At 35.7% G+C, this 72,089-nt stretch overlaps 1 protein-coding gene across 5 annotated transcripts; it reads right to left on the bottom strand.

Moving 5' to 3' along the window:
* Window positions 1-17,927: 17,927 nt before the first annotated feature.
* CHIC1 (cysteine rich hydrophobic domain 1) lies at window positions 17,928-61,132 on the bottom strand. Of its 5 annotated transcripts, XM_070461957.1 has the most exons (8): window positions 60,681-61,132; window positions 48,140-48,194; window positions 42,332-42,487; window positions 37,996-38,028; window positions 25,797-25,853; window positions 25,496-25,555; window positions 25,338-25,386; window positions 17,928-24,188 (listed from the first exon to the last, which is right to left on the bottom strand). In XM_070461957.1, the coding sequence occupies exons 1-7, from the start codon at window positions 60,974-60,976 to the stop codon at window positions 25,360-25,362; spliced, it is 684 nt and encodes a 227-aa protein (XP_070318058.1). In that variant the 5' UTR covers window positions 60,977-61,132; the 3' UTR covers window positions 17,928-24,188; window positions 25,338-25,359. The 5 variants fall into 5 exon arrangements, with proteins under 5 accessions (XP_070318058.1, XP_070318057.1, XP_070318059.1 ...); XM_070461956.1 differs by lacking the exon at window positions 25,338-25,386; XM_070461958.1 differs by lacking the exons at window positions 25,338-25,386; window positions 25,496-25,555.
* Window positions 61,133-72,089: the final 10,957 nt, after the last annotated feature.

Genomic DNA, 72,089 nt, shown 5'->3' with positions numbered 1-72,089 from the left:
TAGAATACAGTAGTTTTCAAATGAATAATTTTAACAAACAAAAGTTTCACATAAAGAACTTGGAAAGATGTATACGGTGGTCTTACAATGTATACAATAATATTGGGATAAGATTTTAGAACTGGAAAAAACATTATGAAAACTTGAAGTCTCTCTGTGTCTCTTTTTGGGGCATGCTGTATGGCTTGTGGAATCTTAGTTCTCCTACCATGGATCACACCTGTGCCCCCTGCAGTGGAAGCATGGAGGCCTAACCACTGGACCACCAGGGAAACCCCAAAATCTCTTATTTGACAGTAGAAAAACTGAAGCCCAGGTTGCCTTTCTCACAGTTAGTAAATAGAAAAGGCAGGACTAGAATCCTGGCCTTAAAAAATATACTTGGACCCGTGTTCTCTCTATCATACTGTACAGTCACCCACAAACTATGTAAGAATGTCTAACATTTATTAATTAAGTTTTTGCTTTATGTCAGACTATGGGCTAAGCACTTACATATATTGTCTCACTGAATTCTTACAAGAATACTGATAATCTGGTACTATTAATATGGTAATATTAATGAGGAAACAGGTTTTGAGAGGTAAAATGAATTAAACTCTAGATTAAAGAGCTACTAAGTAACTGGAAATGTAAACTACTATGTCACTATGACATAGGGGACTGGAATGCAAAAGTAGAAAGTCAAGAGATACCTGGAGTAACAGGCAAGTTTGGCCTTGGAGTACAAAATGAAGCAGGACAAAGGCTGACAGAGTTTTGCCAAGAGAACATACTGGTCATAGCAAATACCCTCTTCCAACAACACAAGAGATGCTCATGAACATCATCAGATGGTCAATACTGAAATCGGATTGATTATATTCTTTGTAGCCAAAGGTGTAGAACTTCCATACATTCAGCAAAAACAAGACTGGGACTGACTGTGGCTCAGTTCATGAACTCCTTACTGCAAAATTCAGACTTAAATGGAAGAAAGTAGGGAAAACCACTAGACCATTCAGGTATGACCTAAATCAAATCCCTTATGATTATCCACTGAAAGTGACAAATAGATTCAAGGGATTAGATCTGATAGAGTTCCATAAAAACTATGGACAGAGAGAGGCAGTCCTAAGATGGCGGAGGAATAAGATGGGGAAATCACTTTCTCCCTCACAAATTCATCGAAAAATCATTTGAACGCTGAGCAAATACTACAAAACAACTTCTGAATGCTGGTAGAGGACACCAGGTTCCCAGAAAGGCAGCCTTTGAAAGCAGGTAGGACAAAATATAAAAGATTAAAAGACAAAAGAGTGAGGGATGGAGACTTGTCCCAGGGAGGGAGTCATAAAAGGAGAAGTTTCCAAACACTAGGAAACCCTCTCACTGGCGGGTCTGTGGGGGGTTTTGGAATCTCAGAGGGCGACATAACTGGGAGGAAAAAGTAAATAAATAAAATCCACAGATTTTGTGCCTAACTGCAACTCCCAGTGAAGAAGTAGCCCAGACACTCACGTCCACCACCAGCAAGCAGGGGCTGAACAGGGAGGCGCGGGCTATATTGCTTAGGGTAAGGACTGGGCCTGAAAGCCCTGAGGGCAATCTGAGGGAGCTAACCTGAGATAGCAACTCAAACCGTGGGATAGCCAGAGAGAGAGAGAGAGAGAGAAAAGAGGAGAGAGAGAGAGAACTTTCCCACAAAAAGCTCTAACCTAAGGCACTGCCAGGCCCGCTCACAGAACAAAGGACTGAGCAAATACCAGAGGAGAGCTAGACAGCAGCGGACAGGCCCATCCCCCGCCAAAGGCAAGGAGGCAGGCGGGTGACAGCCAGAGCCAAAAGGCAAGGGGCAAACTCGGCCCCAAAGACGGCATCCTCTACCAAACTGCAAGTAGGCCTCCAGTAGCTAACCAAGACTTCCTGGGATTCTGGACTGTTAACATCTGCCGGGAGGGTTGCAGCCAGAGATCAGCTCTCCAGAAGACAACACATGGCACACCTGAGATGGTGCCTCCGCTGCACACCCAGGACACCAAGCAGCTGGGACAGGGGAGGTGATAAGACGCACCACCCCACCAGGGGGGTGTGCACTCACCAAGCACCTGGTCTCCTGAGCTGCTCAGACCTGTGAAGGGCACAAAACGCAGGTCCAACAGAGTCTTTGCCTTTGCGGAGTACCCGAGAACCTGAACCTGATCAGCTTAGACCTGGGAAGTGCACGAAACCCAGGGCCCGCCTTAGACAGTTCCCCTGCAGAGCAACCTGGAGCCTGAGCAGTATAGACAGGGAAAGCACACACACCCATGAGCAGGGGCAAACCCAGTGTGGCCCAGACACAGTGAACACTCCCCACACACGCCAGTGATATTTGTTTGCAGTGTTCCTCCCTCCCCGCAGCACAATTGAACAAGTGAGCCTAAATAAATGACCATCTTCACTCCCTTGTGTGAGGGCAGAAGTTGGATACTGAAGAGACTTGCAAACAGAGGAAACCAAAGTAAACAAAGAAGAGGGAACTGCTTTGGAACTGATAGGTGCAACAGATTAAAACCCTGTACTTAGCATTGGCTACATTGGAAGGGACCTATAGACTTTGAGAAGAAGTATAAGCTGGAACAAGGAACTATCTGAAACTGAACTGACCCCACACTGCCCTCAACAGCTCCAGAGAAATTCCTAGATATATTTTACTATTATTTTTTAATTAAAATTTAAAAAATATTTAAGTCCTTTATTACTCCTTTAATTTTCATTTTTTAAAACTACTATTACCTTGCAAAAAAAGGCCCTATTTTTAAAGCAAATTTCATGTTTTTTAAAATAACTTTTGTGATTTTGTTTTGTTAATATTGTATATTTGAAAGTCTAAACTCTGCTCTAGATTTTTAATCTTTGCTTTTTGGTATTTGTAAACAATGCTGTATCTTTAAGAAACCAATCTTCAGTACCCATTTTTACTTAGGAGTGTGATTACTGGCTTGATTGCTCTCCCCCTTTTTGACTTTCCTTTTCTTCCCCAGGTCACTTCTAACTCCTCCCTCCCCCTTCTCTTCTCTATTTAACTCTGTGAATCTCTTTGGGTGTTCCGGGCTGTGGAGAACACTTAGGGAACTGATCTCAGGCTAGATTGGTCTCTCTCCTTTTGGGTCCCCCTCCTCTCCTCCTGGTAACCTCTATCTCCTTCTTCCCTCTTCTCTTTTCTATGGAACTCCGTGAAGCTCTCTGAGTGTTCCAGACCGTGGAGAGCAAATAGGGAATTGATTGCTGGCTAGATTGCTCTCTCTCCTTTTGATTCCCTCTCTTCTCCTCCTGGTCACCTCTCTATCCCTCCTCCCTCTTCTATTCTCCATGTAACTCTGTGTACCTCTCTGGGTGTCCCCCACTGTGGAGAAACTTTTTGTCATCAACCTAGATGTTTTATCACTGTGTTGTATGGATAGAGAAGTCTTGAGGCTACTGTAAGAATAATACTGAAAGCCAGAGGCAGGAGGCTTAAATCCAAAACTTGAGAACACCAGAGAACTCCTGACTCCAGGGAACATTAATCAACAGGAGCTCATCCAAAAGCCTCCATACCTACACTGAAACAAAGCTTCACCCAAGAGCCAACAAGTTTCAGAGCAAGATATACCAAGTTAATTCTCCAACAACACAGGAACATAACAATGAGCACAAAAATACAGGTGGCCAAAAGTCACACCAAACCCAGACACCTCAAAACTCACTACTGGACACTTCATTGCACTCCAGAGAGAAGAGATCCAGCTCCACCCCCCAGAACATGGACGCAAGCTTCCCTAACCAGGAATCCTTGACAAGCCACTCATCCAATCCCACCCACAGGGAGGAACCTCCTCCACAATATAGAGGAACCACAAACTTCCAGCATACAGAAAGGCCACCCCAAATGCAGTAACCTAAACAAGATGAAAAGGCAGATAATTATTCAGCAGGTAAAGAAACATGATAAAAGCTCACCAAACTGTACAAAAGAGGAATAGATATGGAGTCTACATGAAAAAAAATTCAGAATAATGATAGTAAAGATGATCCAAAATCTTGAAAACAAAATGGAGTTACAGATAGTCTGGAGACAAGGATTGAGAAGATACAAGAAAAGTTTAACAAGGACCTAGAAGAAATAAAAAAGAGTCAATTAATAATGAATAATGCAATAACTGAGATCAAAAGCACTCTGGAGGGAACCAACAGTAGAATAACTGAGGCAGAAGATAGGAAAAGTGAGGTGGAAGAAGATAGAATGGTGGAAATAAATGAAGCAGAGAGGAAAAAAAAATGATTAAAAGAAAGGAGGACAACCTCAGGGACCTCTGGGACAATGTTAAACGCCCCAACATTCAAATCATAGGAGTCCCAGAAGAAGAAGAGAAAAAGAAAGACCATAAGAAAATACTTAAGGAGATAATAGTTGAAAACTTCCCAAAAATGGGGGAGGAAATAGCCACCCAAGTCCAAGAAACCCAGAGAGTCCCAAACAGGATAAACCCAAGGCAAAATACGCCAAGACACATATTAATCAAATTAACAAAGATCAAACACAAAGAACAAATGTTAAAAGCATCAAGGGAAAAACAACAAATAACTCACAAGGGGATCCCCATAAGGATAACAGCTGATCTTTCAATAGAAACTCTTCAAGCAAGAAGGGAATGGCATGATATCTTTAAAGCGATGAAAGAGAAAAACCTACAGCGCAGACTACTGTACCCAGCAAGGATCTCATTCAAATATGAAGGAGAAATCAAAAGCTTTACAGACAAGCAAAAGCTGAGAGAATTCAGCACCACCAGACCAGCTCTTCAACAAATGCTAAACGATCCTCTCTAGACAGGAAACAGAAAAGGTTTATAAACTCAAACCCAAAACAGCAAAGTAAATGGCAATGGGACCATACTTATCAATAATGATCTTAAATGTAAATGGGTTGAATGCCCCAACCAAAAGACAAAGACTGGCTGAATGGATAAAAACACAAGACCCCTATATATGCTGTCTACAAAAGACCCACCTCAAAACTAGGGACACATTCAGACTGAAAGTGAAATGCTGGAAAAAGCTATATCACACAAAGAAAGAAAGAAAAGAAAGAAAGTAAAGTCAGTCAGTTGTGTCTGACTCTTTGCGACCCCATGGAGTGTAGCCCACCAGGTTCCTCCATTCATTGAATCTTCTAGGCAAGAGTACTGAAGTGGGTTGTCATTTCCTTCTCCAGGGGATTTTCCTGGCCCAGGGGTCGAACCCAGGTCTCCTGCATTGCGGGCAGATGCTTTACCGTCTGAGCCACCAGGGAATCCCATATATCATGCAAATGGAGACCAAAAGAAAGCAGTAGTAGCAATACTCATATCAGAAAAAATAGACTTTGAAATAAAGGCTGTGAAAAGAGACAAAGAAGGAAACTACATAATGATCAAAGGATCAATCCAAGAAGAAGATATAACAATTATAAATATATATGCATGCAACATAGGAGAACAGCAATATGTAAGGCAAATGCTAACAAGTGAGAAAGGGGAAATTAACAGTAACACAATAATAGTGGTAGACTTTAATACCTCACTCACACCTATGTCCGACTCTTTGCGACCCCATGAATCTCAGCACGCCAGGCCTCCCTGTCCATCACTAACTCCTGGAATTTACTCAAACTCATGTCCATTGAGTCGGTGATGCCATCCAGCCATCTCAACCTCTGTCGTCCCTTTCTCCTCCTGCCCCCAATCCCTCCAAGCATCAGGCTCTTTTCCAATGAGTCAACTCTTCGTATGAGGTGGCCAAAGTATTGGAGTTTCAGCTTCAGCATCACTCCTTCCAATGAACACCCAGGACTGATCTCCTTTAAGATGGACTGGTTGGATCTCCTTGCAGTCCAAGGGACTCTCAAGAGTCTTCTCCAACACCACAGCTCAAAAGCATCAAATTTTCGGTGCTCAGCTTTCTTCACAGTCCAACTCTCACATCCATACATGACCACAGGAAAAACCATAGCCTTGACCAGACGGACCTTTGTTGTCAAAGTAATGTCTCTGTTTTTTAATATGCTATCTAGGATGGTCATAACTTTCCTTCCAAGGAGTAAGCATCTTTTAATTTCATGGCTGCAGTCACCATCTGCAGTGATTTTGGAGCCCCCAAAAATAAGTCTGACACTGTTTCCACTGTCTCCCCATTTATTTCCCATGAGGTGATGGGGCCAGATGCCATGATCTTAGTTTTCTGAATGTTGAGCTTTAAGCCAACTTTTTCACTCTCCCCTTTCACTTTCATCAAGAGGCTTTTTAGTTCCTCTTCACTTTCTGCCATAGGGTGGTGTCATCTAAGGTTATTGGTATTTCTCCCGGCAATCTTAATTCCAGCTTGTGCTTCTTCCAGCCCAGTACATCTCATGATGTACTCTGTATATAAGTTAAAGACGCAGGGGGACAATATACAGCCTTGACATACTCCTTTTCCTATTTGGAAGCAGTCTGTTGTTCCATGTCCAGTTCTAACTGTTGCTTCCTGACCTGCATACAGGTTTCTCAAGAGGCAGGTCAGGTGGTCTGGTATTCCCATCTCCTTCAGAATTTTCCACAGTTTATTGTGATCCACACAGTCGAAGGCTTTGGCATAGTCAATAAAGCAGAAATAGATGTTTTTCTGGAACTCTCTTGCTTTTTTGATGATCCAGCAGATATGGCAATTTGATCTCTGGTTCCTCTGCCTTTTCTAAAACCAGCTTGACCATCTGGAATTTCACGGTTCACGTATTGCTGAAGCCTGGCTTGGAGAATTTTGAGCATTACTTTACTAGCGTGTGAGATGAGTGCAATTGTGTGGTAGTGTGAGCCTTATTTGGCATTGCCTTTCTTTGGGATTGGAATGAAAACTGACCTTTTCCAGTCCTGTGGCCACTGCTGAGTTTTCCAAATTTGCTGACATATTGAGTGAAGCACTTTTACAGCATCATCCTTCAGGACTTGAAATAGCTCAGCTGGAATTCCATTACCTCTTGTAGCTTTGTTTGTAGTGATGCTTTCTAAGGCCACTTGACTTCACATTCCAGGATGTCTGGCTCTAGATGAGTGATCACACCATTGTGATTATCTGGGTCATGAAGATCTTTTTTGTACAGTTCTTCTGTGTATTCTTGCCTAGTAGTATTCATTTCCTCTTCCAGGGGAATATTCCCAACCCAGGGATTGAACTCGCATCTCCTGTGAACTTTGCATTGCAGGCAGAAGATTCTTTACCATTTCAGCCATCCAGGAAGCCCATGAACTACATATAAGTGCTATAAAGAAAATTTAGAGAAGAGCTAACACCTATCCTACTCAAACTCTTCCAGAAAATTGCAGAGGAAGGCAAACTCCCAAACTCATTCTATGAGGCCACCATCACCCTAATACCAAAACCAGACAAAGCTGCCACACAAAAAAGAAAACTTCAGTCTGATATCACTGATGAACATAGATGCAAAAATCCTCAACAAAATTCTAGCAAACAGAATCCAACAACATATTAAAAAGATCATACATCATGACCAAGTTGGCTTTATCCTAGGGATGCAAGGATTCTTCAATATTCACAAATCAATCAATGTGATACACCATATTAATAAATTGAAAGATTAAAAACCACATGATTATCTCAATAGATGCAAAGAAAGCCTTTGACAAAATTCAACATCCATTTATGATAAAAACTCTCCAGAAATAAGGCATATAAGGAACATAATTCAACATAATAAAAACCATATACGATAAACTCACAGCATACATTATCCTCAATGGTGAAAAACTGAAAGCATTTCCTCTAAAATCAGGAACAAGACAAGGGTGCCCACTCTCACCACTACTATTCAACATAGTTTTGGAAGTCCTAGCCACAGCAGTCAGAGAAGAAAAAGAAATAAAAGGAATCCAGTTTGGAAAAGAAGAAGTAAAACTCTCACTGTTTGCAGATGACATGATTCTCTACATAGAAAGTCCTAAAGACATTACCAGAAAATTATTAGAGCTAATCAATGGATATACTAAAGTTGCAGGATATAAAATTAATACACAGAAATCCCTTGCATTCTGATATGCTAACAATGAGAAAACAGACAGAAAATTAAGGAAATAATCCCATTCACCATTGCAATGGAAAGAATAAAATACTTAGAAATTTACCTAAAGAAAAAAAGTCCTTTACATAGGAAACTATAAAACACTGGTGAAAGAAATCAAAGAGGACCCAAATAGATGGAGAAATATACCATCGTGGATTGGAAGAATCAATATAGTGAAAAATGAGTATACTACCCAAAGCAATCTATAGATTCAATGTAATCCCTATCAAGCCACCAATGTTATTTTTCATAGAACTAGAACAAACAATTTCACAATTTGTATGGAAACACTAGAAACCTCGAATAGTCAAGATAAACTTGAGAAGGAAGAATGGAATTGGAGGAATCAGGTTGCCTGAGTTCAGACTATACTACAAAGCTACAGTCATCAAGACAGTATGGTAGTGGCACAAAGTCAGAAATATAGATCAATGGAACAAAATATAAAGCTCAGAGATAAATCCACACACCTATGGACACCTTATCTTTCACAAAGGAGGCAAAAATATACAGTGGATAGAAGACAATCTCTTTAACAAGTGGTTCTGGGAAAACTGGTCAACCACCTGTAAAAGAATGAAACTAGAACACTTTCTAATACCATACACAAAAATAAACTCAAAATGGATTCAGTTCAGTTCAGTTCAGTCACTCAGTCATATCCGACTCTTTGTGACTCCATGTACTGCAGCACACCAGCCCTCCCTGTCCATCACCAACTACTGGAGTTTACTCAAACTCATGTCCATTGAGTCCATGATGTCATCCAACAATCTCATCCTCTGTCATCCCCTTCTCCTCCCGCATTCAATCTTTCCAAGCATCAGGGTTTTTTCAAATGAGTCAGGTCTTCACATCAGGTGGCCAAAGTATTGGTGTTTCAGCTTTAACATCAGTCCTTCCAATGAACACTCAGGACTGACCTCCTTTACGATGGACTAGTTCAGTTCAAGGGACTCTCAAGAGTCTTCTCCAACACCACAGTTCAAAAGCATCAATTCTTCAGTGCTCAGCTTTCTTTATAGTCCAACTCTCACATCCATACATGACTACTGGAAAAGCCATAGCCTTGACTAGATGGACCTTTGTTGGTAAAGTGATGTCTCTGCTTTTTAATATGCTGTCCAGGTTGCTCATAACTTTCCCTCCAAGGAGTAGGCGTCTTATAATTTCATGGCTGCAATCACCATCTGCAGTGATTTTGGAGCCCCAAAAAATAACATCAGCCAGTGTTTCCACTATTTCCCCATCTATTTGTCATGAAGTGATGGGACCAGATGCCATCATCTTAGTTTTCTGAATGTTGAGCTTTAAGCCAACTTTTTCACTCTCCTCTTTCACTTTCATCAAGAGGTTCTTTAGTTCTTCTTCACTTTCTGCTATAAGGGTGGTGTCTTCTGCCTTTCTGAGGTCACTGATATTTTTCCTGGCAATCTTGATTCCAGCTTGTGATTCATCCAGCCCAGCGTTTCTCATGATGTACTCTGCATAGAAGTTAAATCAGCAGGGTGACAGTATACAGCCTTGACATACTCCTTTTCCTATGTGGAACCAGTCTGTTGTTCCATGTCCAGTTCTAACTGTTGATTCCTGACATGCATACAGATTTCTCAAGAGGCAGGTCAGGTGGTCTGGTATTCCCATTTCTTTCAGAGCTTTCCACAGTTCATTGTGATCCTCACAGTCAAAGGCTTTGGCATAGTCAATAAAGAAGAAATAGATGTTTTTCTGGAGCTCTCTTGCTTTTTCAGTGATCCAGAGGATGTTGGCAGTTTGATCTCTGGTTCCTCTGCCTTTTCTAAAACCAGCTTGAACATCTGGATGTCCACGGTTCATGTATTGTTGAACCTGGCTTCTAAAATTTTGAGCATTACTTTACTAGCATGTGAGATGAGTGCAGTTGTGCAGTAGTTTGAGCATTTTTTTTGGTATTGCCTTTCTTTGGGATTGGAATGAAAAGTGACCTTTTCCAGTCCTGTGGCCACTGCTGAGTTTTCCAGATATGCTGGCATATTGAGTGTAGCACTTTCACAACACCATCTTTTAGGATTTGAAATAGCTCAACTGGAATTCCATCACCTCCACTAGCTTTGTTTGTAGTCATGCTTCCTAAGGCCCGTTTGACTTCCCATTCTAGGATGTCTGGCTCTAGGTGAGTGATCACACTATTGTGATTATCTGGGCAGTGAAGATATTTTTTTGTACAGTTCTTTGGTCTATTCTTGCCTTCTCTTAATATCTTCTGCTTCTGTTAGGTCCAAACCATTTCTGTCCTTTATTGTGTCCATCTTTGTATGAAATATTCCCTCGGTATCTCTAATTTTCTTGAAGAAATCTCTAGTCTTTCTCATTCTATTGGATTAATGATCTAAATATAAGTCCAGAAAGTATAAAACTCTTAGAGGAACACATAGACAGAACACTGTCTGACATAAATCACAGTAAGATCCTCTATTATCCACCTGCCAGAGTAATGGAAATAAAAACTAAAATAAACAAATGGGGCCTAATTAAACTTAAAAGCTTTTGTACAATGAAGGAAAGTATAAGCAAGTTGAAAAGGCAGCCTTCAGAACGGGAGAAAACAATAGGAAATGAAACATCTGACAAAGAATTAATCTCTAAAAGATATAAGTAGCTCATGTAGCTCAATACCAGGAAAAAGAAAGACCCAAGCAAAAAGTCAGAAAAGAACTAAACAAACATTTCTCCAAAGAAGACATACAGATGGCTAACAAACATATGGAAAGATGCTCAGATGGAAACCAAAACAATGAGATACCTTCTTATGCTGGTCAGAATGGATGCCGTCAAAAAGTCTACAAAGAATAAATGATGGAGAGCGTCTGGAGAAAAGGGAACCCTCTTACACTGTTGGTGGGAATGCAAACTAGTGCAGCCACTATGGAGAAGAGAGATAAGATTCCTAAAAAACTGGAAATAGAATTGCCATATGACCCAGGAATCCCACTGCTGGTATACACACCAAGGAAAGCAGAATTGAAAGAGACATATGTACTCCAATGTTCACTGCAGCACTGTTTACAATAGCTACAACATAGAAGCAACCTAGATGTCCATCAGATGGATAAGGAAGTAGTGGTAAATATACACAAGGGAATATTACTCAACTATTTAAAAAAGAACGTATTTGAGACAATTCTAATGAGGTGGATGAAACTGGAGCCTTGTATACAGAGTGAAGTAAGCCAGAAAGAGAAACACCAATATAGTATATTAATGCATATATATATGGAATTTGAAAGATGGTAACAACCACCTTATATGCAAGACAGCAAAAGAGACACAATGTAAAGAACAGACTTTTGGTCTATTTGGGAGACGGCGAGGGTGGGACCAAGTGAGAGATAGCATTGAAAGATGTATATTACCATATGTAAATAGATGACCAGTGCAAGTTTGATGCATAAAGCAGGGCACTCAAAGCTGGTGCTCTGGGACAACCCAGAGGGATGGGTGGGGAGGGAGGTGGGAGGGGGGTTCAGGATGGTGGGACACTTGTACACCCACGTCTGATTCATGTCGATGTATGGCAAAAACCACCACAACATTGTAATTAGCCTCCAATTAAAATAAATAAATTAATTAAAATAAAAGAGCTATAAAAACTTCAACTCTGAGTTTCCAGTTCAAGATAGTGGAGTAGAAGGACTTGTGCTAATCTCCTCATGAGAACACCAAAATCTCAACTAACTGTTGAATAGCTGTTGAAAGGTGGATGCTGGAAACCACCAAAAAAAAAAAAAGCTACTCCAAGTCCATTACAAAAAAGAAACTCTAATGGGATGGTAGGAGGGGGCACAGACATGATAAAATTAAAATTCGTTGCCAGGTGGGTGATCCACAGTCTGGAGAACAATAATACCAAGTAAGTTTTCCCACTGTTGTGAAGGTTCTGAACCCCCTTGTCAGGCTTCCCAGCCTGGGAATCCAACAAAGGGACTGGGGATCCTCAGGAAATCTTACCTTGAAGACCAGACTTCCACACGACTGGGGAAAGCAAGAGACTCCTCTACTGGAGGGCACATACAAAACATTGTTCACACCAGGACCCAGGGGAAAGGAGCAATGACCCCACAGGAGATTGAGTTAGACCTACCTGTGAGTGTTGGAGGGTCTCCTACAAAGGTGTGGGTTGGCAGGTTTGATAGAGAAATCAAAAGCTTTCCAGGAAAGCAAAAGTTAAGAAAATTTAGCATAACCAAACCAGCTTTACAAAAAATACTAAAGAAACTTCTCTAGGCAGGAAACACAAGAGAAGGAAAGACCCACACAAAATAAATCCAGAACAACTAAGAAAATGGTAATAGGATCACACATATCGATAATTACCTTAACTGCAAACAAATAGATCAAACACACCAACCAAAAGAAATAGACTGGCTGGACAGATGAGAACATGTGCATATATGCACGTCCACTTACCATGTCACTCTATTTAACCCCCTAAATTGTATGTAATTATTTTATATTGTTAGGTTAATCATGTTTCCATTACAGTTTGCAATTGCAATTATCTTTTATTTTTTGTCTGGCTATTGACTGAAATCTGATAAACATCTTTTACTGTTGTGATTATGTAACTATCATTCGCATACCAATGTAACATGATTGGTCAACAGAAAATAATAGAATTTTGTTTTCCAATTTCTCCATCTCTTTTGGTTGCTGTTGTTCTTTCTCAAGCCTTTATCAAACACAGTAGAAAAGTTTTTTTTTTTTTTGTGTATATATATATATATATATATATATATAATGCATAATATATATTTTAATAAATTTATGAATTTTTGCCTAGCTAAAAAATTCATGACATTTTGATTCCACTTATTTGACTTAGTATGAATAGAATGCTAGATTTCTAATCCGTATTCACTGGAAACTTTGATATAGTTTCATGTATTTTGGCATCTAGTATTACTGCTCAAAGTCTAGAAAATTTATTATCTTAGTGATTTAAAAAAATTTGAATGAGGCTTGAAACTTCTAATCCAATTCTGAGAATATAAAGAAATGCTATGTTGTAAAAAGAAAACCCCAAAATTAACAAGTGATACAGAATTATTAAGTACAAATTTGTTCAAACTGCACAAAATTTTGCTAGTGTCCATTATTTATTTTCATACCTTATTCAAGACTCCACATTGTATTTAATTGCATTGAGCAGCTTCAGCTACATGCAACAAATTCTGGTAAATTTTAAAATTTTTATTCTATTACAAATATCTTCCAATTTTCTTTGTCTTCTTAGATACACTCATCATTTAAAAGTGGACATTTAATTTCCAATTATGGAATTTTGTTTAAAGTATCTTTAATATTAATTTCTCATTTGGATACTAATTTCTCATTTAAATGATTTCTTCTTCACAATCACCCTCCTTTTTTTTTTCTTCCAGTCTAACTTTATTTAGGCTTTTGATGGCTAAATTAAAGAATCTCTCTTGGTAAATGGTACATTGCACTTGAAAACGTGTGGGTTATTTTCAAATATCTTTTGATATTGATTTCTAACATAATTCCACAGTGATAAAGAGAACAGACTGTATGATTTCAATATCTTTAGACCATTAAATTTTTGCCTCTTGTTTTATGTCTTTAAATATGTTCCAGTGTCTCCTAGTTTATAGTCTATAGGAACTAGAATAGAATTTGTATCCTACCGTTGTGTGAAAATTGTATAAATCTTAATTATGCTGAATTGGTTCACAGTGCTTTTTAGGTCTACTATATCCTTCTACTTCTCTGTATATTCATTCTATTAATTTTTGAGAGTTTGTTATTGAAACTCCAACTAAAAATCTGAATTTACTTTAAAAATAATTGCAATATAGAGTGGAACTATATTTAACTGTATGTATTTTCCAAGTCTCCTGTAAATGTTATCATACTTACATAATTAAAAAAAAAGACTTCAACCGTTTCACTCTATAATCCATTCATAAAAATATATCCAAAGGATCAGATTCAGGTTAAGATTTATGTATAAAGATACTCATGAAGTCATTATTTATAATACATGAACCACTGAAAACAGACTAAATACCAAACAAAGTGAAATTAATAAATTATGGCATATTCAGACATTGTTCTGATATTAGTTTCAAAGAGCATATATTGATATGGGAAAATATTAAGGTGTAAAAGCAGCATACTTTGAAAAGTTTTAATTATATACACATATACATAAAAATGTAGTATATAGTAAAATTGTGGGAGATTTTAATTTTCTTCTTTATACTTCTATTTCATATATTTTCTAGTAGATGCAAGTATTTTTATAATAAAGAAAAACTAACCTTAATGGCCATATTTTCCATCCATCACACCCTAATACAGATCCTTATTTAAGCATAAACTGATTTAGTTCTGGTTGCATTATCTGAACATATTGAATCTAACTTACTCTTGAAATGTTTTTCTGAATTTTTTAAAAAAATTAATATAATTTTGGTTCAACATAGTAAAAATGAACAAAAAAATCAGTAGTCCTATCTAAACAAAACACAGGACAGGTTTTATAGATTCTTACCTAGAGTTCTTAACACGGTGGTATCACCTTAGGCAATGTTACTCTCGAGGATAACAAGGAAGGTGCTGCTTTGGGTGCATGACAAAACTTTGTTGAAAGTTATGAAGTAAAGATCAGTTCTAAAATAACGTGTTGGTCCTCCCTGCTTGTGGCTGTGTTTCACTAGATGAGGTCTTTGATGCTATTGTTTGGAAGCTTGGTCAGTTTTATTAACACCATCACTTCGTCATCATAAACAATTTGCCTCAAAGGCAAAATAATCTTAAATACACCTATGTCACAAAATCATCTCATGGACACTCAGAATGTCAGATTTAAATGAGGCTGTAACAATCATCTAGTTTATGGAATCAAGCGTCCATTATTACTAGGTAACATCAATGAATGCAGTAGGGGTCAACTAAAAAAATGCACAACCTAACAGTTGAGAATTGTTTTATTTGGTGGACAAAATTGAGGCCTTAACCCCAGAAGACAGCCTCTCAGGTAGCTCTGAGGGACTGTTCTGAAAGGGAGCAGGAGTTTTGCAATAAAAACCAGGTAGCTGGAACTTTAAATTTAAAAAAAAAAATCAGGTTAATTAAAGAAAACCAGACATCTAAAGTTAATGAATTAGGTGCTTTTGTGCGTATGGGCACATCAAAATCACTCTTTTGATATGCACCTTAACTCGTAGCGCCAGTATCCTGCTTTTCTCCATTGTTAATCACCTCAGGATGCACAGTTGGGGGTGGCTGCAGTGGCTGCTGGCTTGCAGGCTGCAACATCCTCCTTTGTTTACTGATATGGCAGGTGACATTTTTCATCCACATAGGTCATTAGTAAGAAAACACTTCCCTTCCACAAACAAGGCACTCTCTCCATACCTCCAACCAAATGAATATTGAATAATACAAGCAGCTACCATGGTCTGAATCTTTTCCTCAATTTTGAAAGAGATATGGGTTCAAGAAATATATTGCTTCCTTTTCAACTACATCGTAAGACAAACAAAATAATCTGAGTTTCAGAGAGACAAGAAAGAATAGTATTACACTGGAAAAACAGAAAATAAATGCTCCAATCTCACACCAGTCAGAATGGCCATCATCAAAAAGTCTACAAAGAATAAATGCTGGAAAAGGTTTGGAGAAAAGGGAGCTCTCCTAAATTGTTGGCAGGAATGTAAACTGGTACAGCTACCATGGAGAACAGTATGGAGGTTCCTTAAAAAACTACAGAGTTACCATATGATCCAGCAATCCCACTCGTGGGCATATATCCAAAGAACACTCTACTTCAAAAAGACACATGCACCTCAATGTTCATAGCAGTACTATTTACAATAGCCAAGACATGGAAGCAATTTAAGTGTTCATTGACAGATGAATGGATAAAGATGTGGTAATATACATACAGTTATAAAAAGAATGAAATAGTGCTATTTGCAGCAACGTGGATGGACCTAGAGATTAACATACTAAGTAAAGTCAGACAAAGACAAATATATCACTTATATGTGGAATCTAAAAAAAATTATATCAATGAACTTACTTATAAAACAGAAACAGATTCACAGACATAGAAAACAAGCTTATGGTTACCAAAGGAGAAAGTGGGGGCGTGGGGAGACATAAATTCAGAGCTTGAAATGAACTTATACCCACTATATATAAAACACCAAGATCCTGTTGTATAGCACAGGGAATTATATCAATATCTTGTAATAATCTATAATGGAAAGGAATCTGAAAATGTGTATATAATAAAAAAATTAAAAGTATACATGCATATAACTGAATCACTTTGCTGTACACCAGAAACTAATACCACATTGTAAACCAACTATACTTCAATTAAAAATAAAAGTCAAAACACAAATTGATAGCATTGCATTGTGTAAATGTACCAAAATTTACTTACTTGGTCCCCCTTAATGGCTTTATTTTCCAAGTGTTCTGTTCTTATAATAAGTAATGCTGATGTCCATATTCTTATTACACATGTATTTGCAGAAATGCTCCCCACACCCATTTGTTGTCATTGTCTTTGCTTGTGGTATGTATAAAGATCAACTTTGCTTCAACTGTATGTGGTCAAATTTATCAATCATTAAAAAAAGACAAAAAGAAAAAATGAATACTCCATCGAAAAGGGGCAGGTTGCTACTCAGCTCTTGCTGACTGTTCACATGTGGAATTTCGCACGAAGACAGAAATCTGGTTTTCTACATGAAATCACTTAAGTGCTGACAACTAATTCAAAATGTGTGAAAAAAAATTCTGCAGGTCAAAAAGACGTGTATCTGAGAACTGGTTATAGTTTAGTTTGCAACCTTGCTCTAACCCAACCTCCTACCTTGGGGATGATGGATAAAATCAGACTAAATGACCTGGTTTTTGCTAGAGGTCACTTGGGTGATAAAACAGGGATACCAACTCAGATTTACGGTAGTTACAACTGGAGAATTTTCTATTCCGCAGAGAATTTCCTACATTTAGGTAAGTGAAGTATCCCATAAACTGTTAAATATTATTTAATGGCAGATTTAAAGGCCTGGCTCTGCCCTCAATAATATAAAATGCAATGTAAAGTATTTCTTACATAGCACATCCTATACCACATCCAAGAAATTATCAATGAAAAGTATAGATCTTTATCCACCCATATAGTAACATTTCGAAAAAGAATTTTAAAACAAAACATGAAACTTCTCTGTAGGTTTAAGTGTGTCATCTTCAATTTAACATTTTGAAATTTATAGTCTTTGAAATGTTCAATACAATTGACAAAGATACTGGGAAACATTAAACAGTTTTTCTTGTTATGTTACATTTTGCTGTTTTGCTAAATTTGTAGAAGTTTGGAATAAGTTTTTAAAAATCTAGTATTGCATGTTAACCACCTTGAGTTAACACTTAGTGTCATATAGTCTGCTAACAAGAGTCAAAAGTTTTGCCAAGTAGCTTCACATTTCAACATTTCTTGCATTAAAACATTATGCTTAGTATGGTGGAAATTCACTTGTACTTTATTTTTATAATTCATAAATTCATAGGCATGCAAGGTGAATGCAAAGTTGTTTAGAAACAAATTCTTACTTAGTCAAATGCCAAACACTGGGCACAACAAAGGCCCACAAAACCAACAGAGAGCATGAATTACTTAACAGTATTAGACATAACACTAGCAAATGTGGGAGGAGGCAATATACAAAACAAACATTTTAAAAGGAATCCTTAGTTACCTTATAAAGATGAAAGCAGGGACGGAAGAAGGAAGATGCACCAAAGAATATAGAGTTCATTAACAGATTTGCACTTTATTGTAATTTTGCATCCTGAGATAATAAAATTTAATATCTGACAATTGAACAACGACAGAAGCAGCAGTGAAAGTTTCAGAGGCAGGTATCCTTCCTTTTGGCACAGCTGTATATAGGTTGAGTTTTTCCAGGAGAGTCACTCCGGAACTCAAGGGAGAAAAAATTATTCATTCCACAGGCTATATAACAATAAAAGATGCATGAAAGTTCTTGGCTTAAATGGACACATTCACTTTTACCCTTTTCTGGTAAAACTGTCTCAACAGGAATCCTCTGCCCCAAAGTAGAAATCCTAGGTTTTTCAGATAGATATTTTGATCAGTGCCCACCTTCTAGCAGGATTTCCCGTTTTTGCAGCTGACTCGCATTTGTACAAGGTTAGTTCAAGGATGGCAAACTAGCTTGTAGATCATATAATTTCAAACATTTGTAACTGGTTTCAAAGTCCAGGCATTAAATCAATTTTATACTATTTGCTTACTATAAAATGAAAAATTAAAAAATTAAGCAAAGATCAAAGCAAACAAAATAAGCAGGAATAAAAGAAACATTTGAGAAATTATTGCTTAAGGTAATAATTGACTTCATGTTGACTTTATACACAGAACTACTTTGAGACTCAGAAATTGGTGTTTACTCCAATGCTAGAAGACGACATTGTAACGCTTTTCACACTTGCAATCCTGTATGTGTGTATATGTATGATTTACACATATACACCCAGATAAATTAGCTCAATTATATCATCCTGAATCAGAAAAAAACTGAAGGCAAATTCTAACCTAAAGTTATATAGCCCAATCTAGCCAAAACACACACACATACTTTAGCATTTCATTATTTAGGGACTAGGTAAGCAACCTGTGGAGGTCAAATAATTTCAGTTCCTTTATGAAAGTGGCTCCCAACATTTCTGCCATAAAGATTCCTTTACTATTCTTTCCCCATATTTTCAAGTATTTTATTTATTAAATTGCATATAACAATAGGCTTTCTCATTTGAAAAAATAATTAAAAGCCTAACCACCATTCACAGTTTCTGATCAATATAGATAACCAGTGTTAGAATTGAAGAAATATAAACAAAATGTGTAAAAATTCTGTCTTAGTTGGCTTGTGCAGTAGGAATGTTATGGGTAAACGTATGATTTCTAGATACTTTTTGAAATACTGAAAAAGGTTCAAGGATGACCCCACTGCTATTTTCATCTGCCTCAAGTTGAGAACCACTGGTTTATATCCATGTGCTTTTCCTCCCCTAAATCAAGTATTATAACACAATATAACACAATTATAACACAATTATCCATGTTAACACGTGTTAATAACACTTTGTTAATAACAAAATTACTACCAAAACTAGATTAATTGCAATACTCATTCTGTAAGGTTTGACTGAGAAAGGAAACATAACAACATAGATTTAAAGGACTCTATTTAGAAATTACAAAATCATGATATACAACACATCCTTCAGTCAATTTCAAAAGCACATTTATATATGAAAAAATCCTCAATTCCCCTGTGAGGTAGGTCCAGATTATTGTCCCCACTTTCACCATGAGGACATGAGGTACAGAAGAATTAAGCAGCAGAGCTAAGAATTAAACCAGAAGTGACTTGGGTTTGACTTCTATATCACTTTCCTTTCTAATATTATTAACTTGTTCCAACAGATGTTTTTGAGGATATGGAAATAATTAAGACACTGAAGCAGATATTGGATGGGATATAAAATTCTCTTTCACATCAATGTCAAGGTGGGTCTTACCATACCTCCACAACTGTTGCAGCCATAATTCTTGCTCAGGTACCAACTGCATATATAGTCAGATTCCACATAGGTAAAGCCCATAGACCTCAGTCCTCAGTTCCTAGGGAAACTACAATCATTCTTATCACCACGGAGGTGCTGAGATCTCACAGGCATCAGGTTCTTTGAGTCTGTATGATATGAACACATACCAGCTAGGTGCCTGTTGGCAAATCAAACTTTTATTGTGTGCAAGGCACTGTGAGAATTTCCATGAAGGGTAGTAGATTTGAGAAAAATCATTCTGAGATTCTGTAGAGTAAAAATTTCCTAAGGATTCCTAGTATCACAGAATGTCAGGTGACCTCTAATTTTCTGTACAGCTCTAGGTTCAATCTCATGATTTTACAGATGAAGAGACTAACATGTAATGTACGTGACTTGCCTGGAGCACATTAGATCATTTCCTCATATAGTATGAATCTGAAAAATTCCACAGAAAATGGAACATATTCCCAGGTTGCCATCATAAAAATGAAAAGGCTGGCTCAGAATCAGGAAAAGAGAAACTGGGGGTAATATAGGAAGATGTGTATATATAATACACACACACACACATATATATATTCCACATATTACATGGACAGGTATTATTAATAAAATCTATTCATTATTCACTTTCTATGGAAAATTTTCCAATAGTTCATCATTTAAAGTAACCCAAAGGATTTAACAATTGTTACACAATGGATTAAAGTAGAATTTTATAAGCATAAGAGGACTTAATTTCAGTGAATCTAAGCATCTTATTATCAAATTAGCAAAAAGTATTCCCACTATGTGAAACTGTTCCAATTAAATGGGTGTATACAAATTTCCATATACCCTCTCAGGTCAATATAGTCAATTCTAATAAAAAAACTGTTTGGAGGCTTTAAGTAGTGAGGTCTGATTTTTTGAGTGGTAATTCATAAACAAAATTAAAATGCTAATGATTTTAAAAGAGATTTTACATTTAAAAAAAAACCCATTTGTTTGAAGGCTTACAAATGTTATGGAACTTCACTCAAACTATGATAAAACAAGAATAAATTTCATTAAAATGGTAGAGTGCTAGATAGTAACAGTTTGATTAACTGATCAGACATTAGTGTTTATAGGTCATGATAACATGAACAGTGTGTGTGTTAAATACTTCAGTAGGCTTTAGTAGAGCTTCAATCAAAGACTATTGTTTTTTCAGGACCATGTTAAATTACATGTTTACTAGTATTAGAATTATCCTAGGTTTATAAGTGACTGATACTTCTGTTCTGTAATATTTTGTCACTAACATATTTCATGATTGGGGAAAACCCAGGAAATAGGCTTTAAATAAGAAATAGAAGAAATACAATTACTAATAAAATATTCTTATATTATACTTAGCTGAAAAGGATGGTTTTAATGGAATGATATACCAATTCATTTGTTCTGCTTCCTTCAACATAAAATGCTATCTTTATTCAAAGACAACAAGGCACTTCTCCATCTACTTCTAACATTTGACTACAATGGTTTCTTCCTAGATTAACATAGAGGGTAGAAAGAATCAAAGAATAGCTGAAAAATGTTAAAGCTTATTTCATTTTATACACAATTTATGGGGGTAGAGATGCATAATGGAAAGTCAGAGAAGGAACAGTTTTAACTTGTAACCTCTAAACTTTGTAAGATTTATATACTTCAGTAGATACATGTTATTTTCTCTGGAAACATCCATAGCAGGTTTCATAAATGAATATTATATAACAAAGAAAACTCAAATTTGTTTCTTTAATCTAAAAACAATTAGCACAAAAATACTTCATTAACTTGATGTGTTCTATCCTGAGGATATAAGAAAAAAAGTCAGTGAGGGAGAAATTAATGTCCACAGTGTACTCTGTCATTTCAGCATTCACTGCTGCCAATATCACTGAAAAGAAAACAAATCTCTTGAAGGACTCAAAAATACTCAACTGCTAATCAGTCCCCTGCAAAGGAAAAGAGCTTGAAAAAGCAGTCATAGAAGAAAGAAAAAAAATTGGGTATTTTCTGAGTAGTTCAAGAAAATAAGTCAATCAGCATAATGAATAATAAGATAATAAATTTAAGAGTTATTAGAATAGATTTTAAAATTAAGTTTACACATGCTGGTAAATGTTTTTTATGACAAATACTACTGTAACTTGAATTATATACTCTGTTATCTCCAGATGCACTCTATTCCTGTCTCAACATTAGTTTTATAGAAACAATTCACCACTTCCTGCTGTTCTTTGAGCAAAACAAGTGTGATCTATACATGGCAGAAAAAATTACTATGACCATCATATGGCCAAATTCTAAGTTTACAGGAAAAAAATGAAATTACAAGGGTTGACTCAAAGTAATTATTCTATCAGTGATAATTAGAAATTTTGTATTATGCTGGAAATCAATTTTGGTATTAAACTGTCACAATTTGAAACATAAACCTGATGATACTAGCTGGAACATAAACCACAGATACAATTTTTCCCCGAACTTATCTATAAAACGAGACATTTGGTATACATTTTCAGAGGTTTCCACTTTGTCTATAAAAATGCACCTTCAATTTTTCAGCAGACAGACAAATGATATTTGCAGGCACACACAATATATTAAAAGTTAGAGATTCTAGGTGGCATGGGGGTAACAGGGTTCTACAGAGAGAGATGGAAAAGTTGTTCATGCAATTATAATCACATATCAAAAATCTATTTTTTTCCCCTTTTCTTTTACTGGTCCAGGACTGCGGATTTCAAATTAGGCATAAATTTTAAAAGTGGCTTTAAAAGGCCTTGTATAAAAAAATGATTGCTCTCTTCACTGGGATGAATGTTTGCCTAAAAAAGCTAACTAATAGCAGTTAAGACTAAAATAATAAATAAAATATTATTCAGTCTCAGGTACTTTTATTTTCAGCACTACAAATTACAAATAGTGTCTGCATACAGGCATAATTTGCAGTTGAATTAATGCACTGTAAAGTTTTCATTAGGTTAAAAACTCAAATTCTAGAAGAATTAAGTGTGTCTGCTCTTATTCCAAGGTGAAGAGAAATAGAGAAATATGTACATACCAATGAAAAGGCTGCATGTGTGGCTAATTTAGAAACTAAAATATTTTTGTTAAATTATTGCCTTTCCTCATTAATAACATCCAAACCTTTAAAAAAGATCCCCAAAATGAGGATTAAGAGTATTTAATCAATTATGAATCTGCCACTTTAGGTAGAGCTTTTCAATTAGCTCTCTCTCTTTCTCAAAGTGGATCATAACTCCAGAAACGGGTTAGCAGTGGCTTTCCTGGGGGTGGGGTCTAGATACTTTCTAAGACATCTGAAACTTGAGACAACCCTTAAAGGTCATAATCCTGCACATTTCCAAGTGAAGAAAAGGATACATAGAGGGAAATAAATGAGGAGAGTGAGGCTGTGAAATGTGTCAGATGTCAAATGAATTCTTTTGTAAGTGGAGGACAAAAGGGGACATACTGAACTAAACGGAAAGATAAGGTTCTTGGTTTCAGGTGCAATGCAGAAGGTCTCAGACAATGATTTCAATTTTAATCTTCTCATTACAAAGGGCCATCCTGCCCACACCTGAAATTTTTAACATACTTATTATGGCTTTGCCATAACACAGCATGTTAACAATCTATACATTCAAAAGGATGCTTGCAAACTTCATTCACATTAAAATTTATGCAGAATTGTTGGCAATACATTAAGAATAACAGTACATTCTGTAAACCATGGCATATCACATTTTTTTTTACTTTATGCAAAGAAACAATATTTACAGGTCTTTAGGAGTTTAAATATTTTATCCACTAACATAAGTGATAATTAAGCAAAGTGCAGGACAAAACCAGTGCTATTAATTGCATGTCCTTTAAAAGCAGGTAAGAGTAAAACCGTTTCTAAAAGCTACCAAAAGCTTATTTATGTATGTTCAGTAAGGGATTACAGAGCATTAAATAGCCTAGAAAAATGATGCCTATTTAGAAACAGTAAGTATGAAAATTATAAGGCAGCATGCTCAGAACATGTTTTTGTTTTTTAAACACCTGCACTGATGTTATATTTAGTGGCAACTATATATATATATATATATACATATATACATATACACACACACGTGTGTGTGTGTATTTATTTAAAAATTGACAGTGCAAAATACAAGCCTCATTTAACAACAACAAAAAGGATGTGCAAAATTTCTTCTTAAACCAACACAAATGAAAAGTGTGAGGAGAATATTCTACCGTTATAAAGAATAAATTGAACACAGCAAAGGAGACCATCTTCATTCCAAAATCATCTACAAGGCACTAAGGGTAGGAAATGACAGGTAAAACAGAAGTGACTGAATAAAATCCCTCAGTCAGGTCGAAATATGGGATATTTCGGTAAGAATTCTATTAGTATTACCTGTAAAATAAAAATAAACAAGAATATGTTGACAAAATTTTCATTTACTGTAACTTATACATAACCCAAAAAGTCTATAATCATTTCTCACAGGACTATGTTTTGGTCTTATACTATAAAGCAAGTGAAATATATAAAACAGTTACAAAAGGAACTTACCACAAGTTATCATTAGATTGGCAATTAAACTGGAAAACATAATTACTTACTATAGCTAATAGTTTTTGTCTGATTTACAGTAACTGTTTAGTTAACAGAAAAGCAAACCCTATTATATTTTAATGTCTTTCCCATTCTCCCTCGGTTCCCTTTTCTGTAGCAAAGTGGAACGGATTAAATGGAAAGGATACAAATTTTATTAGAATTAGAATCTCTAACAAAAATTTATTAGGATTAGGAAAAAATACCTTCACTTATATCACATTTATATAGTTTTCAATTAAAATAGCTGATATTGGTTGAGTATTACTATCTTTCAGAAGCTGTTTTTTTTAAAAAATAGTGTTCAAATGGATTGATTAAAACATTTTAATTTAAAAAAGGTTTGGAAATAAAAACAATATATTTATAAAGCTACATAAAGTTACAATAGTTTATACAAGGTTTTACCTACAGAGAATTTTAGATTTGTGGTCATTTGCACATTATCCTCAAAACTATTCAAAGTGGAGAAAGATACATAATAATCCTTACTTATGAAATAGAAATGAAATGTTTATTATTAAATATATATCACGTCAGCAACTTAAAGTCTGGATAAATTTCATATTCTTTTGAATGTTAATGATACTCAATTTGTCACATTGGCTATACGTGACTTTATGCGTTGCGACTAAGATCGCAGATCTTTCAGTTTAAAAAAATTAGAATCTATAGTTTCTTCACTGAAAGCTATTAATAAATATCAGCTAAGAAAAAAAAAAGCCAGGAATATGAACTCAGAAGTCAATTCCTATTTTATGTAAGTTTTGACAAGATTACATTTAGAAATATTTGTTCATCTGTGCCCATCCACATGTGTTATGGTTTGCACCTGTGTTAAAAGACGATTAAGGTTTTTACCATGTTTTCATCTGAGCATACTAGGTAAAGTTTTTCTAAGATCTAAAAAATTGTCAGCTTTCAAGATATTTTATGTTGGCTACAAACCTAAAAATGTGGAAGGAAACCTCTATGTTCCAAATGACAAAAGTTCAAGCTGAGAAGAAAAAAGGTAGAAAGAAGATGTGACAAATGATAAATACAGTAAAATGTAACATTCAGGATGGAATCCAAAAATATGCAATTAAAGATAACTGCATACTTACATACTCCATCATATTGCTAGTTTCACATTTCCTTTTAGTCAACTTCCAGTGCAAAGCAAGCTAAGAAGGTAAAGTTTTTTAAGAATTTTATCAACAATTTATACTAATTATTACCTACACATTTGAATAAACCACTGAACAACAATTGAGGAATAAGATACTTTTAAAAATACTTTGCAAAGAATAAATATTAAAAAATGAGTATTTTCTAATCCATGCTTTTGTGGCCTGAAAATTTTCCATTTTTTCAATTTATTAATGTAAATATGAATGGAATACTTATTTGCTTAAACTTTCTTACCTTGTGATACAATCTGTTATTCTCCCATTCTAACAACTTCTGAATTGATCTTCTGGTCTATGAGAAAGAATCAAGACTTTGTTACAAGATGAAGAGCTTTGTAAACTATGTGTATTCTGCTTACTTGTAAGATCCCATTATTTTCTCCTCTTGCTTTTTCTTTTCAAAACAAAATATGTACAAACTACTCTGTGTTGTGAGTCCATTAACTGGACTATATAAAAACATTACCAGTACTGCTAGTAGTTCATTTATGAACCTAAATCTAAACTTTTGTATATCTTTTCACAAGGTTAGTTTTTTAATATACATATAATTTGCTAAGCTAATCTGATTACTCATCAGATGTTTTCCTATCAGAGTTCTTAGCACAATACCTGACAAATAGTAGTCAAGGCCTACAAGTTGAGTAAAACAAACCAACATATATCAGAATTTCCACTGAAAAGAAGTACAAAATCAGGAAGCTGAAAAATTTGTATTTAGAGGAAAAAATAAAAACAAGAGAAGCAGCACTGTCATAAACAGGAGGACAGAGGCTGAGTTTCTCATTTGGAGTGCATGTATTTTGTAAGGAATAAGAAAAGTTTGCAAAATGTTCCAAAATATTAAAATGAAAGACTGTTAGGCATTTTTGATTTTTAACTGAACTTGGGTCTCCTGCATTGCAGGTAGATTCTTTACTATCTGAGCCATCAAGGAATCACAATAAATGGAGAGAGACTAAATATTTTCCTCTTAAGATTAGGAACAAGACAAGGATGTCTCCTCCCGCTAGTTTTATCCAACAGCATATAGACACTACAGCCAGGGCAATTAGACAAAAATAATAAAGGCATCCAAATTGTAAAAGGAAACATGAAACCATCTTCATTTGCAGAGGACATGATCTTGTAAAGAGAAAACCCTAAGGAATCTAAAACACTATTTGAACTAATAAATAAGAATTCTGGCCCCCATGATCTTCACTTTCTGGAGTTACACCTGTGACTGTTACACTACATTGCAAAAGGGACACTGCAATTGTAATTAAAGTTATTAATCATTTGGCTTTAAAATAGGGAGATTATTCTGGATTATTTTGGCAGACCCAATGTAATTCCACGAGCCCATAAAAACAGAGAATTTTTTCCAGCTGATGGAAGAATAGCCAGAGGGGTCTGAAACACAAGAAGTACTTGAACTATCATTGCTGGCTTTAAGATGGAAAGGTCACATAGAAAGTCTAAGGAGGTTGAATTTTGTCAAAGGCTTTTTCTGCATCTATTGAGATAATCATGTGGTTTTTATCTTTCAATTTGTTAATGTGGTGTATTACATTGATTGACTTGCGGATATTAAAGAATCCTTGCATTCCTGGGATAAAGCCCACTTGGTCATGATGTATGATTTTTTTAATATGTTGTTGGATTCTGTTTGCTAGAATTTTGTTAAGGAGGAAATGATTTCTGAAATATGAAAGAGCTTGGGAGTAAACTCTTTCCCAGAATCTCCAGAAAGGAATGCAGCTTTGCCAGCACCTTGATTTTGGCCTTGTAAGATTCTAATAAAAAAAATATGAAAGTGAAGTTGCTCAGTTGTGTCCGACTCTTTGTGAATAAGAGAACCCAAATAAGCCACACTGTACCTAGACTTCTGACTGTGAATTAATAAAATAGTGTTAAGTCATTAAGTTTGTAGAAATTTGTTATGCTAGACAGAAAAGTAATACAATGTTCTTACATATAAAAATCAATTTTATTTCTATATGCTATCAATGAACAATCCTAAAAAGAAAGTAAAAGATTAATTCCATTCACAATAGATTTTTCTTTTTATATGTTAATCCCATCCTCCTAATTTATCCCTATTCACAACAGATTTAAGTATAAAATATTTAGGAATAAATTTAACACAAGAAGTATAAGATGTGTAAGGTGAAAACTAAAATACATTGCTAAAGGGAATTACCTGGTGGTACAGGGAGCCTGGGTTGGATCCCTGGTTGGGAAACTAAGATCCTGTAAGCTGCACAGTGTGCCCAAATAAAAACTCCAAAGAACAAAAAACACTGCTAAAATAAATTTCAAAACAGGTAAATAAATGGAAAATATCCCATATATATATTCATGAGTTTTAAGACTCACATAATAGCATTTACAACATACAGATAGCCAAAAGAAAACAGGACCCATATTTTACACTATGTACAAAATTAACTCAAAATGGATCAAAGACCAAGTCATAAGAAATGAAACATTAAAACAACTAGAAGAAAACACAGGAGTACATCTTTTAAATCTTGAGTTAGGCAAAGCCCTCTTAAAATATGATATAAAAGGTACAAGCAAGATTATTTTAAAAGATAAATTTGACTTAATCAAATTAAAAGTTTTTATGTGTCAAATATAACATCAAGATAGTAAGAGCCCACCCAGAATGTTAATGTGAGGACCTTAGAGAAACCTCTTCCCTGGAGAGACAACTATTAAGCTTATCAATATTACCAAGTACAATCATTCAAATGTTCTAGAGATTGATCAAAGGGTTTACAACAGATTGAGTAGTTATTCAACAAAATCTATGGAAAATAAGTAATAACAGTGGGAAACCTTGGTACTGGAGCTAGAAACTATATTTATATCTGCCTTGTGGAAGAACGGCTTCAGTGTAAGGCAGTTTCCACATCTCCCAGATACCTGGAGTAGAACAGTTCTTCTGGTTAGTTTGGGCAGACAGTGAAAATAGGTAGATCCCATTTTCCATAGTTCTGTGCAATAAAAGGCCTAAATCAAGTGGGTGATGTCAGGAGAGCAGCACCTATTTCCCTACCCGTAGCTTCTGAAAAATAGGCAGGATAGTTGGTAAAGAATGCAGTCCCTCTTTCTGGTACACATCTATGTTGTAGGCAAGCTGTTACAGTTGCTCTGACAACTGAGTGGCAGTTACTATCTTCCCAGTGTCCTATGGCAGACATATTCTGGGTAGATATGAGAGATGGGGAATATTAGCAGACCCCACTCTCCCTGACTTTAGGTTAAGAAAAACTCCACAACTAATATCATACTAAATGGTGAAGATTGAACGCTTCTCCTCTAAGGCAGAAAAAAGACAATGATTGTCACTTCTATTCAACAGACTACTGAAAATTCTAGACAGAAATTAAGCAAGAAAAGAAATAAAAGGCATCCAAATCAAAGAGGAAGAAATAAAATTATCTCTCTTTGAAGGTGACATTATATCATGCGTAGAAAACCTTAAAGAAACCACAAAAAACCCTGTTAGAGCTAGCTAACAAATTCAGGAACATTTCAGAATATGAAATCAACCTGAAAAATTCAGATGCATTTCTATATAACAGCAATAAACAATTCAAAAAAGGAATTAAGAAAACATAACATTTCCAATAGTATCAAAAGAAGAAAATACTTAATAAATTTAAGCAAGGAGGCAAAAGACTTGCACACATAAAATTATAAAATGATACTAAAAGAAATTAAAGACTTAAATGTAAATAATCCCATGTTCATAAATTTGAAGACTTAATATTGTTAAGATGACAATATTATTCAAAATGATCACAGATTCAATGCAATCCTTATTAGAATCCCAGTGACTTTTTACATAGAAATAGAAAAATTCATCTTAAAATTCACATGGAACCCCAGAAGACTCTTACTAGCCAAAAAATCTTGAAAATGAGAAACAAATATAAAGGACTCACATTTCCTGATTTTAAAACTTATTACAAAGCAATAATAACCAAAAGAATATAGCACTGGCATAAAGATAGACATATAGACCAATGGAATAGAACAGAGAGCCTAGAAATAAACAGTCAACAGATTTCTGACAAGAGTGACAACTGTTCAATGGGGAAAAAGGACTTTTAAATAAATGCTGCAAAAACCAGATATCCATATGCGTATGAATTAAGTTGAATTTTAAATTTATGCCATATGCAAAAATTAACTCAAAATGGATCAAAGAATTAGGAATGACAATCACAAAAGTCTTAGAAGAAAACATAGGAGACAATCTTCACGACACTGAATTTTGCAATTATTTCTTAGATATGACACTGAAGCATAGGCCAAAAGGATGGCAGAAAATATCTGCAAATCACATATCTGATAGGGAAAAATAATAACAAGATATATATATATATATATATATATATATCTCACAACTCAACAACAAATAACTAAACAAGCTAGTTACAAAATGGGCAAAGTGCCTAATATACAAATGGTCAATAAGCAAATGTAAAATTGCTCAACACTACTAGTCATTAGGGAAATACAAATAAAAACCACAATGAGATATCACTTCACACTCATTATGGTGGCTATTATCAATAAAATGGAAAATAGTGAATGTTGGTGAAGATCTGGAGAAACTGGAAACCTTGTGCACAATTTACCAGAGTAGAAACGCAGAAGAGGAAAACTCTGTGAGAATTAGGACTAGGATAGCAATTTTTGTTATTGCTGTTTGTTTGATATCAATACCTGAACTTTAATTGACAAATTGTTGGAAGCTCAGTGGGGACAAGTTTGAGAGTTCAAAATTCCAAAGGGGTACAGTCTTGATGGAGACTCCCACACTTCTATGACTTTATTACCAGGAGACCTATCAGGTTCTCACAGTAATTGCAGAAAAATCCCCTCATCCTTCAAGCAGGAAGAAGGGAAGAACAGTTAGTCACATTTAAATATGCCCAGAACATTCTGTTCTTAGCAAAGCCTGCTCTCCAGAGAAACTATTGTACCAGAGCCTAATCTACTGGGATATTACTAGAGCCTAACCAATCTTGGAGAAGGCAATACACAACTCTAGCATCCTCTAGCTTTCCTGTCCCACCTAAAGAGGAAAACAAAACAACAAAAAATCTGAGAACACTTCTGTAGGGTACAGCCCAGGAGCACAGGCTCAATAAAAAAATTAAGCCTAGACATAATACTATAGAACATGGCCAGTCCCCCAACACTTTTTTAGTCGTTAAGTTGTGTCCTACTCTTTGAAACCCCATGAACTGTAGCCCGCCAGGCTCCACTGTCCATCAGATTTCCCAGGCAGAAATACTGAAGTGGTTGCCATTTCCTTGTACTTGGGATCTTCCCAACCCAGGGATTGAACCTGCATCTTCTGCATTGGCAGATGGGTTATTTACCACTGAGCCACCAGGGAAGCCTCCTTCCCCAGCACCTTACCACTACATCAATAAGGCTTCTGTATTATAATACAAGGAATACAATTAAAGGAACTGTGCATCTCAGATGATATCTAAGAAGTCTGTAGGGAAATCCAAGGAAAATAGGCCAGACAAAAACAAGGACACCAAGAAACGTTTAGCCTTCGATTTATAATAGCTATGTGCATGTGTGCTCATGTGTGTCGAACTCTTTGCAACCTCACAGACTGTATCTCTTCAGGCTCCAGTGTTCACAGAATTTTCCAGGTGAGAATAGTGGAGTGTACTGCCATTTCCTACTCTAGGGGATCTTTCCGACCCAGGGATCAAACTCATGTCTCCTGCATTGGCAGGCAAATTCTTTATCATTGCACCACCTGGGAAGCCCTCTAACAGCTACAGTAAACAGTAAACACAGTCAAACAAAAAAATAAAATCTCACTTTAAAGGCCTATTTATCTCAGTTCCTTTTACCTAGGACATCATGTATAGCTTTCAAACAAAAATCAGAAGTCATACTTAAAGAAGTTTGAAAAGACAGAGCAAGCATTAGAATCAGGCTCAGAAATGGCAGTGATGTTGAAATGATCAGACTGGGAATATAAATCAACTATGAAAAATATACTACATGCTCTAATGAAAAAAGTGGATAACATGAAAGAATAGATGGATAATGTTAGAAGAGAAATGAAAACTATAAGAAAAAAATCAAAAGGAAATGGCAGAGAGCCAAAATATCATAACAGAAATGAAGAATGCCTTTGATGGGCTCATCAATGATTGGTAATGGCTGAAGAAACCACCAATGAAGATTGAAGGCATATCAGTAGAAACTTACAAAATTAGAAGAAAAAGAAAAGAAAAAAGAAACACAACACAGAATATCCAAGAACTATGGGACAATTACAAAAGGAGCAATAGACCCATAATAGAAACTCTACTTCTGTGCCACCAGGGAAGCCCTACATAATAGAAATATCAGAAGGTAAAGAGAGAAAAGAGGAGACAAAATAGTTAAAGCAATAATGACAATAAAATTTCCCCAAATTAAAGAAAGGCATCAAACTCATAGATAAAAAAAGCTCAGAATACAAAGCTGGATGGTGGTGGTGGTTTAGTTGCTAAGTTGTGTCCTGACTCTTGTGACCCCATGGACTGTAGCTTGCCAGGTTCCTTTGTCCATAGGATTTTCCAGGCGAGAATACTGGAGTGGGTTGCCATTTCCTTCTCCAACAAAGCTAGATACATACTCCAAAATCTATACCTAATAATCTCATATTCAAACTACAGAAAGTTAAGGGAAAATGTTCAAAGATGCCAGGGGAGAAAATACCTTACATATAAAGAAGCAAAGATAAGAGTCATATTAGACACCTCCTTAGAAACTATGCAAGCAAAGAAAAAAGTGGAATGAAATGTTTAACGTTTTAAAATAAAATACTACCAACCTAGAATTCCATCTGTGTCCAGCAAAACCGTCCTTCAAAGATCAAAGAAAAATAAAGACTAAGACAAAAAATTAAGGGCCTCTGTTACGACTAGACCCTCCTTGCAAAAAATGTTAAAATAAGTTATTTAGAAAGAAGTAAAATGCTACAAGTAAGAAATCTGGATCCACATAAAGAGTGTTAGAGAAGAAACAAATGGATGCAAAATAAAATCTTTTATTTCTTCTATTCTCAACTGATCTAATAGCAGTTTGTTAATAACAATAATGTATTCCAAGATTATAGCTTATGGATAAATAAAGTGAATGACAGCAATGTTATAAGGGATGCGAGGGAGGAACTGGGAATATTCTGTATAAGGTAATTGTTTTACCTGGGAAGTGGTACTGTGTTATTTGAAAGGAGACCTGGATTGGTTTTATATGTATATATACTGCAAACTCTCTTTAGTGAGCAACCACTAAAAAGATTAAAAAGTAGGATTAGGGATATAGTAAGGGAAGATCAATAATACTGTCATACAAAAATAATTAAACAGAAGGCAAAGAGACTGAAAGATAAAAATATGAACAAAGAACAAGAGTAATGAATAGAAAACAGTAACAAACATGGTAAATGTTAGTCAAATTATAACAATAATCACTTTAAATAACAAAAGTCTAAATATATCCATTCAAAAACAGAGACTGTCAGAAGGGATCAAGAAACAAAACAACTAAGAGCTGTTTACAAGACAACCACTTTAAATATGAAGACATACAGAGACTATAAGTAAAAAGATGGAGAAAGATATACCATAGTAATACTAATCAAAGGAAAGCTAGAGTCACTTTAGTAATTTTAAACAAAGCAGACTTCAGAGTAAGGAAAATATTCAGACATAGAGATATTACAAAATGATAAAGGGTCAACTTTCTAAGACATAACAATTCTTAACTGAATTTAACTCAGAAGACCATTATATCTACTACTGTGGGCAAGAGTCCCTTAGAACAAATGGAGTAGCCATCATAGTCAACAAAAGAGCCTGAAATGCAGTACATGGATGCAATCTCAAAAACAACAGAGTATCTCTGTTCATTTCCAAGGCAAACCATTCAATATCACAGTAATCCAAGCCTATGCCCCGACCAATAATGCTGAAGAAGCTGAAGGACCTTCTAGAGCTAACACCCAAAAAAGATGGCCTTTTCATTATAGGGGGCTGGAATGCAAAAGTAGGAAGTCAAGAAACACCTGGAGAAACAGGCAAATTTGGCCTTGGAGTACAGAATGAAGCAGGGCAAAGGCTAATAGAGTTTTGCCAAGAGAACACACTGGTCATAGCAAACACCCTCTTCCAACAACACAAGAGAAGACTCTATGCATGGACATCACCAGATGGCCAACACCGAAATCAGATTGATTATATTCTTTGCAGCCAAAGATGAAGAAGCTCTACACACTCAGCAAAAACAAGACTGGACGATGACTGTGGCTCAGATCATTAATTCCTTATTGCCAAATTCACACTTAAATTTAAGAAAGTAGGGAAAACCACTAGAGCATTCAGGTATGACCTAAATCAAATCCCTAACGATTATACAAGTGGAAGCGAGAAATAGATTTAAGGGACTAGGTCTGATAGACAGAGTGGCTGACGAACTATGGACAGAGGTTCATGACATTGTACAGGAGACAGGGAGCAAGACCATCCCCAGGAAAAAGAAATACAAAAAAGCAAAATGGCTATCAGCAGAAGCCTTACAAATAGAAGTGAAAGGCAAAGGAGAAAAGGAAAGATATTCCCATTTGAATGCAGAGTTCCAAAGAATAGCAAGGAGAGATAAGAGAGCCTTCCTCAGTGATCAATGCAAAGAAATAGAGGAAAGCAACAGAATGGGGAAGACTAGAGATCTCTTCAAGAAAATTAGAGATACCAAGGGAACATTTCATGCAAAGATGGGCTCGATAAAGAACAGAAATGGTATAGACCTAACAGAAGCAGAAGATATTAAGAAGAGGTGGCAAGAATACACAGAAGAACAATACAAAAAAGATCTTCACGACCCTGTGATCACTCGCCTAGAGCCAGACATCCTGAAATGTGAAGTCAAGTGGGCCTTAGGAAGCTTCACTATGAACAAGCTAGTGGAGGTAATGGAATTCCAGTTGAACTATTTCAAATCCTAAAAGATGATTCTGGTAAAGTGCTGCACTCAATATGCCATCAAATTTGGAAAACTCAGCAGTGGCCACAGGACTGGAAAAGGTCAGTTTTCATTCCAAGCCCAAAGAAAGGCAATGTCAAAGAATGCTGAAACTACCACACAATTGCACTCATCTCAAACTCTAGTAAAGTAATGCTCAAAATTCTCCAAGCCAGGCTTCAGCAATACATGAACCAAGAACTTCCAGATGTTCAAGCTGGTTTTAGAAAAGGCAGAGGAACCAGAGATCAAATTGCCATATCTGCTGGATCACTGAAAAAGCAAGAGTGTTCCAGAAAAACATATATTTCTGCTTTATTGACTATGCCAAAGCCTTTGACTATGTGGACCACAATAAGCTGTGGGAAATTCTGGAAGAGATGGGTATATCAGACCACCTGACCTGCCTCTTGAGAAATCAGTACGCAGGTCAGGAAGCAACAGTTAGAACTGGACATGGAACAACAGACTGGTTCCAAATAGGAAAAGGAGTACATCAAGGCTGTATATTGTCACCCTGCTTATTTAACTTATATTCGGAGTACATCATGAGAAATGCTGGGCTGGATGAAATACAAGCTGGAATCAAGATTGCCGGGAGAAATATCAATAACCTCCGATATGCAGATGACACCACCCTTATGGCAGAAAGTGAAGAAGAACTAAAGAGCCTCTTGATGAAAATGAAAGAGGAGGGTGAAAAAGTTGGCTTAAAGCTCAACATTCAGAAAACTAAAATCATGGCATCTGATCCCATCACTTCATGGCAAATAGATGGGGAAACAGTGGAAACAGTGGCAGACTTTATTTTTTGGGGCTCCAAAATCACTGCAGATGGTGACTGTAGCCACGGAGTTAAAAGACGCTTACTCCTTGGAAGAAAAGTTATGATCAACCTAGACAGCATATTAAAAAGTAGAGACATTATTTTGCCAACAAAGGTCTGTCTATTCAAGGCTATGGTTTTTCCAGTAGTCATGTATGGATGTGAGAGTTGGACTATAGAGAAAGTTGAATGCCAAAGAATTGATGCTTTTGAACTGTGGTGTTGGAGAACACTCTTGAGAGTCCCTTGGACTGCAAGGAGATCCAACCAGCCCATCCTAAAGGAAATCAGTCCTGAATATTCATTGGAAGGACTGATGTTGAAGCTGAAACTCCAATACTTTGGCCACCTGATGTGAAGTACTGACTCATTTGAAAAGACCCTGATGCTGGGAAAGATTGAAGGCAAGAGGAGAAGGGGACGACAGAGGATGAGATGGTCAGATGACATCACTGACTCAAAGGGCATGAGTTTGAGCAAACTCTGGGAGTTGGTGATGGACAGGGAGTCCTGGTTGCTGCAGTCTATGAGGTTGTAAAGAGTCGGACATGACTGAGTGACTGAAGTGATACCTAACAAAAGACCATCAAACTACGTGAGGCAAAAACTGATAGAACTGCAAGGAGAAACAGAGGAGTCCCCTATTATAGCTGGCAACTTCAATAGCCCTCTATCAGAAACAGATCAAGTAGGCATAAAGTTGGTAAGGACAGAGGTGAACTCAAGAGCACTACTGATCTACTGGATATATTTGACATCTACAGACTACTTCATCTAACAACAGCAAGTGATATAGATTATTCTCAAGCTGAGGTGGAACTTAGACAGACCACATTGTGGGTCATAAAACACATCTTTAGAGATTTCAAAAGCACAGAAATCATACAATATGTGCTCTCAGATCACAATAGAAAAATAGTGGAAAATCCACAAACACTTGGAGATTAAACAGCACACTTCTAAGTAATACATGGCTAAGAAGAAATCTCAAGAGACATTTTAAAATATTTTGAACTAAATATAAGTGAAAACAAAACTTATCAAAATTTGTGGGATGCAGTAAAAGCAGTAGCACTGAATGTATATATTAGGAAAGAAGAAATACCTTGAATCAACCCTATATGCTTGCACCTTAGGTGAAAAAATAGCAAACTAAAGCAAGAAGAAAAGAAACAAAAATTAGAGTAAAAGTCAACAAATAAATAAGTGGCTCTTTGAAAGAGGAGTAAAATTAATATGTGTCTAGGCAGGTTAACTACAAAAAAAAAAGAAAGGAGACAAAAATGTTACAAAGTTTCAGAAACAAAATACGGGTTATCACTACTGAAGCCATGGACATTAGAAGGAAAATATAGGAACATTATTAACAAATCTATGCCTATGAGTCTGATAAGCTAGACGAAAAGGGCTGATTATGTGAAAGACACTGTCTACTAAAGCCCATGTAAGGAGAAATAGAAAATCTTGATAGGCTTATGTCTATTAAAGAAACGGAGTCAATAATTAATAACCTCCCCAAATAGAAAACATCATGCCCAGATGGGTTCAAACATTTAAGGGAGAAATACCAATGCTCTACTGTTGCAGCCTGGCAGAGCAGAGACCAGACTCGAGGGTGTGGCAAACTGCACCCTTGTGATTTGTCCTGGTAAGCATGCTGAACAGACATTCTTGGGGTGGGACCTGCTCAGTTCCACTTCAGTGCCTACCCCTGCATCCATCTCCATGGAAACAAAACAAGATATTCCTGATCAACAGCAGAGCCTGTGCTAATCAAACTCCCCAGTATAGCTAATGAGCTCATGTGACTTCTGCCAATAAAAGTGCAGGCTGAAAGGAACCATTTTGTCTTCCTGCCATGGAGAGCAGGAGGGCCCCCTGACTCCTTGCTTGCCAAATTATATGTGTCTATCTTTTCATTACGCGCTCAACCCCGTTTCAGGACTTTCTCACCTGTTGTGCTGGATGTGGCACTCTACAATCTCTTCCATAAAACAGAAGCAGAAAGAATATTTCCTAATTCATTCTGTGAGGCCAGTATTACAGAACTAGACAAAGGTACTATATGAAAAGAAAACTGCAGACCCAATATTTCTCATGAACATAGATGCAAAAACCTGTACAAAACATTAGCAAAGAAATACAATATACACTACAGTAAGTGGGTTTATCTCACATATGCAAATCTCATTCATCATTCAAAGATCAATTAATATGTAAGCCATCCTATCAACAGATTAAAAAAGAAAAATCACATAATCACATCAACAGAGGCAGAAAAAATATTTGACAAAATACAGCACTCATTTACGATGAAAATTCTTGGCAAACTAGGAAGAGAGGAACTTCTTCAAGTTGATAAAGAACATCTTACCAAAAAACCTACAGTTAATATCATACTTGATGGTATGAAACTCAAAGCTTTCCTACTAAGATCAGGAACAAGGCAAGGATATTCCTTCTTACCACTGCTTTTCAATATCATTCTAGAAGCCCTAGGTAATGCAATAAGATAAGAAAAAAGGTATACATATTGAGAAAGAAGGAATAAAAATTATCTTACTTCATAGATGACATGATTGTCTATGTAGAAAACCTGAAAAATCAATAAAACTCCTTGAATTAATATGCAATTATAGAAAGGATGCAGGATACAAGATTAACATACCAAAGTATATTGGTATACATGATGGGTACATATCATTATACATCGTCAAAACCCATGGAATGTACAACATTCTTCGAAGAGTGAACTCTTATGTAAACTATGGACTTTAGTTAGTAATAATAATGTGTCAATACTGGCTCATCAGTTTTAACAATCGTACTTCAATAGAGCAAGATGTTAATAACAGGGAAAATTGGGGGTTGAGTGAGAGCTGAACTCAATATGTCAGCAAATTTGGAAAACTCAGCAGTGGCCACAGGACTAGAAAAGGTCAGTTTTCATTCCAATCCCAAAGAACGGGAATCCCAAAGAATGCTCAAACTACCGCACAATTGCAATATGACTAGTGTCCTTATAAAAAGAGATTAGGACACAGACATGTATAGAGGGAACCAGGTGAAGGCACATGAAGACCTAGGGAGAAAAACATCCATTTATAAGCCAAGGAGAGAAGATTCAGGGAAAAAAAAAAAAAAAAGCATCAGCCTTCCGAAAACCTTGACTTCAGACTTAGAGCCTCTGGAACTGTGAGAAAATGCATTTCTGTTGTTTAAACCACCTAGTCTGTGGTACTTTATTAAGGCAGCCCTGGCAAACTAATACATTATCATTAATGACTCTAAATGCAAACAGATTAAACTCTCAATTAAAAGGGAGAGATCTGCAGCATGGATATAAAAATATGATCCATGAGTCTATAGGAAACTCAGTTTAGATTCAAGACACAAGTAGGTTGAAAGTGAGAGGACAGATAAAGACTTTCCACTGTAAATAGTAACCAAAAAAAAGGGGGGGGGCTGGGGTAGATAGTATTGGGCAAAATAGATTTCAACTAAAAGAAAGTTACAAGAGAAAAAGATGCTCACTATATGTCTTAATATACTCAGGCTACTATGACAAAAGACCATATTCTAGGTGGATTAAACAATAGCTCTAAAGTATGGGAAGTCTTAGATCAGAGTATCAGCATGGTTGGTTGAGTTCTTATGGGAGCACTCTTCCTGGCTTATGGACAACTTCTTTTTTGCTGTATCCTCACACAGTAGAGAGACAGCAGCTCTCTGATCTTTTCTTATAATGGCATTAATACACCATGAGGACCCCATGATCACGACTTTATCTAAATCTAATTACCTTCCAAGGGCCAAAATACCAACCACCTCTAAATACCATCAGATTAAAGGGGAAGGCTGCAACATATGACTTTTGAGGGAACAAAATTCCAAAACAATATATAGTGATGAAAATAAAATCTTTCAAGAGGAAATGATAATTATAAACATATATATAACTATCAACAGATCTGCAAAATACATGAAGCAAAAACTGACAGAACTGAAGCGAGAAACAGACAATTCTACAATAGTAGCTAGGACTTCAATACCCCACTTTCCATAATGGATAGAACAAGTATGCAGAAGATCAATAATGAAAGGCAGGACTTGAACAACACTGTGAAACAATTAGATCTAACAGGCATATATAGATCCTTCCACCCCACAACAATACAATTTTCTTCTTGAGTGTACATGGAGTATTCTCCAGGATAGGCTATACGTTATGCCACTAGATAAGCCTCAATAATTTAAAAAGATTAAAATCATACAAAGTATCTTTTCTAATAACAATGGAATTAAATTAGAAATCATAAGGAAAACAACATTATTGGTTCATGTTGTAAGTCCCTTCCCTCTGAACATCCCTCTCAATTTAGCAAATATTATAGCAAAAACAAAGGTAAATGTTAAAAGTAATTTCAAATTTAAGGATGGCAGTATGCTTCGGCCTGAAAATTGATGTAATATCACTGTGGTAAATATAAGAATGGTTAAGTGAAAAACCTTCATTTCATATATCATGTAGCCATAGAATCCTATCAGAGCCAAGAGAGACTAGGAGCAGCTCAGGGCATTCTGGTTTGTATTTCTTTTCTTTCAACTAATTTGCTAGAAAAATGACCATGATGTATACTGGCAAAAAAAAAATTCACAAGGCAGACTGTTTACATAGTTCTTTCTTGGAAATATTTTACAATCATTCATTTATACAGCAATGACCTTTGACACAGGGCAGATTAATCATATTATTTCCATTTTATTTTGTGGATAAACACAGACATGACTTTCATGAAGCTAGATTCCTCATTAGAAAGGCTAGAGCCACTCTTAAATTGTTGCATTTTATTTTTTATTTCTCCATGTAGACAAAAAAAGCAGTGAGGTACCTTAAATCTCTTCATCATCACAACCACCTTAAAGTAAGTAATACTATCTGGATTTTATAGGTGAAGAAGTTGAGGCTCCAGAAAGGACAGTGTCTTGTACAAAGCTACTAGAACATGCTTGGTGCTTCATTGTCTAGTGTGTTAACAAGTTAGTATGTACAACATCGAGGGTCATAATGATAAAGTGTACAGAGCGAGGCAGATAATGTAAATGCTGGGTAGTTCTGTGGTGAATCAGAGACCACATGTCCTATTTAAAGGAAGCAGCCACCACTCAGCAAGGGCCAATTGCTGAAATGTAGACATGTGGGTCCCATATTGCCAGATTTTTAGATTTTTACAAGAGACACTGGCTATTTCAAATTTTATTTTAATATTCTAATTTTTAAATGCTAGCAATTGATTTAAATGTTTAAAGAATAGAGTGGGCTGGATTTAGCCCACAGGACAACAGTCTGCATATCTGTACTTAATAGACTTTTAAAAATTGACAGATCAGTGATAAGAATATACTGATACCTTAATTTCAATATGAATACTTAATTAACCATAGTGGGGGTAGGGAGAAATCATAGCATTAGTGTTAATGTCAAATCAGTAGTGCTCATAATAAAATCACATGACTGAATAAACTGCTTCTATTTCAGGCCTTGTGGTAGTGTTAATAAACAGGCAACTATGTAAACAGGTCATCAGAAAAAAAGATCCTGGATAATATTAAAATCAAAAAATCTGTTCTTAAAGTAACTGAATTTGGCTGTACCTGTGTGATGAAAAAAAAAATCCCATAATTGATTTAACTTATAGAAAGCCATTTGAGAACACTGTTCATGCTTTGACAAACAATAAACTAAGCTCTATTTAAAATAAAGCTCTGACTTACTGGGAGTGACCAAAGGATTAATAAAATGTCCAATTTTCCATTCAAAAAATGATAGGGGTGGCAGTATTTTATTTTTTGAAGCAGACATTAAGAAGGGCAGGAGAAAGATGGAGAGGAAAATATAATGAGTACTTGGTGGGAATCTTTCTGGTTTTTATGAAACAACTGTACCATTAATTATACCCCATCCAGGTGCTGTGAATTTGAATATGGCTATTATTTAGAAGTTTAAGTGAATCATCCATGTTGTACAAGGAAAAGAACTGGAGGTAAATGAATTAATTTTCCTCATTGACTTGAATTAAAAAGTTTAAAGATATCCTCCCAGTGGGGAAAATATCATTCTGAAGATCAAAATAAAATTTTAAAGAAAATGAGATTAAGATAGTAGTCTTAAATCTATGACACAACGAGTAATGTCATGCCAGAACGTTGTTTCAACATGTTCAAAACTAACGAAGTTTTCCCCCACCAACTTTGTAGATTACTTACACTTCTGCAGATCAACAAAAAACTCTCCCATACACTTGTAACTTGGAAATACTTTAAATCATAACTTCAGGTTTTGTAAAAAGAATAAGTAGCCAAGTTACATTTACTTAAGTACTCTACTTGCTGCTGCTGCTGCTAAGTCACTTCAGTCATGTCCGACTCTGTGCGACCCCATAGACGGCAGCCCACCAGACTCCGCTGTCCCTGGGATTCTCCAGGCAAGAACACTGGAGTGGGTTGCCATTTCCTTCTCCAATGCGTGAAAGTGAAAAGTGAAAGTGAAGTCACTCAGTCGTGTCTGGCTCCTAGCGACCCCATGGACTGCAGCCTACCAGGTTTCTCCGTCCATGGGATTTTCCAGTCAAGAGTACTGGAGTGGGTTGCCATTGCCTTCTCCGGCAAGTACTCCACTTACTTTGTACTAATTTAAAATAATGACTGGAACACATATTAAGTAATAAAATGTTGATAAAGGTTGAACAAATGGCTTAATATCACTGGCCCTGAGTTTCTTTATATCTAGAATGAGGACAGCATTGCTAGGAGAATTAAACCCTGTAAAGTACTTGGCACACAGCAAGTGTTCAATAAATGTTAACTCATTATTATTACACAATAAAACGGTTACTCACTCTTTTGTTGAGACAAATAACGGGCCACAGGCTGCAACCCAATGTGCAACAGCAGCAGAGACAACCACAGAGCAACCATTTCACATTGACTGGGAGAGCCTTTTTCAAACATGCATTCACACGGCCAATGCTGGTCTTAAATTCTTCTGGGGCCACCTACAACAAGGGCACAATCTTTAACACTTTGAGGGCAGCTTTCTACTATTTATCTCTAAACCTAAATAAAATGTTTGTCTTATTACAAACACTTTAAGGAATTACACATATTTATTTCCTATCTTTCCCTATAAATAGGTATTACATGCTCTTGGATGACATTAGAAAGCAAAACAATATAATTTCATGTTTACAGAACTTATTCTGATGTTTGAAGACAATCTTCTGAAATTACCAATAATAAAATGACAACAGTAAAATTCGTAGTAAAGGATACCGTCACACAGTTTTCTTACCAGTTATTCTCATTATTAAGGCAATATTATTTATAGTCTCCAGTCACTCTGACTAAAGGTTGAATAAGACTAGAAGCATAATATAACAATAAAACCTAAATACTACTAGAGGAAATAGAATTAAATTTAGACCTCGGCAATATTCCTGGATTACTTTTAAAAAGGCAACTCTCAAATCTTTTCTCCCTGGTAAATTTGCAACATAACAACTTAAACACTTGCCATTGTTTGTAGGCAAAAGGTACATTAACAAAAGACAGTGAGAAATGATGACATTCAAAAAACACTCAGTATTAGCATAAAATGGATTCAAACTGCTGTAAATTTTTAGAAGTTGAGAGATCCTTAAATACACAAATTTAATATTTTTAATTACTACCTCCATTCCTGGAAGTGGATGCTTATGGTTCTCTGTAAACAACGACAAAGTCAGTTCAAAGGCACGATCATGACAAGCATAATTAGATTTATACCCAAAATTCTGCTTGAAGGTTATACAATTCAAAGGTATACTAAAAATACTCTGCTTTCAGTGAAATCACATTTCTAAATCACAAAAATGATTCCTTCATTTAGAAAACTGTCACACTGTAAAATCTATAAGAAAAAATTCCACCATCTGGCTATGCAGGCAAAAATTACAAAATTGTTAGAAAAAATAAGTTGCTGTAAAATAAAAAACCCATTAGCATGTTTGGCATCAAAAATATAGAGCTCCACAACTCTTCTAAGTAAAAACTGTTCTACAGGAATCAAATTATTACATTTTTGTCTTTTAATAATAATAGCAAGTCTTAGACTCAGTATTACAATACATATTGATTAATGGACGTTAGAAAGATACATGACCACAGAATTCAGTACCATCATGATTAAAACATTAAGTAATTATATTAGCTTTATTAGAATTGTTCATGCTACCTAATAATGTTACTTGCTTAACCTGTAAATTTTCCTTTTTTCCTAATATGTTAACAAGTTGTGAAATTGTAAGGCTCAAAATTGTATTTACAAAAGGAAAATAAATTTACTTCATTCTCCAATATGACCTAAAGACAATCGCCGAGTAAAAAGAATTCCAAATAAATAACTAAATTTCTAGAGTAAATATGAAAATAAATTCAAGGAACTACGGCTGACAACTGGAAACAGAAAACACCAACAGGCTAAGCACATTAAGACAATAAATCAAGATCTAGATTCTAGTTTCTTATTAGTTATAAAAAATTCTAGGTAAGTTCATTTAATTTTTGTGAGCTTTAGTCTCCCATCTGTAAAATGAGAAAAATAATTTTTCTATTATATACCTCATGGGGAATGGAAATTATACCTTAGAAAGAACCTCCTGACTAGAATGCTTTGAAAAAGGAAGTCAGTGAATCATATCTCTAATTAGATTTGGAGAAAAAAAGCAAGACTTTTTTTTTGCATGGAGTACCAACTGAAGGTTTGGATCACATAACTTAACAGTGTTAAACTCCACAGGTTTCCTACACATTCTATTCTACACAAAAGGATAATCTGCTACATTTTGAATGCAAATTTAATGGTTTTCAATTCTTTAGAGAAAAAATGTTCTTTTTTAAAATCTAGGTACTAAGCTGCTATCTTCATTTACCTCTTAAACAATGATATTCAGCTTCTTTTTTCCTAGTGAACCTGTGAGCAACCAAATGGAAGTTAAAGGAAAATGTATTTATATATTTAGCTCTAATCTGTAATATAACATTATCAATTTTCTTTAAATTGTGTATCTAGAAACACTAAGACATCTTTAAAATATGGCAAATTTTGATATATTCATTAAATCTGTCTATTTACAAATTTAAGTACCTATAATTAGAATTTAAATTTTGTTTAAAAAGTAAAATTTCTATATATAACTTGTATTTAAAAGTGTGTGAACACAGATGAAAAAAAGTAAAGAATGAGGCTAAAAGCCAGAAAAGAATCAATCCAGAAAGTAAAACTTGATTTTTGTTTAAAACACTGTGAATGAAATAAATTGCATGCCAAGGTATGTAAAATTTATTATAAGATTTATCTTTCATTACATGCTTCTGGAAATGAATTAATAAAACCATTTTTAAAATGTGACAAGTTTCCTTCTTCCCCACCAATATTTTCCACATTTAATACATAATATTCATAGCTTGTACTCTTTCACTATGGACAAATTAAAACATTCAAGTTTCTAAAAATGACAATTCAAATTTTTTAAAGTCATAACAGAAACATACTGAAAATAAAACTTTTACTAGAATTTCACACAATAAACTAAAATCTGCATTTTGACTTTAAAAGGAAGCCAGAATTGTCTTTGAAAAAAAAATCTGTATTTGAATAACAGTAAAAGTCATAAAACAGAAATAAAGGCATAGGAAATGAGAACTGGTTAACTCCCAATTTTAAACAATGTGAAAGAAATGTTTAGTTAACTGTGTGGAATCAGAGTTAATAACATTTTACTCATTTACTTCCATATAATTTGAGTATCACTAGTAATGAAGGTTAGATGGAAGCCTTTTACTTTGTAGCTGAATGGCAGGTTGTAAAGAAACATTTAATTCCTCTTGACTTTCTTAGAAAAAAGAAAGTCACATCATGAAAGTCGGGGAAAGGGTCATAATATTTTATAACAGGATGCAAGAGACTTTGCAAACAGAAGAAAATCTAAGCAAAACCCAGCAGGACTGATTTGCCTCCTTCAGTCATGGGGAACACAACCCCATCAATCACTTGTCATACTGGATCACAATAGTAATTTTATGTTTTACAATTCCCAACACTGCACGCTAATTTCCTTGTAACACCATTTAACTGTTTCAAGCTGAGGGCCAGAAGCTTTTATTTCTTTTCTGAAATTCTGTGGTTCTTTCATTTTCTGGTCACCAAAATTTGTATATATACATCTGTTCCATACATCCTATCATGACAGGACTTATCTTTAGTGAAAGATGGAAACAATCTTTGCTTAATTTAATGTAAAAGATTATCTTTTTATTTATATTAAAAAACTGACACATAAGAAGCACAAAATTAATACTAAGCCATAGAGCTTAACAAAATGGCTTTTGAGATTTTTGGAATTCACCCTGCAATTTTGCTTACTTTAGGCATAAAAGCTATTTAAGAATTCCATTCATGCTAGAATACTGGTTTTATAAAATGCAGATTTAATTTTCTATTTTAGCTATGCATTTATTCATTGTGAAATATATTTACACTGTTGCTCAGTCTGGAATTCAAACTTTTTTTTCTTTAGCTTTTTTCTGAAACATGTAAATTATTTTTTCTGCTTCTTCTTCATAGTTATCAGAGATGCATTTTGACAATCCAAAATAACCTTTACACCTGAAATAGTGCCTACTGGAGAAAAATAATCTCATGAAAGAGAAAATAAAGAGAAAACAAAGCCACCATATGACTTTTCAAAATCAGACTTTCAGAATTCCTTTAGTGTTTTCCATCATCAAACACTAAACTAGGATCACTGTATCATTTATGCCTCATTCAACATATGAGAAATTTTGTGCATTTAAATAATGTACACTAGAATAAATATCCAGTCATTATGTGTTACAAAAATGGTCACCTGAAAAGAATGGATGTCTTTAAGAACAGCTCATATCCAGCTTAATATTCTTGCTGCTGCTGCTTAGTTGTCTGAGTCTGTGCGACCCTATGGACTTTAGCTTGCTAGGCTCCTCTGTCCATGGGATTTGCTAGGCAAGAGTACTACAGTGGGTTGCCATGCCCTCCTCCAGGGTATCTTCCAGACCCAGGGATTGAATCCAGGTCTCGCACATTGCAGGCAGATTCTTTATCGATGAGCCACCAGGGAAGTCCAACATTCCTACTTCCCTAGTTTAAAGAACTGTACTATTCTTTGTGCTGGTGGAATTTCAGTTTTTAAAAGACTTGGAAAGATGAAGAAATATTCTGAAGATTCCTTGAGCACATAAAACTGGCCAATTTCAAAGATGGAAAGATGGATAAGTCTTATACCTGGAAGCTCTATTCTCTGACTTTTTTGATTATTCAGTTTTTAGAATTACTTGGAATTGTAATTCAAACTCTAACTAAACCAATAGTAAAACTGGATGCAACTGCCCAGACAACATATTTGACAGCAATAAGGGAAATATAAAGAACAAGTTTTCCATTGGAGATATCTTTATTCACATTGTCTTTAATTTTAATATTGAATTTGCCATCCTTCTACAAACAAATTATTATTCAAGAGATTTTTTTCCCATAGCTATTTTTCCTTGGAAAAAATTTATCTAAAACAAATCTAAATCTGAACTGCTGCTTAAATTGGTGAATTATTCTATATGATCAGGACAGGAAGGGAGAACATACTAGAAAATGAGGCCAAAATCTCAAACCAAAGGGCTCTTTGTAACCTAAAAAGATAAATGGCCACATATTTTCTAATGTTCACTTAGCCAGGGACTATCACTACTTGTTTATTACTGTATGGAATGATTTGACATTATACATCAGGAGAGAGAACAAATTATTGGTGGGTCTGAGAACAAACAATTACCCAGAAGAACAAGGTTAAAGTAGCAAAAGCAATTAAAATGGAAAGATGGTGAGTAGAAAAAACTGGAAAAACAATCAGGGTGAAACTAGGATATACTCATGAAGAATTATCAGTAACAATCACAAACTTACACTGTGAAACTAATAAGTACCTGGCAATACACTAGGCATTTTATATATTCTCTTTTGTCTTATCAGAGCCTTTTCCTTTGGGCTTAGAAGTTAGCATTACTGTTATAAGAGGATTTTCCAAACACTTTTGAACCCTAGAAGGTCTCTGAAGATTGAACCTCAATGCTAGAAGATACTACTGAGTGTACAGGAACCAGGAAACAAAAAGGTAGTAACAATTTATCACAGTGAGTCTAATTATAGAAACTCAACTGTCTAAAAGGCAGAAAATTTTGATTTTTTTAATGTACTGGTATAACAAATCATATCTCAGGATACTTTAAAATTCAGAGTGATACAAAGTTGAACAATAATTTTGTTAACTCTAAAATCATTGGAAATTACTGACCTAAATTAAAACAATTATAGCTACCAGTGCTGAGAAAAAAAGGCAAAACTGGAAAAACTGAATAGATAAGTAAATGATAGCTGGCATTATTGGACAATGAACAAAATAACTGGTCATAGGCTAGTCACAGAGACAGTTTTTAGTCACTAATGATACAGCCTAAAATTATCCTGGCCTCTTACTATTAGACTTCATTATAGTGTATCAAAGCACCTGTCATAACACTAATTCAGCCAAAAACCAATAATTTTAGAATTGAAAAGTTCAATGCAAACTCTCACTTACCTTCCCTGTTAGAACTGAGGGAAATTCAGTATCAAACTTGTTGCTCAAGCCAAACCTTAAAAACAAAGAACAAAATACATTCTACCCAACGTATTTAACTCTTTTCCTTAAAAAAGTTACAAAGCCATGCATTTTTCCTTTGATTTTGTGACCTAAAAGCATGTCCTAAAAATAATTTGATGTTTATAGAAAATAAGTGTTTGACTATTAATCCAAATTAAAAGTAAAAGGAACTTAAGGAGCCAAAGTTAATGTAGGATTCCAATGAGAGCCATGATATGAGATTAAAAAATAATACAGAAACACTGATATAGAGCTGGAAATATAATTTTTGATTGAAATATTTCTGTTAAAATCCATTTTAGTTGATAACTGTTAGAACTGATAGGTTGTATGTGGGAGTGGATTGTACTATTTTTTTTTCTACTTCTGTGGATATATAAAAATTTTCCTAATAAAAATTGATGTAACTTTTGGAACTGTAGAGCTATTCAGATACTCAAAGGTTGATCATTATGAATGGCTTTTATGTACATGCAACCAATTTTAAGAAAACAGATACCAGCCTCAAGAGCTCTGACTTTCTTCAACTACACTCACTGAAATCTGTACTATGTCAAGGCCTTCCTTCACCTCCTTGTTGATTTCAGTAGGAACAACAAAAGTCATTTCCTGCATGTTAGATGATATATCAGAGTGACTACAATTTATGTTAGTATAAGCAAAAGGAAAAAAACATTCAACAGTTAATAAGAACTCATTGTGAGGTAGACAGTAACAGTTACCAGTAACTATCTATTTACCATGAGTTAGACACTGTTATAGGTAAATATATTACCTCTAAACTTTACAACCCTGCAAAAAAGGTATTGTTATCTCTATTTTACAGAGAAGGAATCTGACAGAAAATTTTTATTTCAAAAATGAATTAATTAAATGATGCCCAAAGTCATAGTAAGAGATTGTGTTTATCTATTTTTTTGTATTCTCTTGTGCTTAGTCACTCGGTTGTGTCTAACTCTTTGAGACCCTGTGGACTGTAGCCCACCAGGCTCCTCTGTTCATGGGGATTCTCCAGGCAAGAATACTGGAGTGGGTTGCCATGCCCTCCTCCAGGGTATCTTCCCAACCTAGGTATGGAACCCAGGTCTCCCATATTGCAGGCAGATTCTTGACCCTCTGAGCCACCAGGGAAGCAAGGACAACCAAATTCAAATGCTAACCCTTAAGTTCTTTCTGTCCTATATTAAGCTCCTGGAGAACAAAAACTATGACTTACTTACTTTGCTATCTTCCATTATGCTTAGCAGCACAATGGAATCTAAGTACTTAATAAAAGTTTGTTGAACAATGAGCTACTCTGTGTACTGTTTGATTCTACTGATGTATGGCATTTCGGTCTTAGGGTCATTTTATAGACATCTTAAGAATCCAATGTCCCATTAAAACTCTGTGAGAATATCATAGTCTCCTTGCATTATTTATGCTAATAGCTCCTTTACAAGGACCCAAGCTAGTTTTAAACACAAAGACTCTATACTTAGTAGCTAGCAGCAAGGTACACACCCATGCATAAATAAATTTTACTTTATACGTTTAAAATGCATTTTAAAACAAAAAATTCTAGTTTTGAAAAGAGTTGAGAAAATTAATTAGCAATTGCAAAAAGACCATAACTTCATTAAAAATGTCATTACTTCTCTAGGTGTCAGTACATGTAATGAAAACATAATATTTTCATAATAACATCCCCATAATAACATTTTCTTTAAGTCTTTATGTAGAGGAGTACAGTCAAACTTAAAAATAAAATGGTACTCTTGTACATGAATTTTTATGGCAAATTTCATGTGCTGTTTGAGAAATTAATACTCTAGTATTATTTATATATTTGCAATTGTGTACTAAGTGATCAGTAAACAGCAAATATTTAACAGAGCAAGAAATATTTCATTTAAATATTTAGATAAACAGTGGCTTTATCACTAGTAAGGAAGATGTAATTCAATTCATTATTCCACAGAGTTCTTATTGCATAACAAAGAAACAGATATAGTTTTCATGAAAATAAACATGATACATTTGAAAGTAGAGTTCTATTTCTATTCTTATATCTTGTCTTTTATTTTTTAAATCCAATTTTACTTATCTATTTATTTATGACCATGCCACCTGGATCTTAGTTTGACAAGGGATCAAACCCATAACCCCTGCAATGGAAGTGTGGAGTCCTTTTCCCTCTTGTCTTTTAGATGCAATGTTTATAGTTTGTTCCTACCCCTATTAGAGATTGCTGCCATTATAGATTTTTCCAAGTTGCTATTCTTTTATCACATACCAAATACATAGAGGATATAGACATGTGTTCCTCAAAATATATGGAATATTTCTATTATTAAAAAAAATTAGCTTTGCTATTCTCTCTTTGCATTTATCATCAGACAAATAAACTTTTTGCCTCTGTTTCCATTTCCTTAATATCCCATCCTTTCTTAATCTTTTGAAGTTTGTCTTTTGATATTGTTATTTTACTGAAAATAATTCCTTATTTGGCAAATTTATTTAGAAAGACAAGTTCATCTTATTTATTGCTAAATTCAATACCCTCTTTTCAGAACTTCCCCTACTGACTTTGCAGTCTGTGATGCTGTTTACCACTCCCTTCTCAACACTCTCCCATTTGTTCACTCTCTCCTAACACTTATCTTTTCCCAAAATTTAGCTCTTAGCTATCTGCTTCTCTTTCTAAAGGAATTATAACAGTTCATCTATTTTAATAACTTTGAAAATCACTTCTATTCTGATGACCATCAAGTCTATATCTCTAATTCTATATTTCCCAACATGCTCTGGACCCTCACCTCTAATTGCATACTAAAAATTTCCATTCAGAAATAATGCCTTTTGCAACAAGATAGATGAACTTAAAGATTATTTACTAAGTGAAACAAGTCAGAAAGAGAAAGATAAATACCATATGATACCACTTATATGTGATATCTAAAATATGATACAAATGAACCTATTTATGAAGCAGACACACAGACATAGAGAACAGACTTATGGCTGCCAAGGGGGAGGGGAGTGAGGGACAGATGGAGTAGGAGTTTGGGGTTAGCAGACATAAACTAACATATAGAATGGATTAACAAGATCTTAATATATAGCACAGGGGACTATATTCAATATCCTGTGATAAACCACAGTGGAAAAGAATATGGAGAAGAATACATACATATGTAGATGAATCACTGTACTGTACAGCAGAAATTAACACAACATTGTAGATAACTATACTTCAATACAACAAATTAAAACAACAACAAAAATAAAAATTTCCATTTGGATATCTTTATACCTCATGTGAACACATCTAAAATTAAATGTTACCTTTTATTTGAAACGGGCTCCTTCCTTTCAAATTCTTCATCTCTTTCAATGGTGCACTGACTCTCTTTAACCTAGATCCTGGTATCATTTTTGTACCTTTTATCTCCTACTTTTTGCAACCTGCTTATATCCAAGTGGTCCCAAATACTGTTATTTGTTCCTTTGAAATCATTCTCATAACATTTACTTCCTTTCCACTGCCACTGTCACTTTGGCTCTTTTCTTTGCTTATAAGGTTTCTCTTGCTTCCTCCATTCAGTTCAGTTCAGTCTCTCAGTCGTGTCCAACTCTTTGCGACCATGGACTGTAGCCTGCCAGGCTTCCCTGTCCATCACCAACTTCCGGAGCATACTCAAACTCATGTCCTTTGCATCAGTGATGCCATCCAACCATCTCATCCTCTGTCGTCCCCTTCTCCGTCCACCTTCAATCTTTCCCAGCATCAGGGTCTTTTCAAATGAGTCAGTTCTTTGCATCAGGTGGCCAAAATATTGGCGTTTCAGCTTCAGCATCCTCTTCCTGGTTTTGCTTCCTCTCCCTGGTTTAATTCCAGTGCAGTCTTTAAAGCTCAAGCCAAGTTCCAACCCCTGCTATACAAGTCTTCATGGATTTCCCTTTCTCTGAACACTGATAGCCAATTTTAATCTGTACTATACAATTCAAAAGTATTAAAGATATTTTCCTTTATTCTTTGCTGATCCACATGAGTTTCTTAAAGGCAAATTTCCTGTTAACTTTGTAAAGCAAGACCTATACTTTGCTTTTTCTGTATTCTTCACAGTGTTTAGCTCAGTGCTCAGGTTCTCAAAAAATTCTTGCTAAATTCACATTACAAATTTTCTTCTCTAATATAAATAGAGATTGCCTTTTCTAAAACATAAAAAGTATATTGGAAATGGTAAAGCAGGGCATTTCCAGGCAGTCCAGCAGTTAGGACTTCATGCTTTCACTGAGGAGGGCCCAAGTTCAATCCTTGGTTGGGGAACTAAGATCCCACAAGCTGTGCAGCATGGTCAAAAAAATTAAAAAAATAGAAACGGTAAGGGAAGGTAAGGAAATGGTATGGAAGTCATTTCACTTCTTAAAATACTCAATTATGGCCTACATTTATCTACTTTAAAAGGTATAAAGGTAGGCAAACTAGGCCCAATATATTCTCATAATTTTGGCTAAAAGGCAGTAGCAACTGCGTTCTTGCCTACCAGCAATTTTTTCCCTTAACTTTTACATTAGATATTAAGCACCTAAAATGAGTACTTAAATAATCTTTGGCACATTTTACTTAGTAGTTACCAGGAAAATGTTGAAATGGCTACTGCTAAATGATGAACATCTCAGCTCTGTTTCATAAGCAAACCATTAAGTTAATAAGATCTATGAGTTCACAGAGGTTAGACAAGCTCATCTACCCATCAGTGAGTGATCAGTGAGAGACATGAGTAATGTCAGCATTAGACAGAAGCATCTGAGAACTGCTCGCATTTTCACTCTATCAGGTTCATTAAATAAAGAGCCTATTATGTGTTTGAAGCTGACCCAGCTGGTGATTCTTAACAATTGTATTTTATTTGTCAAGTGTCTGCAGTGTCCCAAATTTTAATTTCTTGGACAATTCTTTGCAGTAAAGGAAACTGAGGCAAAGAAAGATGGGTCTTCAAGTTGCTCTTCCACTTTTCTTCCTCTTTACACCTTTCACTGTCTTTAATTCTTTTGAAAATGGCTGTACATCAGCCTCTGAAAATCCTGCACAAATTTAAGTTTATATGTTTAGGTTGTTTAAGAAAACAGATAAAATGTATTAAAATTCTGCCAAAAAAACCACATTTCACTAGAAAACTTTGCACTTGTAGTAACACTGTTTCTGAAGCATGTGCATTGAATTCTACATGTGCATTGAACTCTACATGTGCACTGAAATTACTCCACCAAGAAAAAAGAAAGTCTATGACATACAATTAAACAATATTTTGAAAAATTAAATTTCTTTAATCTTCCATATGGAAATATGTTTTGCTGCTCTGTAAAATGACTAATTACTATAGCTTCAGTATTCTCAAAGCCTAAAATCTTATAAAATATTTACCTTATACAAATACAAATTAACAATGCTTCACTGTAATTTCTCAAATACAGCTGTTTACAGAAAAGGCAACAATTGCAGTGCTATTTAACTTTTTACAGAACTGCACTGTTTGACAAATTTGGCTATCTTTTTTCAATTCTATATGTAATAACTTCAGCTTTTTTAGATTAATTTTAATGAGAATTTTATATATCTGAGCATTGGTAAACTCCCATCTCTACCATTATATACCTCTACTATGGAGGGTAAATAATTATATATTTTAATAAAAATAAGAAAACAATGTCATGAGATAAAATTTTTCTTGTATTTCAATACACTGGATCCAAATATTTACCCTAAAAATATCAAGAAGAAAAATGATAGATATTAGGCTATATCACTCAGATATATAGTATTTTTGAAACAACACTTACAAAAGACATTTCATTATTTCTGTTTTCTAAAACCTTAAATCTGTGGGAGCTAATTTAGCCATGTATGTATTTTTATTTGGAAAAAGATCATTAAATATCCATTTATGATCATCATCACCTCAGATTTGGAATTACAATTATTGTGGTAAGGTCATTTGACTTCTCAAAAATTATAATTCATTGATAAGGTATTAAATAACTTGTTAAATATATTTAATATTAATTAGAGACTAGAGATCTCTTCAAGAAAATTAGAGATACCAAGTGAACATTTCATGCAAAGATGGGCAAAACAAAGGTCAGAAGTGTATGAACCTAAAAGAAGCAGAAGATATTAAGAAGATGTGGCAAGAATACACAGAAGAACTATACAAAAAAGATCATAAAGACCCAGATAACCACAATCGTGTGATCACTCACCTAGAACCAGACAGCCTGGAGTGAGCGGTCAAGTGGGCCTTAGGGAGCATCACTACAAACAAAGCTAGTGGAGATGATGGAATTCCAGCTGAGCTATTTCAAATCCTAAAAAGATGACACTATGAAAGTGCTTCACTCAATATGCCAGGAAATTTGGAAAACTCAGCAGTGGCCACAGGACTGGAAAAGGTCAGTTTTCATTCCAATCCCAAAGAAAGGCAATGCCAAAGAATGTTCAAACTACCACACAATTGCACTCATCATACACCCTAGCAAAGTAATGGTCAAAATTCTCCGAGTTAGACTTCAACAGTACATGAACTGAGAACTTTCAGATGTTCAAGCTGGATTTAGAAAAGGCAGAGGAACCAGAGATCAAATTGTCAACATCTGTTGGATCATAGAAAAACCAAGAGAATTCCAGAAAAACACCTACTTCTGCTTCATTGACTATGCTAAAGCCTTTGACTACGTGGATCACAACAAACTGTGGAAAATTCTTAAAGAGATGGGACTACCAGACCACCTTACCTGTCTCCTAAGAAATCTGTATCATGTCAAGAAGCAACAGTTAGAAACGGACATGGAAAAATGGACTGGTTACAAATTGGGAAAGGAATATGTCAAGACTGTATATTGTTACCCTGCTTATTTAACTTAAATGCAGAGTACATCATGTGAAATGCCAGGCTGGATGAAGCACAAGCTGGAATCAAGATTGCTGGGAGAAATATCTATAACCTCAGAAATGCAGATGACACCACCCTTGTGGCAGAAAGTGAAGAGGAACTAAAGAGCCTCTTGATGAAAATGAAAGAGGAGAGTGAAAAAGCTGACTTAAAACTCAACATTCAAAAAACAAAGATCATGGCATTCCAGTCCCATCACTTCATGGCAAATAGATGGGGAAACAATGGAACAGTGACAGATTTTATTTTCTTGGGCTCCAAAATCACTGCAGACGGTGACTGCAGCCATGAAATTAAAAGATGCTTGCTCCTTGGAAGAAAAGCTATGACCAACCTAGACAGCATATTAAAATGCAGAGACATTACTTTGCTGACAAAGGTCCATGTAGTCAAACCTATAGTTTTTCCAGTAGTCATGTATGTATGTGAGAGTTGAACCATAAAGAAAACTGAGTGCCAAAGAATTGATGCTTTTGAGATGTGGTGTTGGAGAAGACTCTTGAGAGTCTCTAGGCTACAAGGAGATCAAATCAGTCAATCCTAAAGGGAATCAGCCCTGAATATTCATTGGAAGGACTGATGCTGAAGCTGAAGCTCCAATACCTATGGCCACCTGATGTGAACAACTGACTCACTGGAAAAACCCCTGATGCCGGGAAACATTGAGGGCAGGAGGAGAAAGGGCCAACAGAGGATGAGATGGTTGGATGGCATCACCAACTCTATGGACATGAGTTTGAGCAAGCTCCGTGAGTTGGTGGACAGGGAAGCCTGGTGTGCTGCAGTCCATGGAGTCACAAAGAGTTGGACACAACTGAGTGACTCAACTGACTGACTGATTTTATTAAAATAATAAAGCCAATGTGTTTGGAAAAAAATAAATAAATAAAAATAAAAAATAAAAATGACCCCAAAAAATAAATAAATAAATAAATAAAAACACATATGCATGTCATTGAAAAAAAAATTTAAAAAAAATTATTGGGAAAAAAAAATAATAATAATAAAGCCAATGTGTAAAGGTGATATAAGTAGACAGGGTATTTGGACACAGAGGGTCTTGCTCAACAAAGCTTTCAGAGGTAAGGCCATGCCATACCCTTCCCCTGAACTCCCCAATCTGGTAGTATTTTTGTATTGATGCTCAGAAACATAACTACTCTCCAGAGGATGATTCTACTAACTAACACTTGTTGAGGACCTATAATACAGCACACACTATGGTGAGCATATTGAGTTTTACTAAAAGAACTAATATTTATTCAACTTACTTTTACTGTCTACTTCAGGGCAGGCACTGTGGTAGGCACTGAAAATTCAGAGGGAACCAGTGATTATCCTGCCATTTCAGCTTCCAGTTTAGCAGGGGCAGAGAAGACTTACAGGAAGTGGTGACCACATGTGGGGTAAGAATGGTGGGTGGTGGAATTCTAGATGAAGGCCCCAGCTTGAGCAGAGGCAAAGAGATAGGAAATAGCATGCTATGAATAAGAAAATACAGCAGTAAAGGGAAATGTCAGGATATTAGGCTGATGGATAGGCAGGGTCTGGTCATATATTCCATGTTTTAGAGCTTAGACTTGATCCTACAGATGAAGAGAAAACCACAGGAGTCTTAAACAGGAAAGTGGTGTCCATTTAGCAGCAGACTGAGGGATGGATGTGGAGGTGATAAGGCGAAGACAAGATGATAAGTAGAGTGGTGAAAGGGGCTTGAATCAGGGAAGTAAGTGGTGGTAGGGAGGAAAAGAAGAAAATTTTAAGCCATACATTGTTTATACCCACTGATTTCTTAGATATGAGAAGACTGAATGGGGAAGATGAACCACTTGCCAGATTTAACTGATTTGGAGAACTCAGAAATAGAAGGAATTTTTTGAGGGGTTGGGATGGGGGTGTGAGGATATGTGGCAGGAGAGGGGAGGATGAGTTCTGTTTTGAATATATTGAATTTAAGATGTCAGTGAGTCATTAGGTGAGGAAGCCCATATAAGAGTCTTAGCAGAGTCTGGTATAGCAATACATATTTGGGAGACAATAGATAACTGAAACCATGGGAACCAAGATGAGACCACCTATCTAGACAGAGTAGGGAATGAGAATAGTGGGATGAAAATAAAACCCTGGAGATCACCAGTATTCAAGGAGCAAAGGAGGAAGAAAAGCCGATGAATGAGACAGTTCAGAAACAACCAGAAAAATATAAGGAGACCAGGGAGAGTAAAGTAGCCAAGAAATTCCAAATTTGTTTGGCTGGTAAATGTTTTGTTTTTTAACAGAATTTGAAACCCTTTAGGCAAAACACATACCTTCCAGTTCTACTAAGGCCCATCATTACTCAAGCTGCACCATTTTCTGTGACCTGTCTTGCCTCTGAAGGCCTGTGTGTTTGTGACCCCTGGAGCAAAAGTCTCTGAGAAAGAGAGAGTCATTATAAGTCTCATATGCAATACAGAGGACCAGAAAGATAGAAAATGGAAGATGCCCACTAATTTAGCAACAGGAAGGTCATGATGATCTTAATGATGCCAGTTTGTCTGAGGTCATGGTGACAAAATCCAGGTAACAGAAGGGTGAAGAGGAAATAGATATGGTGAATGTAGCTACTCTTAAGAAATCTGGAGAAAGAAAAGAGATTAGACAGTAGCTAATGGGGAACATAGGTCTAAGAAGGCTATTTTATTTTTAAAGAATTAGAGAGATTCTGAATACAGTTATAGGCTGAGCTAACAGAGGCCAAGTAAGGTAATAGTATAGAGAGGGGGGCTGCCTGGGAGGAGGTTGCAAAAGAAGGTTTTGGAAGGCATCAGTGGAGGGGTGAGCTCTGAACAAGTGGAGGGACTCCTTGACCTCTGAGAGTGGAGAAGGAGAGCACAAAATTCAAACCTAATTAAGATCCAATGCAGGTTTTTCAGCAGGAAAGTGACATTTTAAACTGTGTTTTAAGAAAATTAATTTGGCATAAGCATCCAGATGGATTGGAGTGGGAAGAGGCAGCAGACTGTGGCTGCAATTCAAGAAGATGGTGACCCAAACCAGCAAAGTGCCAGTAGAAATGGAGAAAAATGAAAAATCTAATAGACCTTTTAAAAGGCATGAAGACATAATTCTGGGACAGACTGGCAATGGACAATTCAAGGAAAGGAAGAGTTAAAAATGACTCAAGGACTTGAAGTATTACCCGGGAAGATTGGAATGGTAGTATCAGAGTCAGTAATGGGGCAACTGGAATACACAGCCAATGTCAGGAGAGAAAATATTAGGTTTAAGATATACTGAATTTGAGGTGATGGTTCTCAAATTTTAAACTTTGAAAAGAAACAACATCCTCTAAAGAACAAGTGATTACACAAAGAATGAAAAAAATAAGGGTGGGAGAAAATAAGAAATATTTCATTCAGATAGGGTAACTAATACTCCTATGTCAGAAAAAAATTAAACAAAGGCTGATATATTAGACATTTTGAAATTAAATTAACTATTTCCTAAGGACTTGACTTTATCTGTTGTAAGGAAGATTTTACTATCATAGAAAGATCAGTTTCTCAGATCCAGTAAAACTTTCTCCTAAACATTCAACCTTTTATTTTTCCCTCCAAATCTCAGACATTTAACATTAAATGTTCTTTCTAGGTCACAGAACATGTACAACTAAATACTTTTCCAAACTATGTACATTGGTTAGCAATTCAAGTACTGGTTTGCTGCTTTTCAGGTTTTGCCTTCAATTAATGCCAACAGTTACTAAGAGCACCGCTATTTCACGCTCTTTATTCCATAATTTTTAAGCTAGGAGGGACATTACACTTATCAAAAGGGCCTGAGCATGGCAAGTGTCAGTGCTTTGCTTTTAATTGAAAATAGATTTATAAGTACTTCACCATGGTTGTGTGAAGAGTAAAATGAAACCACAAATAAGTTTCAGAGAACTTAAATTCTGTTTTCTTGCTTGTTCTTTGTTTTCTGAATTTTAGAAAATAATGAGGGGAAGGTGTGTTGGAATATAAAATTATGGACTAGAATAAAAAGTCTTTTTCTGTTTAGTCATGTGAAGTAAACTTTGCATGAAAGTAAACTTTGGTGCCAGAATCATAATCAATTTGAGTAATAAATTGTCTCCATAGTGATGAAAGGAATCTAAGTAAAACTGTGCAGTAAGCTGGCATCTGAACATTGTAGGCTATCTGCAAAATTCTTAAACCAAGAAAAATTGTTAAAATTGCCTAACCAAATGGCAGATCTAAAAATCTCCTCACATTCTTCCACAATTTCAAAATCTTTCTTACACTTCTCATGCAAAGATCACAAAAGTATATTACAATCAAAATACTCAACATGTTAAAATTAAAAGCTAACATGATGGGGGGAGGTGGTGCATATTACATGATTTCAGATAATATGAACTCAACTGAAAGTCAAAGTGGTAGGTGAGCCATTATCAAAATTATAGGCAGCATGACTTAATAGGAAAAAATAGTCCTGTTTTTAAATGCAGTAAATGACAGCATATTTAAGATGATGAACATGATATAATACTCAAAACTTCCAAGTATTTACAGTCCATTTCATTACATAAAAATGAGAAAGCACTCTTCAAAGCCCAGAAAACCACTGCATGTAAAGGGCCCTCTCCCTTTTAGTTTCTCAAATATGATCCAAGATTTCAATTTTTAAAAACTCTGCATAAGTTTTCAAATAATCATTCTCAGCTCCTAGGGGATTGATGTCCATACATATTTAATATTTGCATATTTACTATTTGCACATACAAAATCTCCTGAAGGTATCTTAAATTATCTCAGAGGTAAAAGACTTTACAAACCATCTAACTCCAAATCCCTCATTTTATGGATGGAGATATTAAGGCCCAGAAATAGGAAGTAACCTAAACAAGGTCACAGGGCCAGTAAGAAGTAAAGCTGGGACTAACATACAAGAGCCCTCACTCTCAATCTATTGCTCTTTCAACGTTTCATAGCTGCCTCTCAACCTGAACATCTAATTGTGTGATATGTCAGAGTGATCAACACACAAAGGATACTGTATTCCTTTACATAAGGATTAAACAAAAGAATGGATGCAAATGTAAGTGAGTGGATAGTCTATAACGTTATTCACAAAATATATCCTGTTTCTGTTTTGAAGAGTCCAAGCCTCGGTCACGTCACTTGTTACAGCAGTCACCGGGTTCCACTAGACACCAATCTTAACAGCAAAGAATCCGCTGGTACATCCTGCAGTTTAGACTATTCTCGCCAGCATACACAGAAGCAAGAAGACTCACCTCTACTCCAATCCCTTTGGCTCCGAGCCCCAGACTTCCCTGTCCCATACTCACTCTTTACCTGGTGTTGGTGCATTGCATTTGCATTCTCCTCACTTCCTTTACACCTATCTCCCTCAGTTTCTCCATTTAGACCAGATGTCCTTTTGTAACTGTATGCCTCAGTCAGCCCTCCCCCACACCACACGCCCCTCGATCGCTTCATTTCTCTGTCGCCAAATCTCAGCCTTTTCAAACCCCATAGCTCCCTCTCGCTTACACAGTGATGTGGCCGGCGCCCCGCACCAATACAGGGTCGGGGGCATATCTCCGAAGATGCTCTTCGCTCACTACCCGAGGCGGGGGCGGCGTTTCTTCCACCTGCTCCTCTTCTTCCTCCTCCTCCTCTTCGTTTTCTTCTTCCTCCTCCTCCTCATCTTCCTCGTCATCGTCAGGCCCTGATCCCGACGACGACGACGACGGCGACGACGACGACGTTGCCGCTTCTTCTTCCTCCTCCTCCTCCAGTTCCGAGATGGTGTCGAACTCCGCCATGTTGGGCAGCAAGATGCTCATCACGTGACCTCTCTATCGCCGCCACCCTCACGGAGAAGAGTGTGAACCTGCTGAGGTGCAGAAAGAGGAGGGGGAACTTAATGCAGAGAAACAGGAGGGGTGTAGGGACTGGATTTAAGGAGATGCGCCTGCGTGGTGGGGTGGACGTGGCGGGGCGCGAGGCGGGGGGGGGGGAGGCGGGGGCACAAGGGAGAGAGGAGAAAAATCAGTGTACGCTTGCGCGGCTCCAAGGGAAAAGGGGCGTTAGAGGTGAACTCCAGGGAATTATCGAGGTCCGGTATGCGGGTGCTGCTCATAATACTGCTGTTTGGGCTTCTGCTGCTTGTCTCCCAGGGATGTGTCTTCTGGTTTTACTTCCTACTAATTAATAATGGTATTATTACCCGCTTTGCCTCCAGTGCAGAGAAAGGATATTCTATCAAAGTGAGGTTAGAACTTTGCCCCGTATATCTTAAAATATTCACCAATCCCTTACGCTTGTTCAGCATTACAGTTTAAAAGACTTTTGCTGCAGGACTTTGCCACACCCTGGGAGGCATTTTTATTAACATTTTACTGAAGGGGAAACTTTCTATTACTTCTTCTACTATGTAATACCTATGGAGGACTCTCTAAGTGTCAGGGACTGTGCTAAGTGCTCTGTGTACATATCTCATTTAATGCTTCACAGCCCTATGAAATATGCACCATGATTTCATTTTACCCATGGGAAACCTAGGTGAAGAGAGGAGAAGTAACTTGCCCAATGCTTCTGATTCCAGAAGCCCAGCACTGTTAACTAAAGGGCTATACTTCCTAAAGTTATTTGGAGGGGCTTCATAGAGTGGTGCCTTTTGGGCATCTTGAAAGATGTTTGAATTTTGGAGTTTATTTTTTCTTTTTCCGCAGGGAGAAGGGAAATGGGGGGAGTAAAGGGAGCGTTCCAACCCAAGGAAACATCGATTAACATCATCCATTTTCCAGAGATTGGGCTAGACTCTAACATACAATATTTCAATTAACCATTAAACAATACTGTGGGGGTAGTCATCATCATCATTATTTTATAGATGACAAAGCAGTCTCAGGAAGTTTAAGTCATGTATTAAGGTCTCTGGTGACCTTTTGTCTAAGATTTCTTTTTCAAACACCTCCTTCCTTCCATCTGCTAAATGTTACAGAGATCACATATTTTGAGTTTCCAAACCCTGTCTCAAGCTATTTCATATTTGGCAGTAGCACAAAAATTCATGCCATAATTCAAGGATCATTAAGACAATAAAGTAACACAGCTGCTAAGTAATAAAACAAATACTGTAATCCAGGTATTCTAATATCAGCTTCACTGCTCTTTCTGCTACGGGATGGCTGCATCCCAATTAGTTGGTGGGACTGAGGAAATAGATATAGCCAAGCCACACTTTAATGTAGGGTGAGTATTATATTAACAGTATAGCAATGAAAACAAAGCATTTAGGCTGTCTGAGGGAGGAAGAAATTCATTCTATGAAAGGGACTGATCAAACCATCATCGTTATCAGGGAATTTGTGTTATTAAAATGGGAAAAAAAAAACTTGTACTCAAAAACTTGATTATTTTGGAACTTTAAAAATAAGTTGCAACACTCTCAGCAAAAAATCTAGGTTTTTATAACAGAGAGAACTTTATCTACTAACTGGAAATTGTAATTAAAGATGGAATGTTAAAGAATTTTATAATAGACTTCTGTTATGTCTGTTATTTTGGGCATTGATAATGTGTCATATGTCATTTATCAGAGGAAAATACCTTAGACTTAAGATCAAATCAATATTCTGCACCAGTTCTCTTTCAAAAAGCAAAACAAAAACACAGGTTTAAAAAAAAAATTCCAAACATATTATCCATGAAAGTCCACTAAGTCAATCTCTAGAAGGAAGTATTGTGCTGATGACTGCTTAACTGGTAGTTTCTTCTTCTTACCACTCAGGATTAGACTAGGTAGGGATATTTGAAGAGAAAGGATTATACGGAGTGTACTTGTGATAGGTATAAATGAGGTATTAGAACTATGGTGAAAGTGAAGAAATTAAGGCTGTGGGATATGGGAGGGAAGGAGAGGAACAGTGAAATTCCATAGTCAAGATTCAAAGAAGCCCCTAACAGTCAGATGTCAAAAGGACAAAGCAGTTAAGAGAAACGCTATGCTTTGAGAAACACACAAGTATAGTCAAATCTGTGCATCTGTTTTTACTGCATATATGGTGGGCTGAAAAGGCATATATGATTTCAAGCTTAATTTGTTTTGCAGAACTATAGGAGAATTTGGAATTGGTCAAGCTGAGAAAAACACATCTTTCAGCAAAACACAAGAATATGATTTTCAAATGATACTTTAGCTGCCATCAAGGATCGTAAAGCTAGGAGTGGATGGAGAAGAAAGCACACAACCTCTGTCCAATGTGCTAAGCAGGGCATGGGGTTTATTGTCGCATCTGATGGCAGGGGACCTGAGGCAAGAGATCACAGGTTTAACTATTTGAGGGGGTGGATTTCAACCTTAAAACAGCTGAAACCAATTGCAAATTTGAAAAACAACTTTCTTCCTCCCTCCTTCCTTCTGTTCCTCCCTCCCTCTTTTTCTTTCTTTTTCTATTTAGATATTTATTTATTTAAGCATATGACTTGGTGATTTTAGTGAGTTCACAGAGTTGTGCAACTATCACCACAAACTACTTTTAGAACTTTTCTGTCACATTCAACAGAAATCAGAGTCCCATTTTCAGTCATTCCCCACTCTTTACCCCAGCCCCAGGAAATAATTAATCTTTATTAATCATTAATCTTTAATAATTAATATTTAATTAATTAATCTTTAATAATTAATCTTTCTTTCTGTATAGATTTCTTTTCTGGGCATTTCAAATAAATTGAACCATACAATACGTGTTCTTTTGTGTCTAGCTTCTTTCACTTAGCATAATGTTTTTGAGGTTTGGTCATGTGTCTTGTATGAATACTTCATTCCTTTTAATTGATGAATAGCATGCCTTTGTAAGGATATGTCACATTTGGCTTATCCATTCACCAACTGTTGACATTTGGATTGCTTCCACCTTTGGATATTATGAAAATGCTGTTATTAAAATTCACATACAAGTCCTTGTATGAACATATGTTTTGATTTCTTAAGGGTAGATACCTATGGGTGGAATTGCTAGGACATATGGTAAGACTGTTTTGAATTTAAGAGAACTGCCAAACTGTTTCCAAAGTTGCTTATTCAGTTTGCATTCCCACCAGCAATGTATGAGGATTCCATTTTTCTCCACATCCTCTCCAATATTTGTTATTGTCTTTTCGATTATAGCTATTCTTGTGAGTGTGCAGTGCTAATGCATTGTAGTTTTACTTTCCATTTCCTGAATGACTAATGATGTTAAGCATTTTTTCACGTGCTTGTTGTTCATTTACAAATGAACTTTCTTATACTTTCTTTGATAAAATGTCTATTCAAATTTTTTGGTTCATTTTAAAAAATAAACTTTAAGATAATTGGAGATTCATATACAATTGTAAAACATAATACAGAGAAGTCCCGTTTAATCCTGTACTCAGAACCCTGAATGGTAACAACTTCCATAACTATAGTACACTATCATAACCATGAAACTAACATTGACACAATCCACCATCTTACTTAGGTTTCTAGTCATACATGTACTCATTTGTGTGTGTGTATTTAGTTCTATACAATTTTATCACAAATGTAGGTTCATTTAACCACTGCCATAGTCGAGATACAGAAGAGTTACATCACCACAAGGATACCACTTGTTATCCTTTTATAATCACCTTCTCCCTTTTCATAACCATTAAGCTGTTTACCACCTTTAATTATTATAGTTTCAAGAGTATTATGTAAATTGTATCATACAGTGTGTGACCTTTGGGCATTGACCTTTTTCACTCATTATACTTCTGAGAATCATCTAGGTTATTGAGTACATCAATGGTTCATTCCTTTTTATTGCTGTGTACTATTCCACAGTATGACTGTACAGCAGTTTGTTTACTTATTCACCAACTATTGTTTCCCCTCATTTTAAATATTATAAGTAAAACTACTATGAACATTTGTGTATAGCTTTTTCCTTCTTAAGACTTTGGTTATTTGTTTACATATTATTGGGTTATAAGGTACCCGTTCTTTATTCTAGATAGAAATTATTTGTCAGATATATGGTGTACAAATATTTTCTCCCAGCCTGTGGCTTGCCTTTTCATGTTGTTAATGGTGCCTTTTGAACTAAAAAAGTTTAAAATTTTGATGAAATTCAATTTATCAATTTTTCTTTTAACACTTGTGCCTTTGATGATATATCTAAGAAATTTTTGCCTAGTGCACTGTCAAAAAATGTGGTCTTTCTTTACTTCTAAAAGTTTTTCTAAATATCTGTGATGAATTTTGAGTTCATTTTTGTATATGACATGTAGCATGGGTCTAAATTCATATTTTTGCATGTCCCAGCACCATTTCCTGAAGACTTTTTTTTTTCCTGTTGACTTGCCTTGATACCTTTGTTGAAAATCAGTTAACCATAAATGTATGGGTTTATTCCTGAACCCTTAATTCTATTCAGTTCATCTATATGTCTATCTTCATGCCAGCACCACACCATCTTGAATACTATAAATTAAAATTGGAAAATGTTAAGTCCGCCAAATTTGCTCTTTTTCAATAATATTTTGCCCTCCCCGAATCTGTGTTTCCACAAAAATTTTAAGATCATCTCATCAATTTCTTCTAGAAAAAACAAGTGGTATTTTGATAGGAATCACATTGAATCTGCATATGAATTTGGGAATACTGGCAACTTATGTTAACGCTTCTGATCCCATGAAGGTCGGATACCTCTTCATTTATTTAGATCCTTAATTTCCTTCAGTGATGTTTTGTAGTTTGCCATGTACAAAATTTGTAATTTTTTTGTTAAATTTATTACTAAATGATTTTGTCCTTATCATGTCCATTGAGTCAGTGATGCTATCTAACCATCTCATCCTTTGCCACCCCCTTCTCCTTTTGCCTTCTAATATCTTCTATATCCTCATTGATTTTTTGTCTCATTTTGTTGTTCAATTCTTAAAGTGGGTCACTGAAGTCTCCAAATATTATTGGTGCATTTTCCATTTCTTACTCATTTTTGTTAACTTTTGCTTCATGTAGTATGGGGCTCCTTTGTTAGGTGTAACTATATTTTCAGACTGTATTTTATTTATTTATTTTTCATTTATTTTTATTAGTTGGAGGCTAATTACTTTACAGTATTGTAGTGGTTTTTGTCATACATTGACATGAATCAGCCATGGATTTACATGTATTCCCCATCCCGATCCCCCCTCCCACCTCCCTCTCTACCCGATCTCTCTGGGTCTTCCCAGTGCACCAGGCCCAAAACAGATCACCAGCCCAGGTTGGATGCAGACTGTATTTTAAATTTATCCCTAATATTTATATAATATCCCTTTATATCTCAAGTAAAAATGTTATTTTTTGTATTACTGTAGATACTTCAACTCTCTTATTGTTGCTGTTTCCATAATATTTTCCCATTCTTCTACTTTATTAAAATTTTTATTGATATGTCATTGATATAAAACATTGTGTAAGTTTAAGATGTACAACATATTGATTTCATAAATTTATATTGCAATAATATTGCCATTGTAATGATAGGTAACACTTCTGTCATATCACATAGTTATTTCTTCTAGAGGTGGGAACAATTAAGATCTACTCTCTTAGTAAGTTTAATATTTATAACACAGTTTTCTTGTCTGTAATCACTGTAGTGTATATTATATCGCTAGGATTTACTTATTTACTGCTTTCTAGGTAGTAGAAACAACATCCTTAAACAACATCTCTCCAATTCTCAGACTCCAACCTCTGGTAACCACTATTCTACTTTCAATTCTTTTGCAACCCCATGGATCGTAGCATGCCAGGCTCTTCTGTCCTCCATTATCTCCCAGAATTTAGCTATCATACAGTAGTTTGTTTTTCTCTGTATGACTGATCTCAGCAAAGTGTATTCAAGGTCCATCTGTGTTGTACAAATGGCAACAACACCAAATCTTTATCCACTGAACCACTGATGGACACTTAGGCTTTTTCCATATTTTGGTTATTTTGGATAATACTACAAAAACCATGGGAATGCATATATCTCTTAAATATCTTGTTTCCATTTCTTCTGAATATATACCCGGAAGTGGGACTGTTGAATCATGTGGTAGTACTAGTTTTAACTTTTTCTTGAACCTCCATATTGTTCTCCATAGTGGCCGAACCAGTTTACAATCCTACCAACAGTGTGCAAGGATTCCGTTTTCTCCACATGCTCACCAACACTTATCTCCTGTCTTCTTGGTAACTGCCATTCTTAAAAGTGTGAGGTGATATCGCGTTGTGACTTTGATTTGCCATTTCCTTGATGAATAGTGATGTTGAGTACCCTTTCATGACCTACTGGCCTGTTGGATATACCTGTTGGGTTCTTTGGAAGAATCTCTATGTAGTTTCTCTGCCTATTTTTAATTAGATTGAGTTGTGTGAGTTCTTTATAAATTTTGGATATTAACCCTTTATTCAATATATACTTTGCAAATTTTTTTTATTCTGTATTTTTCATTTTGTTGATTCTTTTTTTGTGGTGCAAAGCTTTTAAGTTTAATGTGCTCGCATCTGTTGATTTTTTTTTTGTTATTGTTTGTTCTTTTGGTGTCAAATCCAAAAAATCTCTAACACCAAAGAGATTCTTCCCTGTTTTCTTTTTTAAATTATTAAGATATTGTTGATTTACAATATTATGTAAATATCCAATGTACAACATAGCGATTCACAATATTTAAAGTTTACATTCCATTTATAGTTATAATAAAATATTGGCTATCTTGCCTATACTGTACAATATATCCTTGTAGTTTATATAATACATCTACTATGTATGTAGTTTGTACCTCTTAATTCAATACCCTTATCTTGCTCCTCCTCCCTTCTTTTTCCACACTGATAACCATTAGTTGTTCCTTATATCTGAATGTTTCTTTTTTATTATATTCACTATTTTGTTTTATTTTTGGATTCCACATATAAATGATATTATATAGTATTTGTCTTTCTCTGACTTATTTCACTTAGCATAATACCCTCCAAGTTCATCCATGTCATTGCAAATAGCAAAATTTCATTCTTTTTTATGGCTGAGTAGTATTCCATTGTGTGTGTGTGTGTGTGTGTGTGTGTGTGTGTGTGTGTGTAAAGAAGATGTACTTCTTTATCTATTCATCTGTTGATGGCCATTAATGTTGCTTCCATATCTTTGCTATTGTAAATGCTGCTGTGAACATTGGGGAGCAAGTATCTGTTCGAATTAGTGGTATTTTTTTTGATATATATAACCAAGAGGGGAATTGCTGAGTCATATGGCAGTTCTAATTTTAGGGTTTTGGGAAACCTCCATACTGTTTTCCACAGTGGCTGCACAAACTTACATTCTCACCTGCAGTGTATGAGGGTTCCCCTTTCTCAGAATCCTCACTAACATTTGTTATTAGTGTTCTTTTTGACAATAACCATTCTGGCAGGTGTGAAGTGATACTTCATTGTGGTCTTAATTTGCATTTCTCTAATGATAAATGATGCTGAGCATTTTTCCTGTGCCTGTTAACCATCTGTATGTCTTCTTTGGAAAAATGATTATTCAGGTCTTCTGCCCATTTTTCGATTGGATTGGGATTTTTTTTGATAATGAGTTATATGAATTGTTCGTGTATCTTGGATATTAACCTCTTGTTGGTCACATCATTTACAAATATTTTCTCTCATTCCAGATGTTGTCTTTTGATTTTATCAATAATTCTCTTTGCTATGCAAAAGCTTTTTACCTGTTTAAAAACTTTGAGTTTATTAGGTCCCATTTGTTTATTTTTTTCATTTCTTTTGCCTTAGGAAACTTATCCAAAAAATGTTGATATGATATATGTCAACATGTATTCTGCCTATGTTCTCTTCTATGAGTTTTATGGTTTCTGTTCTAATATCCAGGTCTTTAAACCATTTCAATTTTTTACATGGCATGAAGGAATATTCTAATCTCATTCTTTTACATATTGCTGTCCAGCTTTCCCAGTACCACTTGTTGTAGAGACTGTCTATTCTGCATTGTATATTCTTAACCTCCTTTGTTATAGATTAACTGCTTATGGGTACAATTTCTGGGCTCTATTCTGTTCCATAGAACTATGTAACTGTTTTTGTGCCAGTACCACAGTGTTTTGACTACCATAGCTTTGTTCTTTTTTCTCAAAATTGCAGTCTTTTGTGGTTCCATATGAGTTTTAGAATTATTTGTTCTAGTTCTTTGAAAAATGTCATGAGTATTTTAATAGTGATTGCATTATGTCTGTAGATTGCTTTGAGTGGTATAACCATTTTAACAATATTAGTTCAATACAAAAGTAGGGGATATCTTTCCATTTTTTGTATCATTTGCAATTTCCTTCATCAGTGGTTTATAGTTTTTAGGGTACAGGTGTTTCACCTCTTTGGTTTATTCTTAGATATTTTATTCTTTTTGGTGCAATTTTAAATGGGACTGTGTTTTTACTTCCTTTTCTGATATTTCATTATTAGTGTATAGAAATCAAAGAAACTTCTGTATATTAATTCAGCAACCTTTCTGAATTCATTTATCAGGTCTAATAGTTTTGCTGTGGAGACTTTACTGTTCTCTATGTAAAGCATCATGTCATCTGTAAATAGTGACAGTTTTACTATTTCCCTTACAGTGGGGATATCTTTTATTTCTTTTGCTTCTCTGATTGCTATGGCTTGCCTTCTTGATATTCTGTCTGTGATCTATCCATTGATGTTAGTGGGGTTTAAAGTCCCCTACTATTATTTTAGTTATGGCTTCCCAGGTGGCACAAGTGGTAAAGAACCCACCTGCCAGTGCAGGAGGTGTAAGAGACACAGGTTCAATCCCTGGGTCAGGAAGATCCCCTGGAGAAGGGCATGGCAATCCACTCCAGTATTCTTGTCTGGAGAATTCCATGGACAGAGGAGCCTGGCAGGCTAGAGTCCATAAGGTCGGAAAGAGTCGGACACGACTGAAGTGACTTGGCATGTAGCACTTGATTTAAACTAAAAAACTTGATTTGATAGTCATTTAAGTTCAAACACACTCTAAAAGATCTATATTTTTAATCCCTTCCCCTACATTTTTGTTTTGATGTCATATTTTATATCTTTCTTCTTTTCTTTTACTTTTTATTGTAGTTATAGTTGCTTTTACCATTTTTTTGTCTTTTAGTCCATATAGTGGCTTATTTAAGTAATTTTTGATTCTTACTATATATTTGCTTTTCCTATTGGGATTTTCTCTTTGCTATAGATTCTCACTTTTTCATTTAGATCCTACAGCATTTCTTCTAGGGTAGATTTAGTATTGATGACTTTTTTTTTTTTTTTTAGTTTTTGCTTGTCTGAGTTCTTTCTCCTTCTATTCTAAATAATAATGTTGCTGAGTAAAGTATCCTAGGTTGCTTATTTTCCCCTTTCAGCACTTTGAATATATCATACCACTCTCTTCTGACTTGGAAAACTTCTGCAGAGAAATCAACTGATAGCATTATGCTGCTGCTGCTGCTGTTGCTAAGTCGCTTCAGTCGTGTCCGACTCTGTGCGACACCATAGACGGCAGCCCACCAGGCTCCTCCAGCCTTGGGATTCTCCAGGCAAGAACACTGGAGTGGGTTGCCATTTCCTTCTCCAATGCATGAAAGTGAAAAGTGAAAGTGAAGTCGCTCAGTCGTGGCTGACTCTTAGCGACCCCATGGACTGTAGCCTACTAGGCTCCTCCATCCATGGGATTTCCCAGGCAAGAGTACTGGAGTGGATTGCCATTTCCTTCTCCAGATAGCATTATAGGGACAATTTTATATGGCTATTTTTCTCCTGCTGCCTTTAGACATTTCTCTTTATTTTTAACTTTTGCCATTTTGATTATGATATGTCTTGATGTGTGTGGACCTGTTTGTGTTAATCTTGTTTAGGACCCTTTGTGCTTCCTGTACCTGGTTATCTGTTTCCTTCTTTAGGTTTAGGATATTTTCTACCATCATTTCCTCAAATACAGCTTCAATCCCCTTCTCTCTCTTCTCCTTCTATAACCCTGTAATGCAGCTGTTGACACATTTAATGTTATCCCTTAGATCTCCATGTTGTTGTTGTTCAGTCTCTCAGTCATGTCCGACTCTTTGCAACCCCATAGACTGCAGCACACCAGGTTTCCCTGTCTCTCACTACCTCTTGGAGTTTGCTCATACTCATGTTGACTGAGTCAATGATGCCATCCAACCATCTCATCCTCCTTCACCCACTTCTCCTCCTGCTCTCAATCTTTCCCAGCATCAGGGTCTTTTTCAATGAGTCGGTCCTTTACATCAGGTGGCCAAGTATTGGAGCCTCAGCTTCAGCATCACTCCTTCTAATGAATTTTCAGGGTTTATTTCCTTTAGGATTGGCTGGTTTGATCTCCTTGCTGTCTAAGGGACTCTCAAGAGTCTTCTCCAACACCACAGTTCAAAAGTATCAGTTCTTTGGTGCTCAGCCTTCTTTATGGCCCTACTTTCACATCTCAGATCTCTATGTTACTTTCCTTTTTATTTTCCATTTGTCTTTCTGTCTGTTGTTCTAATTGGATAATTTCCCTTATTCTATCTTCCAAATCACTTATGCATTCTTCTATGTCAGTTAGTCTGCTATTAGTTTTCTTTAGAGTGTTTCTTAATCTAAAATTTGGAGTCATCTATTTTTGATAGAGTCTTCTTTATATTTTCCAGCTCCTTATCAAGTTAATCTCTGTTTAGATTAATTATCTTCCCTAATTCATTTAGCATTTTTATTATCAATGTTTTGAATTCTTTATCTGATAGATTATTTTTATTATTTTTTCAGAAGTTTTATCTTATTCTTTCATTTGAGAGTAGTTTCCCTGTCTTTTCATTTTACTTCACTTTTCCCTTCACTATGAATTTAGATGACAGAAATATGTATTGTAGCCTTGAAGCTGTGTTCTTGGGTGG

Source organism: Odocoileus virginianus, chromosome X (assembly GCF_023699985.2).
Source record: "Odocoileus virginianus isolate 20LAN1187 ecotype Illinois chromosome X, Ovbor_1.2, whole genome shotgun sequence".
Classification (NCBI taxonomy): Eukaryota; Metazoa; Chordata; class Mammalia; order Artiodactyla; family Cervidae; genus Odocoileus; species Odocoileus virginianus.
Note: the sequence above shows the minus strand (reverse complement) of the source record. Positions and strands in the feature narration are given on the sequence as shown.

Excerpts from the sequence above, each read along its gene's own strand:
- CHIC1 (XM_070461956.1), bottom strand. The coding sequence starts at position 60,976 with ATGAGCATCTTGCTGCCCAACATGGCGGAGTTCGACACCATCTCGGAA. Across the intron at positions 42,488-48,139 it reads CCTCAGTTCTAACAGGGAAG|GTGGCCCCAGAAGAATTTAA; the intron begins GTAAGTGAGAGT and ends CCCTTGTTGTAG. Across the intron at positions 25,854-37,995 it reads ACAATCATGTCATCTATGAA|ACCAGAAGATCAATTCAGAA; the intron begins GTAAGATAATTT and ends TCTTTCTCATAG.